We start from the raw sequence: 72,089 nt of genomic DNA, 5'->3' as shown, positions 1-72,089 counted from the left end.
CCGCCTGCCTGCATACCAGTCGTGCCTGCCTATACCCACCAGTCTGTGTGCCAGCCTACCAGCCTGTTCCTGTATTCCCCTGTGTGGGTCAACAGCCGTGTCCGGGGTCTGTCCTGGAGTAGCACCTGGTCCCTCTGCTCGGTTCCTCCTTGGTGCACTGGCGTCGTATGCCGTCGTGCGACCCTGGTCGGATCGGGTGAATACCTAGTCACGCCCCTCCAGGCATTCACTCTCCGGCACGGTCCAGTGGAATCACTACAATCACACGCACACGCTGCTTAGCCCGGGCGTGTGCATAACAGCATGCTCAGGCCATGGTTCCCGTTGAGCCCCACGGCCTTCGCTCTTTGAGAAGTTTTTCCAGCGAATATATGCATTAAAATAAATAAATAAATTTTTTTTCTCTTAGCTGAGTTCCAGGCGAAATTACGCACCGTCCAGATGGATCTATCAGCTCTCGTTCCTGCGGATCCGCCACGTTACTATGGGGATCCAAGACAGTGTCGTGCATTTGTGGAGCAATGCATGCTACACTTTAAGGCCTACCCTCTCTATTTTCCTTCCGATTGGGCTAAAGTGGCCTTTATTATGTCTTACCTGGCGGGTGATGCCTTGGAATGGATCAACCCCCTATATGAAACACAGGATCCGATCCTCCGGGACCTAATGGCCTTCCTGGTGGCCTTTCTAATGGTCTTCGATGATCCTAACCCGGAGGCTCCTGCTGAACTTCACCTCCCAATATCCCGGAGCAGCCCCGATGGGTAATGTGTGTGGGTAGCGCAATAGTCCTCCAGCCCAATGAGACTACTGCCCACCCAGAATCCTCACAGGGTGACTACGCTTTCCGGAATACTTCTCTCAACCTCAAGAGGCAGTCCAGACGTGCTAGACTTAGAGGCAAGCCGTCACGCCAGGGTCTGTCCTCCCTGAGACCTCCTGACCCCAACCTTGAAGTCCCTACTGAAGCTTCATCTCCCTGTATCCCGGAGAAACCCCAATGGGTAATGTGCGTGGGTAGTGCACCAGTTCTCCTGCCCGAAGAGACTTCTGCCCATCCAGACTCCACACAGGAGAACTTCCTGCACCCGGCATCAGATGCTTCTTTCTCTTTAACCGGTGTGCATGTCCAAGGATGCTCCAAAGCTGTGGTTACCTCAGAGTCTGTGCACCTCTACTACCTGGCGGAGGATCCCCTGTTGCCTCCTGAACCCTCCGGGATACCACTCGATGACAAATGGAAAGAGACTTCTCTACACCCGGTACTCAATACCTTGTCCGCTTCGTCCTGTGAGCCTGACAATGGGTACCCCAAAGTGGTAGTTACCTCCGAGTCTCTACACCCCTCCGACCAGGCGGAGGATCTCCAGTTGTCTCCTGAACCCTTCGGGGTGCTACCTGGTAGCGAAAGGACAGAGACTCTCCTATACTCTGTACCTGATACCTCGCTCGCTTCGTCCAGTGAGTCCAACCTAGTGTACTCCGAAGCAGAGGTTACTCCCGAGTCTCTACACCCCTCCGACCAGGCGGAGGACCTCCAGTTGTGTTCAGAATCCTTCGGGGTGCCACCTGGTGGTGAATGGACAGAGACTTTCCTATATCCTGTACCTGATACCTCGCTCGCTTCGTCCAGTGAGTCCGACCTAGTGTACTCCGAAGCAGAGGTTACTCCCGAGTCTCTACACCCCTCCGACCAGGCGGAGGACCTCCAGTTGTCTTCAGAACCCTTCGGGGTGCCACCTGGTGGTGAATGGACAGAGACTTTCCTATACTCGGTACCCGATACCTCGCCTGCTTCCTCCAGTGAGTCTGACCTAGTGTACTCTGAAGCAGTTGTTTTCTCTGAGCCTCTGCACTCTTCTGACCCGGCGGAGGACCTCCAGTTGTTTCCTGAATCCTCCGGGATACCACCAGATAACAAAGAGACAGTGACTTTTCCTCATTATGTACCTGATAACCCGTCTATTTTTTCCTGTGAGCTTGACAAGATGTACCTCGAAGCAGAGATTACCCTCAAGTCTCTGTCCCCCTCCAACCCAGTGAACGACTGGTCCTCGAATTCCCTGCGGAAGATTCTGGCAGGCCTGAAGAAGAGGGGGCGTAAGGGGGGAGGTACTGTAACATACCTGGCGGCGTCCTTGCATGGTGGTCCATCTCCCACTGTGCAAGAGGGCGCACTTGATCTCCTGTCCAGAATGTCTCTCTGGCTTCCCTCCATGCTGTCTGTTTGTGTCTGTTTCTGCTGCTTAAGGGCGGCGCCCGATCACTTCCTGCCTTTTGTACCTGCTGTGGGTCACACCCCTTGTGCGTCCTCAGCCTATTGCTGTCTGTCACTTGGTATATAGCTCAGCAGCTCCCTTCTATCCCTGCCTGAGCATAGTGTTTCCTTCAGTGTGTGCTTGCACTCTGAAGGTGCCAGGTCCCGTTCTTTGTTTCCTTGTCTGCCTTTCCTGGAGGCTGTATTTCCAGGCCTGTCTGAACTGAGTCCTGTATGTCTTCTGCTTTGCGGTATCAGCTCCCGTGTCTGAACTGAGTCCTGTATGTCTCCTGCTTTTCGGTATTAGTTCCCGTGTCTGAACTGAGTCCTTTCTGTGTTCTCTTGTCTGTCCTGTCTGAACACGCTCCTAGCCTGTTCCTCCTGCCTTCTAGGGGCCGATTACCTAGACCCGTTCCTGTATCTTGTCTGACCTGTCTGAACACGCTCCTAGCCTGTTCCTCTCGCCTTCTAGTGGCCGATTTCCTAGACCCGCTCCTGTGTCTGGTCTGTCCTGTCTGAACACGCTCCTTGCCTGTTCGCTCCGCCTTCTAGTGGCCGATTTCCTGGACCCGCTCCTGTGTCTGGTCTGTCCTGTCTGAACACACTCCTTGCCTGTTCGCTCCGCCTTCTAGTGGCCGATTTCCTAGACCCGCTCCTGTGTCTGGTCTGTCCTGTCTGAACACGCTCCTTGCCTGTTCGTTCCGCCTCTCTGGGGGCCGTATTCCCAGACCCGCTCCTGTATCCCTCTGCAGTGTCGGTCTCCTCCGTACACTCAGTTCCAGTCTGAACTCTCTCCTGTCCTTTACCTGTTTTGCCTCTATGTCCGTTCCCTTCCTTTTTCTGCAGAGTCTTAACTCGTACCTAACTCCTGCTTGTTGTCTCTGCAAGTACTGTGTGAGTATCTGGCTCTGTCTTTCCCTTCCTGTCTGTTCCGTGTGAACAGAGCCCTGTCCTCCCTGCTCAGCCTTGTCTGCACTCTAGCTGTGCTTGCCTGTAACCCTCTGCCTGTATTGTTCCTTAGTCCCGGTGTGTACTGGGTCCTATCCCGCCTGTGTTCCTACCTGCTAGTGCCTCCTTGTCTGCACTCTAGCTGTGCTTGCCTGTAACCCTCTGCCTGTATTGTTCCTTAGTCCCGGTGTGTACTGGGTCCTATCCCGCCTGTGTTCCTACCTGCTAGTGCCTCCCTGTCTGCACTCTAGCTGTGCTTGCCTTTACCCCCCTGCCTGCATACCCGCCTGCCTGCATACCAGTCGTGCCTGCCTATACCCACCAGTCTGTGTGCCAGCCTACCAGCCTGTTCCTGTATTCCCCTGTGTGGGTCAACAGCCGTGTCCGGGGTCTGTCCTGGAGTAGCACCTGGTCCCTCTGCTCGGTTCCTCCTTGGTGCACTGGCGTCGTATGCCGTCGTGCGACCCTGGTCGGATCGGGTGAATACCTAGTCACGCCCCTCCAGGCATTCACTCTCCGGCACGGTCCAGTGGAATCACTACAATCACACGCACACGCCGCTTAGCCCGGGCGTGTGCATAACAGTATATCAATCTTTTTTTCCATATTTCAGCAATGTTCCTTCTAGGTGTTGCAATTTTAATGCTGAGGTGTGTATATAAAATATAATAATAGAGTGGTTCTTCAGGTTACAACTAGTGTTGAGTGAATTTGCTCAGCATTTAAAATTTGGGTTCGTGTTTGGGATTCCGGCTTGTTAGTCCCAAAAAATCGGCTCCGCCCATGAACATCCCTGATTTGCCATGCTGTCACGCAGATAGCATGGCAAGAGCAAAGTACTGCTAAGGCTTTCAAAGACTACCCCTTGCCCTGCCCGGTATAGTGAATGACAATCTGGTTCTCCTCCCCGTCAGTGCTTCATTTTAAACTACCAGACCCTGAATTCTAGTGTATTCTTATAATTTATACTGTTGTGTGATTTCTTGCATATTTTACTATCTATCATTGTAAAGAAATTGTTATTTTATAATACGTGTTTTATAATTAGGTTGTTAAATGAAAGAAATATATTGTTGTTCTGCCTGTTTCTCTGCTGTTGCATTCTGTTATCTGCATAAAACAAGCCTAGAAGACTTGGTGCTGTCTTAAAAATCATGAAGGCCATACAAAACACTAGATGTAGTAGTTTTTGATGTGGTTTCATTTTTCAAAAGGGATTGTACTCATTTATACTGAGCACTGTATAGAGTCAGGAAGGAATTTTTCAGAAACATGGGTCAATTGGCATCTGCCTTACAGGGTTTTGCCTTCCTCTTGATCAATAGGTTATAGTTTGAATTCAATGGACTTAAAGGGGTTGGTCGGTCAAAAGTGATGTCTGCAGTCACTCTGTTTGACTGCAGACTTATGAATCCCCCCATTTCACGCTCTGTGCAGGGATTCGTTCGTTTCAGACCCGGGACCGGAGGGTATGAATGTGTGGCGCCCCTGAGGGTTTGGTAGCCACAGAGGTACTGCACCTCACCCAGAGGTGTGGTGTCTCCCTTTCTCTCAGGTAAGGAGGGTGTGCTGCACGGAACCCCAACACCTACATCCAACACTACACTACCCCAGGCCAGCAGGAGGAGCAAGACGCAATGTAGTTTTCTGCTGAGCTCTGACCCTGGCTGGGGTGGGGGGAACCCAAAGTTATGGGGAACCAGTAGTGGGTGTGGGTGGAGGAAGTAGTTCATGGGAGCACTGATACAGTAAACATATAAAATAGGGAAGCCATCTTAGGGTGAGAGTAGGCTCCGATCTACGGAAGGGATCCTAGGGGGTATGGCGAGTGCAGGCGGCACCCGTACACCCCGAACCTGCCAAGTGTCAGGAGGATCTAGGCCGCAAGAAAAGGACCGGCCCCTGGCCCCGTCGTGCAGCTTCAAGCCTCGGCTGGAAAAACCGGAGGCTTCTGACTTCTATAGCAGAAGCCAAACTCTCACTTCAATCCAAAGTAAGGTCAAGCAGGTCTGTGCAACTCCCATGGACAGGGGGGACCCCACAGCACCCGAATAGCATTCACAGTGAGAAGTGCAGGGCAGGAGGGAGTAAAGACCCAGCGTGAAGTCGATCTAGGAAGGTACATATGAAAGTGGGGTTCTGCCAGGCACACCCGAGCTGCCTGAGGAAGCACTGAACCCCTGCCCGGTGAACGCAGTGTGACGCGGGAGGCTTGCACCGTACTGTACACGTGAGGAACTTGAACAGAACTGTGAGTAAACTCGGATGACTCCACTGAACTGCCTCCGCTCCTTCATTTCGCTGGTGCCTTTTCCCTCCCTGCACTACAACGCCCAGCGCACCTCCTCCATCTTTCCTTACACTGCCCTGAGGCCTGCTCCACCTGTGGGGAGCCGTTCCATCTTAAGCTGCCCTTTCATCTGCCTCAGAGGACTGCCGCAGCGCTGGTGATCCTAATCAGACACCACAGGTGGCGTCACGACAAATCCCCTATAAGTAATCCCCTTTTCGCACTGACCGCCCTGGGTCACGGACCGGGCCAGCCACCGTGATATCCCCTGCAAACAGCCAGAGGCCCGGCTGCCAAGTACCCCACGGCCCTGGGGGCGAGTCAAATGAGTTATACATACCCCCGGCCAGTGGGCATGGCCTCGCTCTGCACACTCTTGAATTGAGCAAGGCTGCACCTTTTAGCTTGACGCGCCCACTGGCCATCTGGGTCACTATACGGGTCATGGCCTTGCTCAATACAAAGTGTATGGAGAAAGGTGGTGCCTACTGGCTGGGGGTATGTATAACCCATTACCGGATGTGAAACCACCGAATCCCCACAGCACACAGTGCGTGCGCTAGGGGGATTCATAAGTCTGCAGTCACAGAGTGACTGCAGACTTATCACTTGGACCGGACTGCCCCTTTAAATCTTTCAACCTTAAAACTATGAAACTATTCTGCCCACTACCGCTACTTTTTGGTTGCTCCCATCCCCAGATAAAGAGGATGGGGAGGCAAAAGCCCAGATGCCTTGGCTGTATAGAGTCTACAAAACCCAGATGCTTACCCTGTAGGAACCCGTGCAAATTGGCCACTAAAAAATATTTTTGGCTTAAAGGTTTCAAGGCCTGATAGAAGAACTGTGTCTTTATTTTGGTGAAAGTGATCATTCCCACAAAGACTGTTCCAAGCTCAAGGCCAAACAGGGAAGCTTTTGACCCTTGGTGAGAATGTGAGGAATCACATTTATATTAACTTTATCCTTCATTAAAGGTATGCTTGTTGTGCCCAGGTCACTCATCTTTGGTTCTACACAGCTTTCGGGAGAAACTGTTATTAATTCCGGAGCTGCAGAAAATTTTATTGATGTCACATTAGCCAGAACGCAGAAACTCCCTTTAATTTCTTTACAAACTCCTATAATTATTTCTGTAAATAGCTCAACTATGGCTTTACGCAATTCCAGATTGCATAGGTGGCCCTACAAGTAGGACCATTTTATGTTGAGGACATTTCTAGTTTTGCCACTTACTGATGCACCGGTGCTCTTGCCACTGCTGTGGTTAAGGCTTCACACTCCACTTATTGATTAGTTGTTCAGATTGCCTTTTGTGGATGCTTTTGTCTTCAAAATTGCCTCAAAGCTCTACCTCAACCACCTTCTCTAACCTACCTGTTTCCTATTGGGAGGGGATTCATGTGGAAGTCTATATCACCGGCCAGAGTAAGCTTTTTCTTAATTCAGAAGAAACGCAGGTTTCTTATACCATATATAGACTATCAGGATTTAAATAAAAAAACATGGAAGACCACGATCCATTGCCCCTCACAGTAGAACTTTTTGATTAGATTGAGGATGCTTGAATCTTCACTGAATTAGGCCCGTGTTGAGCTTACAACCAGAACCACATAATTCCTTTAAAGACACAGCCTATTTTTGTTTTTGGGCCTTACTTTTTCCTGTCCATCTTCAAAGAGCCATAACTTTTTATTTTTTCATTAATATAGCCATATGAGGAAACCTTTATTTTTACCATATAATATACTAAGAAACAGGAAAAACAATCCAATTGAGAAGGTTAAAAAAGGTAATTCTTTTTTATTTTTTGGGTTTCTGTTTTGCAGTGTTAATTATACAGTAAATGTGGTCTCATAACTTTTTTTTTCCAGGCCTGTACAATTATGGCGATGCCAAACATGCATACCTCTTTGCTATTTCAGTGGTCTAAAATTAAAATTCTAAAGTGTAAAAAAATATTTTTTTGGTTTGTTGCCACCAATAGTGATGAGCGAGCACTAAAATGCTCGGGTACTCATTGCTCGGGTTAAGCAAATTGGACTGCTCGAGCGCTCGGTCCAAGTAACAAGCCCAATGTAAGTCTATGGGAAACTTGAGCATTTTTCCGGTGGCCCCCCCAGTGGTCTGCAGAGGGCCAAAAATTTGCTCAAATCTATGAAAACAGTGCTCAAATGACATGGGAACTTAATGGGGAAGACCCCTGGAAGCATCTCTGACTCCCAGGTCACTGTTGTCAACAATGTTGTCAGAGGTATTAGTCCACTTTTATGGACTCCGGAAAATGGACTTTCCAGGGAAAAATGTTAAGGACCATCCTTTTCAGGGTAATGACTTGTATATAAGGCAAAATAAATACCAAAACCAAAATGCGCTCACACGTAGCGTTTTTGATGCGGTTTTTTGCTTTCAACGGTGAAAAATACATTCACCGGTAAATGTCATTTTAACATTTTACTACCTAATCTTGCCATGTGGTGTGTGAAACATGATCAGACACATCCTGTTTCATTTATGAAGGAGGGACTCTGAAAGTATCAAAGACTATTTTTATAGGGCCATCAGGCGGCCCTCATAGTTATAGGGTATGCAGTGAGTGCAATTGGTGCAAAACTTTAGGAAAAACCCCAATACCAATTTAAAGACACATAGAGCTGGGCCTCAGTAACGACATGTTTCCATTAGAAAGGAGCAGGTCTGCTATACAGTTATAGGGTATGCAGTGAGTCCAATGGCTGCCAAAATTTAGAAAAAAACCCAATACCAATTTAAAGACACATAGAGCTGGGCCACAGTAACGACATGTTCCCATTAGAAAAGAGCGGGTCTGCTATACAGTTATAAAATATGGAGTGAGTCCAACGGCTGCCAAAATTTAGGAAAAACCTCAATACCAATTTAAAGACATATAGAGCTCGGTCACAGTAGCAACATGTTCCCATTAGAAAGAAGCAAATCTGCTATACAGTTATAGGGTATGCAGTGACTGCATTTGAAGGAACTCCAATGCCCTTTGCAAGAGATGTAGAGGTCGGAGGGCCTCCTGAAAACAATTTTCTCATTGTTAGGAAGTGTTTCTCCCATACTCTTTCCTATGCAGTGAATGCGACGGCTGCCAAAAATTTGGAGGAAAACCAATGCCTCTTGCAAGAGATGTAGACGTTGTGGGGCCTACTGAAAACAATATTCCCATTATTAGGAAGTGGGTCTCCCATACTGTTTGCCTATGCAGTGAATGCAACTGCTGCCAAAAAATTGGAGGAAGTCCAATGCCCCTTGCAAGAGACTTTGATATGGTGATATGGTAGATATGGTGGTGATATGGTGGTGGGGGATGAGGATGAGGAGAAGCAGGAGGAAAAGAGCAAATAGACAAAATCAGGAAGCGTATACCCATGTCTGGTTGTGAAGACTGAGGTGCATGGGAATAGAGTTAAGCCTCCCAAAAAGAAGATACTGTATTTGAGCTTATGTTACGTTGCTATCATTCGGTGGTGTTGAGAAGTCTGGCCCAATCCAGCCCTTGTTCATTTTTATGAGTCAGCCTGTCAGCATTTTCAGTTGACAAGTGGATGCGCCTATCAGTTATAATTCCATCAGCGGCACTAAAAACCCACTCTGACAAAACATTAGCAGCAGAGCAGGCCAGGACCTCCAAGGAATAGAGAGCCAGTTCATGCCACGTGTCCAGCTTGGATACCCAATAATTATGTGACACAGTGGAATCATGGAGGATGTTGGTACAGTCAGCATGGTACTCCCTCAGCATCTTTCGAAACTTTTCCCTCCTTGTGAGAGTACCACGTGCCTCAGGGCCTGTGCGATGGCAGGGTCTGAGAAAACTGTCCCAGAACTTTGACAGTGTTCCCCTGCCTCTGCTGGATTGCATTTGTGTCTCTCTCTCATGTACTCCTTGGTTGTCCAATGAACTATGACCTCTGCCGCCAGCATTTTCAGATGAGAGCAACAGCATTCTGGTACTGCCTCATTTTATTAGGCCTATCCGGTGTGGGAATAATAGACAGAAAGCTCTCCTTGTAGCGTGGGTCAACAAGTGTCACCTACCAGTAATGACTGTGACCCAATAATTTGACAACGCGAGGGTCACAGGAAAAGCAGTGTAACATAAACTCAGCCATGTGTGCCAGACTGCTAACAGGCAAGACTTCCGTGTCCTCACCAAGAGGACGACTGACCATGCTCTCCTCTTCATCCTCCTCCCCCTCCTCCTCATCCTCTTCCCCCTCCTCCAACTCCCTGTCCTCAGGCCATCCATGCTGAACAGACGGTATGACAGTTGTGCAGGTAGTACCGTCTATAGTGCAGGAACTCCTGTTCTTCCTCCTCCTCCTCTTCCTCATTGTCACCCAATCCATGTTGGTATGAGATGAGGCTGTGCTGTGTGGAATCTCCCTGTATGGTTCCTTGCTCCATCTCATTGTGCTCCGCCTGCAGAGACTTTAAAAAGCAACCAGACTCGGGAAGACCTAACAGTTATACTGGCAACTTCCTTCTTGCTGTCGTTACGGGAAACGCTTTCCCGCCTTGTGTCTGTGGCCACCACACTGCTTCTTCCTGCCTGTTGCGGTGCTACGCCTCCCTTCCCCTGTGTGCTGCTGTCCTCGCTCTGTGTTATGCACACGCCCGGGCTGAGCGGCGTGTGCGTGTGATTGTAGTGATTCCACTGGACCATGAACCGGAGAGTGCCTGGAGGGGCGTGACTAAGTATCTGGCCGATCCGACCAAGATGGCACGACGGCATACGACGCCAGTGCACCAGGGAGAAACCGGGCAGAGGGACCAGGTGCTACTCCAGGTCAAACTCCGGACACGGGGGTTGACCCACACAGGGATTACTGGATCAGGCTGGTTAGGCTGGCGCACAGACTGGAGGTATATAGGCAGGCACGACTGGTATGCAGGCAGGCGGGTAAAGGCAAGCGCAGCTAGAGTGCAGACAGGGAGGCACTAGCAGGTAGGAACACAGGCGGGATAGGACCCAGTACACACTGGGACTCAGGAACAATACAGGTAGAGGGGTACAGGCAAGCACAGCTAGAGTGCAGACAGGGAGGCACTAGCAGGTAGGAACACAGGCGGGATAGGACCCAGTACACACTGGGACTCAGGAACAGGCAGGTTAGGCTGGCACAGACTGGTGGATATAAGCAAACACGGCAGGTATGCAGATGGGTGGATACAGGCAAGTATGCAGGCAGGGAGGTACTGGCCGAAAGGACGGGCTGGAGCACAGAAAGGTTAAGACCCAGTACAGACTGGGTCACAGAACCGCAGATGCGGTAGACAACCACAGCAGAGAGGGAACGCCCGAAGCGGTGGGCAAGAACAGAGCAGGACGGGACTGCCGGAGCAGCGGGCAGAAGCAGGGCAGGACGGGACTGCCGGAGCAGCGGGCAGAAGCAGGGCAGGACGGGACTGCCGGAGCAGCGGGCAGAAGCAGGGCAGGACGGGACTGCCGGAGCAGCGGGCAGAAGCAGGGCAGGACAGGACTGCCGGAGCAGCGGGCAGAAGCAGGGCAGGACAGGACTGCCGGAGCAGCGGGCAGAAGCAGGGCAGGACAGGACTGCCGGAGCAGCGGGCAGAAGCAGGGCAGGACAGGACTGCCGGAGCAGCGGGCAGAAGCAGGGCAGGACAGGACTGCCGGAGCAGCGGGCAGAAGCAGGGCAGGACAGGACTGCCGGAGCAGCGGGCAGAAGCAGGGCAGGACAGGACTGCCGGAGCAGCGGGCAGAAGCAGGGCAGGACAGGACTGCCGGAGCAGCGGGCAGAAGCAGGGCAGGACAGGACTGCCGGAGCAGTGGGCAGAAGCAGGGCAGGACAGGACCGCCGGAGCGGTAAGCAAAGGAGTCAGAGCAGACTAGAACCGCCGGAGCGGTGAGCAAAGGAGTCAGAGCAGGCTAGAACCACCGGAGCGGTGAGCAAAGGAGTCAGAGCAGGCTAGGCTGAGTAGGGGGGACAGGGCTCTGTTCACACGGAACAGACAGGAAGGGAAAGGCAGAGCCAGACACCCACAGGGTACTAGCAGAGAAGTAGCGAGTGGACCACAAACTCACAAACGGGAGTACAGAGACAACAAGCAGGAGTTAGGTATGAGTTCAGACTCTGCAGGAAATGGAAGGGAACAGACATAGAGGCAAAACAGGTAAAGGATAGGAGAGAGTTCAGACTGGAACTGAGTGTACGGAGGAGACCGACACTGCAGCGGAATACAGGAGCGGGTCTGGGAATACGGCCCCCAGAGAGGCAGGACGAACAGGCAAGGTGCGTGTTCAGACAGGACAGACAAAATACAGGAGCAGGTCTAGGTAATCAGCCCCTAGAAGGCAGGAGGAACAGGCTAGGAGCGTGTTCAGACAGGTCAGACAAGATACAGGAACGGGTCTAGGTAATCGGCCCCTAGAAGGCAGGAGGAACAGGCTAGGAGCGTGTTCAGACAGGCCTGGAAATACAGCCTCCAGGATAGGCAGACAAGAGAAACACAGAACGGGACCTGGCACCTTCAGAGTGCAAGCACACACTGAATGAAACACTATGCTCAGGCAGGGATAGATGGGAGCAGCTGAGCTATATACCAGGTGACAGACAGCAATAGGCTGAGGACGCACAAGGGGTGTGACCCACAGCAGGTACAAAAAGCAGGAAGTGATCGGGCGCCGCCCTTAAGCAGCAGAAACAGACACAAACAGACAGCATGGAGGGAAGCCAGAGAGACATTCTGGACAGGAGATCAAGTGCGCGCTCTTGCACAGTGGGAGATGGACCACTATGCAAGGACGCCGCCAGGTATGTTACAGTACCCCCCCCCTTACGCCCCCTCTTCTTCAGGCCTGCCAGAATCTTCCGCAGGGAATTCGAGGGCCAATTCTTCACTTCGAAGAGATCACTTCCCCTGTCCACCGGAAAAACTGGTCTCCTCTGGGTAGCTAGGATGCTACCTCCCATCCAGCCACCCTTAGCAACAGACGAAACGGGTGGAGTACCAGGAACAGCACACAAGGAAGTCTCTCTCCACATATTTTCAGGTGGCACCCCAGAGGGTACAGGAGACAACTGGAAGTCCTCCACCGGGTTGGAGGGGGACAGAGACTTGGGGGTAATCTCTGCTTCGAGGTACATCTTGTCAAGCTCACAGGAAGAAATAGACGGGTTATCAGGTACATAATGAGGAAAAGTCACTGTCTCTTTGTTTTCTGGTGGTACCCCGGAGGATTCAGGAAACAACTGGAGGTCCTCCGCCGGGTCAGAAGAGTGCAGAGGCTCAGAGAAAACATCTGCTTCAGAGTACACTAGGTCGGACTCACTGGACGAAGCAGGCGAGGTATCGGGTACCGAGTATAGGAAAGTCTCTGTCCATTCTCCACCAGGTGGCACCCCGAAGGGTTCTGGAGACAACTGGCGGTCCTCCGCCTGGTCAGAGGGGTGTAGAGACTCACGGGTAACCTCTGCTTCAGAGTACACTAGGTCGGACTCACTGGACAAAGCAAGCGAGGTATCAGATCCAGGATATAGGAAAGTCTCTGTCCATTTACCACCAGGTGGCACCCCGAAGGGTTCTGGAGACAACTGGAGGTCCTCCGCCTGGTCAGAGGAGTGTAGAGACTCGGGAATAACCTCTGCTTCGGAGTACACTAGGTTGGACTCACTGGACGAAGCGAGCGAGGTATCAGGTACAGAGTATAGGAGAGTCTCTGTCCTTTCGCTACCAGGTAGCACCCCGAAGGGTTCAGGAGACAACTGGAGGTCCTCCGCCTGGTCGGAGGGGTATAGAGACTCGGGGGTAACTACCACTTTGGGGTACCCATTGTCAGGCTCACAGGACGAAGCGGACAAAGTATCGAGTACCGGGTGTAGAGAAGTCTCTCTCCATTTGTCATCGAGTGGTATCCCGGAGGATTCAGGAGGCAACAGGGGGTCCTCCGCCAGGTAGTAGAGGTGCACAGACTCTGAGGTAACCACAGCTTTGGAGCATCCTTGGACATGCACACCGGTTAAAGTGGGTGAAGCATCTGATGCCGGGTGCAGGAAGTTCTCCTGTGTGGAGTCTGGATGGGCAGAAATCTCTTCGGGCAGGAGAACTGGTGCACTACCCACGCACATTACCCGTTGGGGCTTCTCCGGGATACAGGGAGATGAAGCTTCAGTAGGGACTTCAAGGTTGGGGTCAGGAGGTCTCAGGGAGGACAGACCTTGGCGTGACGGCTTGCCTCTACGTCTAGCACGTCTGGACTGCCTCTTGAGGTTGGGAGAAGTATTCCGGAAAGCGTAGTCACCCTGTGAGGATTCTGGGTGGGCAGTAGTCTCATTGGGCTGGAGGACTATTGCGCTACCCACACACATTACCCATTGGGGCTGCTCCGGGATATTGGGAAGTGAAGCTTCAGCAGGAGCCTCCGGGTTAGGATCATCGAAGACCATTAGAAAGGCCACCAGGAAGGCCATTAGGTCCAGGAGGATCGGATCCTGTGTTTCATATAGGGGGTTGATCCATTCCAAGGCATCACCCGCCAGGTAAGACATAATGAATGCCACCTTAACCCGATCGGTGGGAAAACATAGAGGGTAGAACTTGAAGTGTAGCATGCATTGCTCCACAAATGCACGACTTTGTCTAGGATCCCCATAATAACGTAGCGGATCCGCGGGAACGAGAGCAGATAGATCCATCTGGACGGGTGCGTAATTCGCCTGGAACTCAGCTAAAGGAAAAAAATATATATTTATTTATTTATTTTAATGCATGTATTCGCTGGAAAACTTCTCAGAGAGCGAAGGCCGTGGGGCTCAACGGGAACCATGGCCTGAGCATGCTGTTATGCACACGCCCGGGCTGAGCGGCGTGTGCGTGTGATTGTAGTGATTCCACTGGACCATGAACCGGAGAGTGCCTGGAGGGGCGTGACTAAGTATCTGGCCGATCCGACCAAGATGGCACGACGGCATACGACGCCAGTGCACCAGGGAGAAACCGGGCAGAGGGACCAGGTGCTACTCCAGGTCAAACTCCGGACACGGGGGTTGACCCACACAGGGATTACTGGATCAGGCTGGTTAGGCTGGCGCACAGACTGGAGGTATATAGGCAGGCACGACTGGTATGCAGGCAGGCGGGTAAAGGCAAGCGCAGCTAGAGTGCAGACAGGGAGGCACTAGCAGGTAGGAACACAGGCGGGATAGGACCCAGTACACACTGGGACTCAGGAACAATACAGGTAGAGGGGTACAGGCAAGCACAGCTAGAGTGCAGACAGGGAGGCACTAGCAGGTAGGAACACAGGCGGGATAGGACCCAGTACACACTGGGACTCAGGAACAGGCAGGTTAGGCTGGCACAGACTGGTGGATATAAGCAAACACGGCAGGTATGCAGATGGGTGGATACAGGCAAGTATGCAGGCAGGGAGGTACTGGCCGAAAGGACGGGCTGGAGCACAGAAAGGTTAAGACCCAGTACAGACTGGGTCACAGAACCGCAGATGCGGTAGACAACCACAGCAGAGAGGGAACGCCCGAAGCGGTGGGCAAGAACAGAGCAGGACGGGACTGCCGGAGCAGCGGGCAGAAGCAGGGCAGGACGGGACTGCCGGAGCAGCGGGCAGAAGCAGGGCAGGACGGGACTGCCGGAGCAGCGGGCAGAAGCAGGGCAGGACGGGACTGCCGGAGCAGCGGGCAGAAGCAGGGCAGGACGGGACTGCCGGAGCAGCGGGCAGAAGCAGGGCAGGACAGGACTGCCGGAGCAGCGGGCAGAAGCAGGGCAGGACAGGACTGCCGGAGCAGCGGGCAGAAGCAGGGCAGGACAGGACTGCCGGAGCAGCGGGCAGAAGCAGGGCAGGACAGGACTGCCGGAGCAGCGGGCAGAAGCAGGGCAGGACAGGACTGCCGGAGCAGCGGGCAGAAGCAGGGCAGGACAGGACTGCCGGAGCAGCGGGCAGAAGCAGGGCAGGACAGGACTGCCGGAGCAGCGGGCAGAAGCAGGGCAGGACAGGACTGCCGGAGCAGCGGGCAGAAGCAGGGCAGGACAAGACTGCCGGAGCAGCGGGCAGAAGCAGGGCAGGACAGGACTGCCGGAGCAGTGGGCAGAAGCAGGGCAGGACAGGACCGCCGGAGCGGTAAGCAAAGGAGTCAGAGCAGACTAGAACCGCCGGAGCGGTGAGCAAAGGAGTCAGAGCAGGCTAGAACCACCGGAGCGGTGAGCAAAGGAGTCAGAGCAGGCTAGGCTGAGTAGGGGGGACAGGGCTCTGTTCACACGGAACAGACAGGAAGGGAAAGGCAGAGCCAGACACCCACAGGGTACTAGCAGAGAAGTAGCGAGTGGACCACAAACTCACAAACGGGAGTACAGAGACAACAAGCAGGAGTTAGGTATGAGTTCAGACTCTGCAGAAAAAGGAAGGGAACAGACATAGAGGCAAAACAGGTAAAGGATAGGAGAGAGTTCAGACTGGAACTGAGTGTACGGAGGAGACCGACACTGCAGCGGAATACAGGAGCGGGTCTGGGAATACGGCCCCCAGAGAGGCAGGACGAACAGGCAAGGTGCGTGTTCAGACAGGACAGACAAAATACAGGAGCAGGTCTAGGTAATCAGCCCCTAGAAGGCAGGAGGAACAGGCTAGGAGCGTGTTCAGACAGGTCAGACAAGATACAGGAACGGGTCTAGGTAATCGGCCCCTAGAAGGCAGGAGGAACAGGCTAGGAGCGTGTTCAGACAGGCCTGGAAATACAGCCTCCAGGATAGGCAGACAAGAGAAACACAGAACGGGACCTGGCACCTTCAGAGTGCAAGCACACACTGAATGAAACACTATGCTCAGGCAGGGATAGATGGGAGCAGCTGAGCTATATACCAGGTGACAGACAGCAATAGGCTGAGGACGCACAAGGGGTGTGACCCACAGCAGGTACAAAAAGCAGGAAGTGATCGGGCGCCGCCCTTAAGCAGCAGAAACAGACACAAACAGACAGCATGGAGGGAAGCCAGAGAGACATTCTGGACAGGAGATCAAGTGCGCGCTCTTGCACAGTGGGAGATGGACCACTATGCAAGGACGCCGCCAGGTATGTTACACTCTGCATGTCCCTCTGCCGGGTTGGGTCAGTTAGTATATCATCCACCACCTCGTCTTCCAAATCTGCAACCTGGTCCTCCTCCTGACTCTCTGGTAATTGTGTTTCATCACCATCAATCTACATTCGCCGAATTTACAAATGGAAAAGTGAACAGCTCTTCTGAGATCAGTTGTCTCCGGGCACTTGGCATAGTGGGAGGAAGGAGGATCAGGGTGACGAATATGCAGTCCAGACTCACGGCTACTGAGACTTGACCGTGTGGAAGACAGGGTGGTTGTGGTGATGGCAAAGTGACTGGAAGCATTTTCTGCTATCCAACCAACAACCTTTTGACACTGCTCTGTGCTCAACAGTTCTGTTGTGCGGTCCCCTAGTAATTGGGACTGGAAAGTCGAGCGACAAGATGTAGGTGTTTGTTGTGGCAAAATTTCAGCTAGCCCATGGCTACGGCCTCGGCCTCTGCATGCACCATCACCATCAGGTCCACTTCCCCGTCCCTTGCCATGCACCTTGCCCATTTTAAATGGAAGACAATATTTTCCACGTTCACTAGAAATGGCTGATTTTGGAACGCCATTATACTGTATGTTATACATCTGACAGAGAACCACGGTTTTAAATAGCAGGCCTGTAGTTTACTAATACTATTCTTCACAGAGACCTAGTGTGAATAGCTTGACCGACACACTGCAACAAAATGAAAATGGAAGCCAGAAATGGCTGATTTTGGAACACAGTTATATGTTATACATCTGACAGAGAACCATGGTTTTAAATAGCAGGCCTGTAGTTTACTAATACTATTCTTCACAGAGAACTCATGTGAATAGCTTCACGGACACACTGCAACAAAATGGAAATGGAGGCCAATATTTTCCACGTTCAGTTCAAATTTCTTGATTTTTCTCGTTGTAATATGGAAAAAATCTAGCTGTATTCTGCAGTATTATGCAGTATTCTGCTGTATTCTGCAAAATACACAAGCTCATAAACCGCGTCAAAGGTCCTCATGCTTACGAGTCCCTACACTAAATACAAAAAGCGTGAACAGCACTCTATACAAGCCTTTTTGTGTGCAATTCAAATAGTAAGCAGTTACCCCCTCCATGAAATGGTAGGTTGTGAGTTATTGTCTGATATTTTGCACCTGTGTAACCGCCATCTTTATATGGGTTTGCTGCACCCTGGTAGTGCGTCTAGGTCTGAAGATCTGAGCTGGTAAATACTGCTGCTACTTATTTTGCTGTGTTTTTTTCTTAAATCTTGGGGGAATTTTAATTCTTCTTATTGTGGCTTTGCTGTTTGTATTTACTGAAGGGACTCGTAAGTAGAGATGAGCGTTGTTCTACTCGAACTGTTCGCCAATCTCAAATTCGAGCTGTTTTGGGCGATGTTCGAGCCGGTCGGCGAACACGAACAATTTGAGAAAAATTCGGCTGTTCGAGGTTATGTTCGATAACTGTTCGTGCACCAAAATCATAACTGGATTTTTTCTCAGTAATGATGAAAATTAATGTTAATACGCAGTTTGAGTGTACAGCGGGGCGGGGGGAGGGGCAGGGGATGAATCTCTGCAGGAACAATGAAGATCTCCATTTTTTTTTCTCTTTCCCGCATTTGCAGTGGGGAGGTGCAATCTGTCAGCCTATCAGCAGCGCACACACGGAGCGAAGTGCTTTTTTTCACACAAGCAAGGGCATGTGTGATTGGCAGTGTATGTCACATGTCCTTGCCCTATAAGACCAAGCCATTTTCCCCGTCGCCACCATTTTCTCACTGCTGCAGCTGCGTGTTAGACGGCACCGCTGTTGCTGTGTGCGCTATACCTTGTTAATTTCAAGCCAATTTTCGCACAAATATACAGATAGCTTGGGAGTAGGGAATAGTTGTGATTGCAGTCCTTTTAAGGACTAGGTTACAGCATTTCCTACGACTTTTATCAGGCAGGTCTGTGCTCTTAAATAGATAGATTGTGGGAGTAAAGACTAATTGTAATTGGAGTCCTTTTCAGGACTAGGTTACATCAGTTCCTATCAGTTATTGCCAGGCAGGTCTGTGCCAGTGCTGTGCAAGTTTTTTTCACAGCATTTGGCTGAATCTAGCAAAGCTAATCCTTTTTGGCCTATTGCAGAGTGTGTTAGTCAGTGGAGTAGCCTATCTGTGTTGCAAGATATACCACCTGTGTATAGAATACCAATTTTTTTACTGCACCTAGTGAAGTAAAATCTTTTGGGCATAGCATCATTCTATTAGTCCATCTATACTGACCTCCATCAGGTTGCAAACTGAATATAATTTTTTTCTGCATCTAGCTCTGAAAAAATATTTGGGCTTCTAGCAGTGTGTGGGACTTGGTCTATTAGTCCATCTATACTGACCTCCATCAGGTTGCAAATTAAAAATAATTTTTTTCTTCATTTAGCTCTGAAAAAATATTTGGGCTTCTAGCGGTGTGTGGGACTTGGTCTATTAGTCCATCTATACTGACCTCCATCAGGTTGCAAATTAAAAATAATTTTTTTCTGCATCTAGCTCTGAAAAAATATTTGGGCTTCTAGCAGTGTGTGGGACTTGGTCTATTAGTCCATCTATACTGACCTCCATCAGGTTGCAAATTAAAAATAATTTTTTTCTGCATCTAGATCTGAAAAAATATTTGGGCTTCTAGCAGTGTGTGGGACTTGGTCTATTAGTCCATCTATACTGACCTCCATCAGGTTGCAAATTAAAAATAATTTTTTTCTTCATTTAGCTCTGAAAAAATATTTGGGCTTCTAGCAGTGTGTGGGACTTGTTCTATTAGTCCTTCTATACTGACCTCCAGCAGGTTGCAAATTGAATATAATTTTTTTCTGCATCTAGCTCTGAAAAAATATTTGGGCTTCTAGCGGTGTGTGGGACTTGGTCTATTAGTCCATCTATACTGACCTCCATCAGGTTGCAAATTAAAAATAATTTTTTTCTGCATCTAGCTCTGAAAAATATTTGGGCTTCTAGCGGTGTGTGGGACTTGGTCTATTAGTCCATCTATACTGACCTCCATCAGGTTGCAAATTAAAAATAATTTTTTTCTGCATCTAGCTCTGAAAAAATATTTGGGCTTCTAGCAGTGTGTGGGACTTGGTCTATTAGTCCATCTATACTGACCTCCATCAGGTTGCAAATTGAATAAAAAAAATTTCTGCATCTAGCTCTGAAAAAATATTTGGGCTTCTAGCGGTGTGTGGGACTTGGTCTATTAGTCCATCTATACTGACCTCCATCAGGTTGCAAATTAAAAATAATTTTTTCTGCATCTAACCCAGCCAATAGTTTTGGCCTAATACCACAGTTTGGCCACTCAGCTCTGCTCGGTTACCATCCATTGTTTTTTTGTGCAAACAACTCCAGAGTTGTGAATTAGTTAACCACCAAAATGAGTGGAAAAAGGCCTGCTGCTGGTGGAAAGGGGAATAGGCGTGTTGGGAAGGGGAAAAAAGGTTGTGTCCGTGGGGTAGGTGCAGAAGAAAGACCATCTTCCAGCCAAACTAAAATGTCTACTTCTTTTAGCGGACAATGTGATAAGATCCCTTTCTTACGGCCATGCCAATCGCTACAAATTCCAGATGAGGCACAAAAACAGCAGGTGCTTCAACGGATATCAAGTGCTCCTTTAAGTGGGCTCTCCTCCACATCAACTTCAACATCACAAATACTCCAGTCCTCAAAGGTGTCACCCAAATCGCACTTGCTTCCTCACAGCTCCCAAATCTCCAGCTGCCCGTCTGAGTATGAGGTAGAACAGATGGTTGAGTCTGCAGAGCTGTTTACTCATACTATAGCCTGGGAATCAGAGGTCGACTCCAGCGCTTCTGTGAATCCAGACGAGGAAATGATCTGCACTGATGCCCAGAATCTTTATGAGTCGGATCCAGGACCAGACGCAGAAGGTTCTGACCATAATGTAGACCCTCATTCCCAAACTGTAACTCCTGTTGGTGGAGACAATGAGGAAGACGATGATAAGACTCAAATACCTGATTGGAGCGACAACTTTAGTTTTTTGTCAGGGCAGGAACAGGTTGGCTCTGAGGACGACGGGTGTGATAACGCACAGGGTGATGATGATGAGGTCGGAGATCCCACTTACTGTCAACCCACAGTCAGCCAAGAGATGAGGTCAGCAGAGGAGGTGGAGGAAGATGCTAGTGACGACGAGGTCAGGTTGCGCCTTCCTGGACAGAGACGTAGTACTGGAAGCACGTCAACAACTGCATCCTCAAACACAACTCTGCCTCTCACCACAAGTCGTGGTGGCTCTTCAGGTCGCATGGGTGCTAAGCCTTGTGTGACACCCCAGGGGTCTGGTTGCCACAGTGATAGAGATATTATGTCTGAGAGCAGGTGGGAGGTCCTTTGGTCAGGGATCCTGTGCATGCCACACCTCCTGCCCAGTCTTGGGAGGGGAAGAACTTCCCCTATATAAACCCGGGGCTGAAGCAGGGTGAGCAGTCAAGGAGAGTAGAGACAAGAAACAGTCACAGGAAGAAACAGGAGAAGCTCAGTGGGAGCAATACTACTACAAGTCAGGGGCTGGCAGCTGCAGAGCTCGCCCTGACTGAGAAGCTTTCTTACCGGACCCGGCGTCCGAGGCTGTGGGGACGAACTCTTACCCAGCAGCAGAAGCCGACCGGCAGGGGATTTCAGGTCCTCAGGCCCAGAAACCCGAAGGCACGGTCACACGCGTGGGACCAGCACCGCCATCGTGGAGCGGAAGCCATTAGAAGGCCCCGAGTCACCGGCCATACGGGTGAGCACCACACGGTACACTCAGGGACGTGGGCTACTTATATCCGCTTCTAGCAAGGTAGCCAGAAGAGTACAGTCAGTTTGGGAGGCCTACAACTCCGCCTGGCCAGGGGAGATCCCATCTGCTCAAGGACTGACCAGGCCCCGTTCACTAGCAAGTACTCCGGGAGGGTCTATCGTTGTTACCAGTAAAGACCCTGAATTGCACCGCACCGTCTCTGAGTGGTTCCTGCTACCCCCATCATCCACATCTGCTGCCCTGAGGCCATACCCCTCCCGTTGGGGGTTATACCATCTACGCTGCACCATCCATCCACCGGCCTCAGCGGACTGTCCTGCAGCGGCAGCTCCATAGCTGCATTCAACGGGTGGCGTAGTAATCCTACATCTACCGCTGTTACATCGCCGCTCAGTTTGACTCCCTGGGCACGGACCGGGTCACCGCCACGAGACTACAACCCTCAAGAGATCCGGCTCCGGGTAAGCTCCCGCGTGCGCAACGCAGCGCGACACAGGCCCAGGGGCGCGTCAACTTTGGCGTAGTCGGCAGGATTTCGTGCCCGCAACCACCGGGTACTGCGTGCCTGAAAAAAGAGACTTTTAAAACTTTCCATCCGTGAAGTTTTCCCGCCATCGGTGAAGATTCCCGCCATCCGGCGCCATTTTCAGCCTTCTTCCCGCCATCTGTGAAGATTCCCGCCATCCGGCGCCATCTTCAGCCTTCTTCCCGCCATCCGTGGAGTTTTCCCGCCGTTGGACGCCATCTTGAGGACGCCGCGCGGGAAGAAGAGGGGCGTGGACTCCGAAAGCGCGCGAGAACTGAAGCCCCGCCTCACGTCCGGACGTTGCGTAAGGTCCTGGAAGGAGCCCAGCAGACGCCGACGTCACCGGAGCGCGACGGAAGGTCCTCAACCCTGACGATCTACTGCGGAGCCGCGGCCTACGGAACAGGATCATCGCAAGGTAGGCCACGGTCCACTAGGGGGGAGGAAGATGTCGGATACGGAGGAGAGCTTCACTGCCTCAACCTCCGCCAGCACTACCGCTGCTGCAGTTATGCCCTTCACCATGCCCTATATCCCGGGAGCAGCTTGGCTACCCCAGTACTCAGGGGAGTCACATACCCTGCATGACTTTAGAGAAAAGCTGGATAGCCTCTTCCAGGTGTACCCCCTCACAGAAGAGCAAAAAGTGAGCATCCTGGTGGCCCAACTAACCGGGGCAGCCAAAAGGGAAGTAAAATCCTGGCCACCTGGGAGGAAGACTGTCGCAGGGATACTAACCCGGCTGAAGGACACCTTTGATACCCGCACCTCAGCCGAGATTAAGCTTAGATTCTACGGGTGCAAGCAGCGAGCGCATGAGAGTATAAGGGACTATGCACTAAACCTACAAGAGGCCCTGAGGGCCATTAAGCAGACCGACCCTGATGGAGTGGGAAACGAGGACAGGCTGTTGACCGAACAGTTTATAGAGGGACTGTATTGTAATACCCACCGAACCCAGTTGCGGGCAATGGCCTTACAGGATCCCCATCTGGGCTTTGCACAGTTCAAGGACAGAGCCATCCGGGTGCTCCGAGAACCGGCACCGGGTGGCGTTGTGACCCACAAGCGCCCTGCTATCACTTACCACCAGGAGGCGGCGCCCTTGTCGGCAGGGCCTGTGGGAGCTGATGCGCAGGCTTTGGACAATGACCCGGCTCCAGACCTACACCATCAGGTCCAAGAGCTAGCTAAGAGCGTTGCTGCGCTAAACCGAACTGTGCAGTCTTTACAGGCTTCCACCCCAGGGAAGATCCAGCTGGCATCCGGACCGGAGGACATCCCGTGGCGTCGACCAAGGAGGACCCCACCGGCCAGAGGAAGACCCAGTGACCGATACAGCGAGGACGGACGACCCATCTGCCGCCGCTGCAATCAACCTGGACATATGGCAAGGTACTGTTCTTTAAACGGGCACAACCTGGGGTAGAGGGCTAACCCCCAGGAAAAAGATCACCAGGCCCATCGAACTGGCGCGACAGATATGTGGGAGGACGTCCAGTCTTGCCTGTGGTACTGGATGGCATTCCCATGAGTGCCCTACTGGACACCGGGTCACAGGTCACCACCATCCCGTACGTGCTCTTTAAGCAGTACTGGAATGACTCGGATATTACCCGCTACCCTGACGACGACTTGAGCATCATCGCCAGCAATGGCCAGCCCGTGCCACAGATCGGATTTAAAGAGGTGACCATCAAAATCGGTAGAGTCGAACTGGCAGCACAGGGACTGATCATTATAGATATTGACAAACATGAGAGTCACCCAAAAATAACTCTAGGAACTAATGTAATTGAAAATTGTCTTGCAGAGGTGATTTTCCTTTTACAGCAGGTTGCCAAGAACGCCAGCTCCGGCGAGCAGCGGGTGCTCCAGAAAGAGATCCGGGCACTGGTGCGACGGCAACAGGTGGAACTCTCCGGCGGTGAGATTGGTAGCGTAAGAATGTGTGACCCTTTTCCTATTGCCATGCCCCCAAAAAGTGAAATGATGATTTGGTGCCGGGCAGCTATTGGTCTGAGAGGTAGAGATTACCAGGCAATGGTAGAACCAGTTTACTCAGACAGTAGGCCCACCATTTTGACAGCACGGGGGGTGGTCAATGTACGCCATGGGAGGGTGCCCGTTCGCATAATCAATATCGGGGAGAGGGAAGTGTACCTGCCCCGGTATGCCACGCTAGCCAAATTATATACCATTAACCAAAATGCTATACAATCTGTGGAACCCTTGCCTCCATCTCACCCGGAGGAAGGTAACGGCTCTAAGAAAACAAAGGAGGACTGGTGTCAGCAACTACATTTGGGTACTGACTCCACTCCCTCACATCAGAAACAGGGAGTCTATCGGGTGGTTCAAGAGTACGAGAGAGTGTTTAGTAAACACCCGTTAGACTTCGGGCGAGTCAAGGGGGTAGAACACCACATCCCCACGGGAGACCATCCTCCCATAAAAGAGAGGTATCGACCCGTACCCCCTGCACACTACCAACACGCCAAGGGGATGCTTAGAGACATGAAGGAGGCTGGGGTGATCAGGGATAGCTGTAGCCCCTGGGCAGCTCCACTAGTCTTAGTCCGAAAGAAAGACAACACCATGAGGATGTGTGTAGATTACCGGAAAATCAATCATATCACACACAAGGATGCGTACCCCTTACCAAGGATAGAGGAGTCATTGGCTGCTTTAAGATCTGCTAACTTCTTCTCTACCTTGGATCTCACTAGCGGGTACTGGCAGGTTCCTGTAGCAGAGGCGGACCGGGAGAAGACCGCATTCACCACCCCGATGGGACTTAGCGAGTTCACCTGCATGCCGTTCGGACTCTGCAACGCACCGGGAACCTTCCAACGACTAATGGAGTGTTGTCTGGGCCACAGAAACTTCGAGACGGTCCTGTTGTACCTGGACGATGTCATCGTATATTCCAAGACGTATGAGGACCACCTGAAACACCTGGCGGAAGTGTTCGAAGCTCTGGCAAGTTACGGCCTAAAGGTGAAACCCTCCAAGTGTCACCTCCTGAAACCAAAGGTGCAGTACCTGGGACATGTGGTGAGCGCTGACGGAGTGGCTCCCGACCCTGATAAGATCACCGCAATTAAGGAATGGCCAAGCCCCTCCAGCGTAAAAGAAGTGCGGCAGTTCCTCGGGTTGGTAGGCTACTACCGAAGGTTTATTCCCGGTTTCACCAAAAAGGCAGCACCTATGCAGGACCTCCTGATAGGCCAGTCCCGGAAGGCCAAGAACCAGAAGCCGCCCTTCAAATGGGAGGAGCTGGAAGAAGAGTCCTTCCGCCAGCTGAAGATGGCCCTCACGGGGGACGAAATCCTGGCGTACCCGGATTATAGCCAGCCCTTTATCCTCTACACCGACGCCAGTAACATCGCGCTAGGAGCCGTACTGTCCCAGATCCAGCAGGGGAAGGAAAGAGTAATCGCCTACGCCAGCCGAAAACTGCGACCCACCGAAAGGAACCCCGAGAATTACAGCTCATTTAAGCTAGAGTTCCTGGCCGTAGTATGGGCAGTCACCGAGCGCTTTAAGCATTACCTCGCTTCTTCCCGGTTCACCGTGTACACGGATAACAACCCGTTGACACACCTGGACACGGCAAGACTCGGTGCCCTGGAGCAGAGGTGGATGGCCCGTCTGTCCAACTACGAGTTCACAATCAAATACCGGGCAGGACGCTCCAATACCAACGCGGACGCCCTGTCCAGGATGCCCAACCTGCCGGACGGAGGAGAAGATCCGGAGGGACTGGAAGAAGTTGAACTCCCTGCGTTCCACCGTCATGGGACTATTCAGTATTCCCACCAGGTAAGGAGTAAGCAGACTGCTACGTTGAACCCCTTACCCCACTACAACTGGGCGGAAACGCAAGACAGCGACCCTGCCGTCCGACTGGTGAAGGAGATGCTGACTCGGCCGGAGGCTCGCCTTGAACCAGACGCACCGGAGGAAGCCAAACAACTATGGGCAGAGAAGAGTCGACTGTTCCTTTACAAAGGGAAGTTGTGCCGCAGAATGGTTAACTCCCGGACGCATGAATTACTCTGGCAAGTAGTGGTGCCACGAAGGGACGCAGCCATGGTGATGGAGGCATACCACGACGGAGCTGGGCACTTCGGGTGGAAGAAGCTGGAGTTCCTGCTGCGCGAGCGGTTCCACTGGGTAGGCATGAGGGGAACCATTGAGAAGTGGTGCAGAGACTGTGGCCCGTGCAACCTGAGAAGGAAGGACCGTGCCAGCCATAAGACTCCCCTGCAGTCCATCGTCACCCGGCAACCGTTGGAACTGGTAGCCTTGGATCATGTAAAACTGACCCCAAGCAGAAGTGGCTACGTCTACGCGTTAACCATCGTGGATCATTACTCCCGGTTTCTGGTTGTCGTCCCCGTCAAGGACTTAACGGCTCAAACAGCAGCTAGAGCCTTCCAGCAGCACTTTTGCCGTCCACACGGGTACCCGGACCAAGTGCTGACGGACCAGGGACCTGCCTTTGAAGCGGAGGTCTTCCAGGAATTCTGCAATCTGTATGGCTGCCGGAAGATAAGGACGACACCCTACCATCCGCAAACTAATGGACTTTGTGAGAAAATGAACCAGGTGGTAATGGATCTTCTAAAAACGTTGCCCCTGGAAGAACGCAGTCTGTGGCCTGAGAAGTTGCCCGATCTGGTGGACCTATACAACCACATCCCGGTAGGTTCCACCAACTGTACCCCGGCTTACCTAATGAGGGCAAGACCTGGTAAGTTACCTGTTGACCTGGAAATGGGAGTCCTGACACCCGAGGACACTTCACCAGAAACAGACTGGGACACAGAGAGGCAGCAGCAGTACCGGAGAGTACAGGAGAGCGTGGAGCGAAGTCTCTGTCAGGCTAGGGAAAGACAAGAGAAAACTTACAACCAGTATGCTCCCGCTGTTCCCCTGGTACCCGGAGAGCAGGTCTTGAAGAGGAAGAGACGGCTCCACAAGTTGGATGACCAGTGGGAGAAGGACCCGTACACCGTACTGCCCTCAAGCCACGAGAACCCGAAGGTTTGTACCATCAGTAAAGACGGAGGGGAAACCACCGCCATTGTATCCCGGGACCACCTGAAGAAGTGTCCCGAACAACTGAGGAACCCTGAAGAGGAACAAGAAGACCATCGACCCGTAGAGGAAAGGGAAGATATGGTTAGTACTGTGCTCGGGGACTTCCCTCGGTCTTGGACTCAAGTCAATGGTGCAGTTGTGGTACCCGTACTCACCTTCCTCCAACCAGCATCCCAAGCACCTACGGAGCAACAGGTAGAGCTGGAAGAACAGCCGGTCCAGGAGGCAGAAGACTCCACGCAAGCAGAACAGGAGGATCAACCCTCTGCTTATAGTGAGCCTGCCGTACCCCTAGTGAGACAAAGAGCCGGTAGACAGCTGCCAAGTTTACCCTTGACAGCTCCTACACCCTGTAGTTCAGGGCCAGACAGTCAGCTCCGTAGGTCCACTAGGGCCACTAGAGGCCAGTTACCCGCACGCTGGAGGATTTGAAGTGTATAAATTGTTTTATTTATGTTTATCTGTGTATTGTTGCTTGTGTATAATTTTGTGTTTCCAGTTATTTTTAGGAATCCTTGGTGGATTTACCGGGAATCCTTGTACATAGTTGGAGCGTAACCCAGGATGGACTAGAGACTGTTAAGGACTCGGGGTAGGACAGACCCCTACCTGGTTACGTCTCCCTGTTTTGGTGAAATGGACACCTTGCTTTCTTCAAAGACTGCACCCGGTTACGGACATGCCGTGACCATCTTTATGTGTTTCTTATTGTATTGTTATTGTTATATCTTGTTATGTTTTTCTAAAATATGTTTAGTCCCGGAGTACTAAATTTCACTAGGGGGGAATGTGACACCCCAGGGGTCTGGTTGCCACAGTGATATGTAGCACCCTGAGGATTCGGCTGCTACAGGGGTATTGCACCTCAACCCAGAGGTGTGATATTCCACTCCCGGGTAAGGAAGGAGTGTGGAACTGAGCTCAGATAGACTGCATGCACTACATACATCCCATTCCAGAGGAGCAGGCCGACGGTACTCCCACTTAGAAATGTGCAGGTACAACCGAGCCTGTTCCTGGCTGGAGTGGGAGGGGGGTGGTACATGCCATGTAGTGTAGGGGCAGATAGGGGGAGCAGTCTGGGTAGTGATAGGAGCTCATTGGGTGCTGGTCACCTGAGCTCACACATAGAGGGATATATAAGGAGGGCACCAACTTAGATCAGGGTCAGACGCTGAGAACAAGTCAGTTGGAGAGAGAGAAGGAAACAGCAGCCCTGGAGAGAGAGAGAGGAGAAAGAAAGAGAAAGACCCAGAGGGGGAAGACTGAAGGGACCCAAGAACCCAAATTAGAGCACCGGGTGAGGAGTCAGCAAGAGGGTACCGGAACCCAAGCTGGTGGGGGCAAAAACAATCCCCAGCCAGAGACCGGAGACCGTGGGCAGTGTCTGTCACGGTCACCCACCACATTCACCCCGAAGGCACACCACATGAAGGGTCAGGGAACCCAGGGCCAAGGGTGTCCCAAAAGAAGGCCCGAGGGAGCTGGACCTAGGTGAATCACTGGTGGGGACGGCTGAAGAAAGGACAGAGGGAGAGCTCAGGGCCACGCTCTGGACTTGTTTGGGGGTTGGCCGGATCCAGGACCTGGTGGACGCAGCACGGCTCGGGTGGTCACTAGCAGCTGGAGTGACCAGTACAACATCAGCAGTAAGTAAACACCCTTAACTGCACAACCCGAGTCTGTCTTCATTGCCGGCTGCACCGCACCACCACAACCCCCATCCTCTGCGCCTGTCCCCTCTGAGGCTATACCCCTCCCGTTGGGGGTTATCCTACCAAGCTGCGCATCCACCATCAGCCTCAGCGGACCCTGCTGCAGCGGCGGCCACAGTGACCGCATCACAACGGGTGGCGTAATCGACACAAAAGAACTTTAATAACATCTGTAAAGCTGCCACATAACACTGAGCTTGACGCCCTGGGCACGGGACCTGGTCACAGCCGCTCGGAGACTACAACCCCCCCCATCTGATCCGGTGCCGGGTATTCCCCTCAAAAAGGAATATGTCCCAGGGGGCGCGTCAACTTTGGCGTAGTCGGCAGGATTACGTGCCCGCAACACCCGGGTACTGCGTGCCTGAAGAAAAGTGCAAGTTTACCTCAGAAAGAAGTCTCCCGCCGGTTCCGGAGGGTCCACGCCATCGGACTCCATCACCAGTCGTTTCCCGCCGATTGTCCGCCATTTCCAACTTGTTCCCGCCATCTGCAGAGTTTCCCGCCACTGGGCGACGCTTCCCGCCAAAACCGCAGATTTCCCGCCTTGGAAGAGCAGCGGACGCCATTATGGGCGTGCCAAAGGAGGGCAAGAGGCCACCTCCCATCGTGGGCCAGGACAGAAAATGGCGCCAAAAGTGGAAACCGCCCCCACCAACAGAGACTGTGATGCTGGAGGTGTCTGTCAGCGTGAAAGAACTCCCCCTGGAGCTGACAGTTACCGAGTTGCCCCGGGACCGCCCTCGAAGTGGGAGGAGACGAAAGAGAAGAGAAAAGATGGGTGTCGCTTGGAGCAGTCTGGAGCGAGCGCACCCGGAGGCAGGAAGCCTGGAAAGGAGCAGCAGAAAAGCTCACCCGGAGATGGAAAGAGAGCAGAACAGCACCGGCCCGCTGGCCAGGAGTCTGCTAGAGACCGAGGAAGGAGGGCAGAGCAGCACCGGCCCGCTGGCCAGGAGCCTGCCGGAAGCAGAGCAGAGCAGCACCGACCCGATGGTCAGGAGCCTGCTGGAGTCCACAACCCCGCTAGGTCTAGCGGAGATCCTAGCGCAGCTCCCCCGAGACCGGGAGTGTGCACAGACTGCCCTGGAGGGCCTCGCACGGAGGATGGCCCGGGTACAGCGGGAGATACTGGCGGAGTGGAGCCGGGAGATGGCTCAGCACGCAGAGACCAGTCAGCGGAGCACGCTACCCTGGAAGAGGAAGCAGACCGCCTCTGAGGATGGCGCAGGAGGACCCAAGGCCGGAGACGGCGCCGAGGAGGGAGCCGAACGCATGGAGGCAGGTAAAGGGGACGCCTATACCCCAAGCCGTGACACCGCTCACCTGCCCCAGCTCCCCGTCGCAGAGCCCGAAAGTCCCCCTGCTGTGCCCGTAACCGCCAGGTCACCGCCATGGACTAGGCCCCGACCGGAAGCCGCCGCAGCGACCCCTGTGACGTCACGCGCCCCGACCCGGAGCGTGACAAAGCAGGAAGTACCACCAGCCTGGTCGCAAGGCCTAGTACCTCCGGGCGCCGCACCACCAACAGCGCCCCCTACCTCCGCGGAGCCTCCGGCCTGGCCGCAAGGCCAGGTAGCCCAGGGCGCCGCCGTCCTAACGGTGCCCTTCACCTTCCAGGTGCCCCAGGCCTGGCCGCAAGGCCTGGGCAACCCGGGCGCCACCACCACCGCGCCCGCGCCCGCAATACCTAGGGTGCCACACCTGGGGGAGGACCTCTTCGGCCAGCTCACATGGCCGGACGGGCGGCCCTTCATCTGGCCCGAAGGGTACCCTGAGCTGGAGCGGCAGCAAAGACTAGGGCCCTTGTGTGAGCCCCTAATCCCGGCTCCGAAGCCCGTGGCTCGGGTCTCGCCTCCTCTAGCAGAAGCCCAATTCGTGTGGGACCCCACGGGAGAAGATTTGATGGGGTTCACCGGAGAAACTCGGGCAGCCGCAGCTGAACGTACAGAGTGTTGCCGTCAACAGCTGGCAGAGTTTAAGAGAGAACGGGAGGAGAGGCGGGTCAGAGAACAACAGGCCCAAATCCAGAGCGCGGAGCAGAAGAGCCGGACTAGGAGGAACCCCCGTGCAGCGCATTGTCCCCGCACCATCGGGACAGTGATAAAGTTCAACCCGCAGCATGGGTGGGGCTTTATTCGGGACCGTAACAACCGCGGTGACGTTTTTGTGACTCGCAGAGACGTCGAGTCCCACCTGCCGGAAGGTCACAAAGGCCGTGACCTCTACGTCGGAGACGAGGTCACTTTCACCCGGCACAAGTGTGCCAAAGGACCTTACGCCCTCCACGTACACCGCCTGACGGAGGAGGAGTTGCGGTGCGAGGAGGAGGAGCAAGAGGACCCGGACGGGTCTGAAGTAACAACCAGCTATAAGCAAAGAGCAGGAGGAAGACGCCGTTGAGTGCGGCAGAGCAGGTGTTGTAAATAGTTACCCAATCAGGGTATAAAAGAACTGGAACTGTTGTTGCTGCTAAAATAGTCCCCGTTGGGACCAGTGAACTGTTTTACCCGTTAACCCCTTCATCCTACAGGCTGAGGACTGTGAGCAGCCATTCCCTTCCCTCTACCTGGCCGAGGACTGAGAGCGGCCATATCCCCTGTATATAGTTGCGCGTCCTAAAGCGCCCCCTACCGGTTTTATAGAAAACCAGATTTTCTAAGAGACTGTCGCACTTTTCCCGGACACACGTTGCACAGTGTCCGGAGGAGGAACCAGAGACAAGAGAAGTCTACGAGAAAGTTTTATCTGATAAGATATGTTATATATATAATGTCTTATATGTTTTATATGTTTATATAAAAATTTTGTATGTTTTTGGTGTTATGTCTTACAGCCCGAGGACGTGCTGTGATTTACCAGGGGGGAATGTAGCACCCTGAGGATTCGGCTGCTACAGGGGTATTGCACCTCAACCCAGAGGTGTGATATTCCACTCCCGGGTAAGGAAGGAGTGTGGAACTGAGCTCAGATAGACTGCATGCACTACATACATCCCATTCCAGAGGAGCAGGCCGACGGTACTCCCACTTAGAAATGTGCAGGTACAACCGAGCCTGTTCCTGGCTGGAGTGGGAGGGGGGTGGTACATCCCATGTAGTGTAGGGGCAGATAGGGGGAGCAGTCTGGGTAGTGATAGGAGCTCATTGGGTGCTGGTCACCTGAGCTCACACATAGAGGGATATATAAGGAGGGCACCAACTTAGATCAGGGTCAGACGCTGAGAACAAGTCAGTTGGAGAGAGAGAAGGAAACAGCAGCCCTGGAGAGAGAGAGAGGAGAAAGAAAGAGAAAGACCCAGAGGGGGAAGACTGAAGGGACCCAAGAACCCAAATTAGAGCACCGGGTGAGGAGTCAGCAAGAGGGTACCGGAACCCAAGCTGGTGGGGGCAAAAACAATCCCCAGCCAGAGACCGGAGACCGTGGGCAGTGTCTGTCACGGTCACCCACCACATTCACCCCGAAGGCACACCACATGAAGGGTCAGGGAACCCAGGGCCAAGGGTGTCCCAAAAGAAGGCCCGAGGGAGCTGGACCTAGGTGAATCACTGGTGGGGACGGCTGAAGAAAGGACAGAGGGAGAGCTCAGGGCCACGCTCTGGACTTGTTTGGGGGTTGGCCGGATCCAGGACCTGGTGGACGCAGCACGGCTCGGGTGGTCACTAGCAGCTGGAGTGACCAGTACAACATCAGCAGTAAGTAAACACCCTTAACTGCACAACCCGAGTCTGTCTTCATTGCCGGCTGCACCGCACCACCACAACCCCCATCCTCTGCGCCTGTCCCCTCTGAGGCTATACCCCTCCCGTTGGGGGTTATCCTACCAAGCTGCGCATCCACCATCAGCCTCAGCGGACCCTGCTGCAGCGGCGGCCACAGTGACCGCATCACAACGGGTGGCGTAGTCGACACAAAAGAACTTTAATAACATCTGTAAAGCTGCCACATAACACTGAGCTTGACGCCCTGGGCACGGGACCGGGTCACAGCCGCTCGGAGACTACAACCCCCCCCATCTGATCCGGTGCCGGGTATTCCCCTCAAAAAGGAATATGTCCCAGGGGGCGCGTCAGATAGAGATATTATGTCTGAGAGCAGGTGGGAGGTCCTTTGGTCAGGGATCCTGTGCATGCCACACCTCCTGCCCAGTCTTGGGAGGGGAAGAACTTCCCCTATATAAACCCGGGGCTGAAGCAGGGTGAGCAGTCAAGGAGAGTAGAGACAAGAAACAGTCACAGGAAGAAACAGGAGAAGCTCAGTGGGAGCAATACTACTACAAGTCAGGGGCTGGCAGCTGCAGAGCTCGCCCTGACTGAGAAGCTTTCTTACCGGACCCGGCGTCCGAGGCTGTGGGGACGAACTCTTACCCAGCAGCAGAAGCCGACCGGCAGGGGATTTCAGGTCCTCAGGCCCAGAAACCCGAAGGCACGGTCACACGCGTGGGACCAGCACCGCCATCGTGGAGCGGAAGCCATTAGAAGGCCCCGAGTCACCGGCCATACGGGTGAGCACCACACGGTACACTCAGGGACGTGGGCTACTTATATCCGCTTCTAGCAAGGTAGCCAGAAGAGTACAGTCAGATTGGGAGGCCTACAACTCCGCCTGGCCAGGGGAGATCCCATCTGCTCAAGGACTGACCAGGCCCCGTTCACTAGCAAGTACTCCGGGAGGGTCTATCGTTGTTACCAGTAAAGACCCTGAATTGCACCGCACCGTCTCTGAGTGGTTCCTGCTACCCCCATCATCCACATCTGCTGCCCTGAGGCCATACCCCTCCCGTTGGGGGTTATACCATCTACGCTGCACCATCCATCCACCGGCCTCAGCGGACTGTCCTGCAGCGGCAGCTCCATAGCTGCATTCAACGGGTGGCGTAGTCATCCTACATCTACCGCTGTTACATCGCCGCTCAGTTTGACTCCCTGGGCACGGACCGGGTCACCGCCACGAGACTACAACCCTCAAGAGATCCGGCTCCGGGTAAGCTCCCGCGTGCGCAACGCAGCGCGACACAGGCCCAGGGGCGCGTCACTTGCATAGCCTGGGCATTTTTTCAGATCGATAAAGATGACCCAACTCGTGTTATCTGTAACATTTGTCAGCAAAAGCTAAGTAGAGGCCAAAAAATACATAGTTTGAGTACTTCATGCATGAACCGGCACATGGACATGAAGCATAAGTTGCAGTGGGAAGCTCAGTGTGCTACAATGCGGTCTAGCCGGCCGGGCCAACCACCGTCTGCCATATCTTGTGCATCCGCGGCCTCTTCATCCTCTGTGACTGGGGGGACAGCAGTCACACCTGTTTTGGGGCGCAGACCTGCCACCTCTTTACCCGCAACAGCCAGCGTGATTGGCAGGTCATCATTTTCTTTGGAGGTGGTAACACCAGCTGGTCTTGAGCGCTGTCCGACATCGATAGCACCACCTTTGGATCAAGGCAACCTAACATGTCCGCCTGCATCTTCCTCACAGACCGGCAGTTTGCCGGGGACACCCTTATCAACCCCGTCTAAGCACAATAGCCAGCCCTCGGTCCCTCAGATGTGGACATGTAAAAGACCATTTCCTCCTAGCCATGAGAAAGCTAAGAGGTTGAATTTCACCATCTGCAAGCTCTTGGCTACAGAAATGCTGCCTTTCCGCCTGGTGGACACAGAGGATTTTCGAGACCTTATGTCCGTCGCAGTGCCCCAGTACCAGATGCCCAGTCGGCACTACTTCTCAAAGAAAGGTGTGCCTGCGCTCCACCAGCATGTCGCACACAACATCACCGCTTCTTTGAGAAACTCTGTGTGTGACAGGGTGCATTTCACCACAGACACTTGGACGAGTAGGCATGGACAGGGGCGTTACATGTCGCTGACTGGGCACTGGGTAACTATGGTGACAGCAGGACAAGGGGCTGCTGTCCAAGTCTTGCCGTCCCCACGAGTTGTGCGTCAATCCTCTTTATGTCATTTTTCCTCCACTGCTTCTGCCTCCTCAACCTCCTCTCGGTCTTCCACCTGCACCCAAAGCCTGTCTGGTCATGCCACAAGCTTTCTAACTGCGCAGAAGGGATCCTGCACACCTCCTTACTATGCTGGCAGTAGGGCTCAACGTCATCAGGCGGTTTTTACATTGAAATGTCTGGGAAATGTGAGTCACACAGCTGAGGAGTTGTGGTCAGCTCTGGAGAACCAATTTCATGAATGGTTGTCTCCACTGGACCTGAAACCAGGGAAGGCCGTGTGCGACAATGCTGCAAACCTGGGTGCGGCCCTTCGCCGGGGCAATGTCACACACGTGCCTTGTATGGCTCACGTGTTGAACCTGGTTGTCCAGCAATTTTTAGCCCACTATCCCAGACTAGATGGCCTTCTGCAGAGGGCACGGTCGCTGTGTGCTCACTTCCGCCGTTCGCATCCCGCAGCTCAGCGACTTACATCTCTACAGAAGTCGTTGGGCCTGCCACTTCACCGGCTAAAATGCGATGTGCCTACCCGGTGGAATTCAACTCTGCACATGTTGCAGCGACTGTGGCAGCACCGACAAGGCCTGGTGCAATACGTTCTGACGTATAGCCTGGGCTAACGAGATTCAGAGGTGGGGCAAATCACGCTGGAGGAGTGGTCTCAGATCAGGGACCTATGCACCCTTCTGCACAGTTTTGAAATGGCGACGAAGATGTTTAGTGCTGACGATGCCATTATCAGCATGACTATTCCGGTGATTTACATGCTGGAGCACATGTTAAACAGAATTCGGAGTCAGGTGGTGGCACAAGAGGAGGTGGAGGAAGTAGAGGAGGAGGAGTTGTATGCGGAAGGGCTAACATCTGCAAGGTCCAGACGGTCGGCAGCACCAGGGCGGCAGGCATGTGAGGGTGGGGGAGATGATTTTACCAGGGCGCATGGTAGCAGCCAAACTAGTGAGGAAGGTGCAGGAGCCCAGGAAGAAGTGGAGGACGAACTGATGGAAGACTCATCAGATGAGGGAGACCTTGATCACATTTCTGTTGTGCGAGGTTGGGGGGAGAGGACAGAGGAAGGAAGCATGATTGTTACCTCGCCACCAACACAACAGGGACTTGGTGCTCCTGGATGCGCAACACACATGAGTGCCTTCTTGCTGCACTACCTGCAACATGACCCTCGAATTGTGAGAATTAGAAATAATCCTGACTACTGGGTTGCCACACTGTTAGATCCCCGGTACAAAAGTAAATTTGCAGAAATTATTCCTGCCATAGAAAGGGATGCACGCATGCAGGAGTATCAGCAGAGACTGTTGCAGAATCTTACATGTGCTTTTCCACAAAATACCAGTGGTGCACGTAGTGAATCTCACAGTTCCAACTTGCCAACCGTGGTCTGTATGGAATTGTTCAATAAAGGGCCCAAAATTAAGATAACATAGATGGGAGAGGTCTCTATGAATAGGAATTCCTAAGTATTTGATACCCTGTGAGGGCCAGGCAAAGGGAAAGTTGGACTGGATGGAATCCTATATGGATTTAGGGAGGGAGACATCGAGGGCCTCAGACTTCGCTGCATTGATTTTAAAATTTTACCATGTAACAAAGTGATCTATTTCAGCCATAACAGCAGGGATGGATATATGTGATTGAGTGATATATACTAGGACATCATCAGCAAATAGAGAGCACTTGTACTCGGTGCCTCCCACCTCAATCCACCTAATATTGGGGTTATGGCGAATTGATGAGAGCAGGTGCTCCGTCACTAGGATGTATAAGAGAGGGGACAGAGGACATCCCTGCCTTGTCCCATTGGTGATTGTGAAAGGTGATGAAAATGTTCTGACGCTCCCCCTGGGCCTTGGGACACCCGGAGCCGGACCCTTTTTGGTGGATGCTGGTGGTTGTAGTCTTCGTGGCGGCGATCCGGTTCCGTGGCTCAGGGCGGTCAAACCAGTGGCGGAACTATTTATGTGGTTTTGATGTTTAAATGTCCGACTACGCCACCCGTGGATTGCGGTCAGAGTGAACCGCCGCTACAGGGCAGACCGCTAAGGCTGGTGTTGTGGGTGCAGCAGAGCGTAGCATAACTCCCCACGGGAGGAGTATAGCCTCAGGGCAGTGTATGCGGAGGATGGGGGTGATGGTGCAGGGCAGCAGCAGTAACGACACGGAGTCATTGATGCAGTTCAGGGCCTTTACTCACAGTTCTTATTATCCAGACCACGTCTGCAGGTAACGGCTGCCCACGTCGTACTGTGCTCACCAGGTGAGGGGCTCAGACAACTCCCAGATAACTTTGGAGCGCTTCACAGGACCCCCTTTGTGTGTCCTTTGTCTGGCCTTTCTTACCAACACTTCTGTCCGGCTGCCTCGGGCCTCCTCTTGGTAAACTTGGCGCCAGTTTCCCTGACCCTATGTGGTGCCTTCCTAGCGGGTGGAGCAAGGGGCTGCGCCACATAAAATGTCAGAGCCTCCGGTTTCTAGCTGAGGGTCGTTTCCTGCCTCCACTAGTTCGGGGACCGGTCTCCCCCTTTGGCCTGACCCCTCCACGCAGGTGGATTCGGGCGTGCGGTGGCGACTCGCCCGTCCGCACCCCTGGGATCCCTTCATTCCTCGTTCCTGGAGCCTTCTCCGCTCCTCTTCCTTCCTTCTCCCTCTTGCAGGCCTGGGCCTCTGTTACTAGGCCCGCCTCCGGAGCAGAGCTCATGCAGAGCCCCTGCTCCCTGCCACTTCTGCTCAGACTTCTCTGCACTGAACTAAGATGGTGCCCACCTTTTATACTCCCTTCTCAATGCACCCAGGAACTGCTTCCTCCCTGCTCCTGCACTGCAGGGTTCCCCTTCCTCAGTGTTCCCTCCCCCCACTCCAGCCAGGGACAGGGACTGTCGTGCCCATCTCAGGGGCATATTGGTCGCCCTGCCCCACGGCAATGTGGTGTAATGCATGCAGGTGTCGGGTCCTGATCCACACTCCATCCTTATCTGAGAGTGAGATATCACACCTCTGGGTGAGGTGCAATACGTCTGTAGCAACCGAGCCCTCGGTGCTACAGTTCCATTTATCTTCAGCCTAGGTGACGTATTGTGATACAGGGCCGTGATTTTGGCTATAAAAGGGTCCCCTAGACCCCTACCCCAAGCTTTTTAAGAGAATCATATATGGCGTGCCAGGAGATTCTATGGAATGCTTTCTCAGCATCCAACGAGAGTATCTACTTACAAATTTTTAACTGCATCTAGCCCAGGAAATACTTTGTGCCTAGTAGCAGTGTCTGCTAGTCAGCGGATTATCCCGGCTGTTAAGCAAGCTACACCACCTGTAGTTTGGACACTTAATTTTTTCAAAGGAAATGCTTCGGGACCACGGGATACTTAGTGAAGAGCATCAGGAGGCACCCCAAGGCATAGGGGCTGGGACTGGCACTAGGATGCCTTGCGGTGGACAGCCGAGCTCGATCCTTATAAAAGCTTTTTAACTGCAGCAGCTTTAGTGGACGCTACTGGAGCTGGAATTACGCGGCTGCTGGCATGAGACTTGCCCTCCAATAGATCCTTGTAAATGGATTTAAAGTGTATTCATTTAAATTAGAGGGACAATTTAAATTAAAAAGCTTAGAGCTGCCTCCACCACAGGGGGGCTCTCTCGACCCACCAGCGGACAGGCACCAGTATTGGGAGAGGGGGGCTGGCCGTCAGGGTTCACCGCGGCTCTGGCACAAACCCGGCGACACGGAGGTGGCACGGGCAGGAGCGGACTGGCCGTCTCGGCTTCTCACTTTTTGGATTTTAGAAGGGCATGACATGCCTATATCTGTGTCTCCCCCTCCTTTTACTCCTCCACCTCTTTTCTTTTCGCATGACTATATGTACTTGTCACTTTTCCATGTGTTAGTTGTGTCTTCTGAGCAGTTTGTCAGCTTTTGGACACCTTTGAAGGTGTTTTCTATGTGTTTCTATGTGTTTTTGTTTGCCTGCCATTGGTTTTAACGGTGTTCGAAGGTGTTCGACGAACAGTTCGACGAACAGTTCGGCGAACACACGGGTGTTCGACGAACCGAACCGAACTCGAACACTACGGGGGTGGCTCAACACTACTCGTAAGCTTGAGGACCCTTGACGCGAGTTATGAGTTTGCGTATTTTGGCCCAAATATCGACTAATACCTCATATATACTATATATGCATTTTTGCACTTTTTTCCATGGTGCAGCCAGGCCCATCAGTGCTGGCATTGTAAACTGGGGTGTCTGTTCCCATTGGATGCACTTGGATAGTACCGGGCAGCCCGCATAATCTAATAGTATGGGCGTGACTAATAGGCTGTAAGCCGGATACTGTGCACTACCCAAGTGTGAACAGCACCCTATACAAGCCTTTTTATGTGCAATTCAAATACTAAGCAGTCACCCCCTCCTTGAAATGGTAGGTTGTGAGTGATTGTCTCATCAGTATTTTGCACTTGTGTAGCCGCTATCTTTATATGGGTTGGCTGCACCCTGGTAGCGCATCTAGGTCTGAAGATCTGAGCTGGTAAATACTGCTACTTATTTTGCTGTTTTTTTCTTGAATCTTGGGGATGTTTTAATTCTTCTTATTGTGGCTTTGCTTTTTGTCTTTATAGGAGTACATTGATGGCTGGTATTGGGACCTTCAGAAGGCCCCCGGCTGTAAAAGCAACCCATCTGCTCCCCACAGTAATGTCGCGGATGCTAATGGGCACCTGGAATGGACATTGAGCACGATTGTCTGGTTCAAATGCTATTATCACTAGCAGTCATAAGCATTAAACTGGTTAACAGCTGCAATTGGAGATTGCTCCACTCACTGCTGATAGGCTACAGTCACACTATCAGTATTTGGTCAGTATTTCACATCAATATTTGTAAGGTAAAAAATGATTGTACCTCACCTGGTTTTGACTTACAAATACTGATGTAAAATACAGATCAAAAACTGATAGTGTGACCGTAGCCTTAGAGGCAGATGCTCACACCATGTACCTGATCCATACACCTGCACCATACAACAGTTCTATGATTTAATAGTATATCTTGGGGAGGGAAGTGGTTAAAAGGGTGCTGAATAGAAATCAGTGTTTAATACCCAGGATGGTCCATATAAATATGTTGTCATACCCTTTGTATAATGCAACGCTCTGCCTGTATTCAGCTTTTTGTTAACTAAATCTTTCTTGATGTTCTATACATGTTTTACGTGTTTGCTCTCTGTTAAAGAAACTGCAACAAAATAGTTCTCTAGACCCTTCAAGGATTTTTTGATTTCACCAACTATTACCAGAAGTTCATCAGGAACTATCTTTCTTACAACCCTCAATTGGAAGGATACTAATTCTCAGAACTGGCCAGACTATACAACTTAAGCCTTCAAGCTCCTCAAATTTTTCTCTGCTGCAGTTCTAGACCATTTAGACATCAACAAGCCATTTATTCATTCTCATCATTAGATGTAGCATTACTAGGTGTATTCTCTTGATTAAAGAAACCATCCCTGCAGTTTCCCTTCCAAGAAATTTTCCATGGCAGAAAGGAATTACTGCATTGGTGATTAAGAACTTCTAAGCCATAAAACGAGCTTTGAAGGAGTGGTAAAATCGACTTGAAGAAGCTAAGTTTCCACTGACCAAAAATCTGAAATCTGCACATTTCTTAAGTCTGCACGTAGACTGCTTTTATCTCTTCTTTCTCTACATTATCACAACAAATCTAAAGCAATGGGAAAACTGAGAGGATCAGTCTGTCATTGAAACAATACCTTCAGATCTTCTTTCAGGATAATTGGCTGGATTCAGTTCCAATGGCTGATCTTTTTCACAATAATTCAGTTTCTAAATCTTTCGTAAAATCTCCTTTTATCCCAGTCTTTGGTCAGATACTTCACTTCTTTTGCCTATTGTATCTAAAACTCAGCTTCCTGCCGTGAGCAGTCACGTTAGGACACCAATGACATATGAACAGAGGTGCAATCCAATTTTGCTGCTGTCACGGTTAAGGTGAAGAAAAGTGCTGATAAATACAGATCACCTACTCACAACACTTCTCATGGTGATAAGGTTTGTCTTTTCACCAAGAACAGTTAGTTAAATACTGACTGTAAAAAAAATAGCTCCAAGGTTTATCAGTCCATGTCAAATAAATGAACAAATCAATACAGTGTGCACATTGCAATACACTATATTGCAGTGGCACAATACACAATACACTGGCTTTTTTTTCAGACCAGAAAACCTGCTTATCTAAATTCTGGACTGCGAGAAAATTTATAGGAATCTTTTCTACTTTATTTATTGGAAGGGTTACGGTCCCAAATAGAGATGTTGGGTTATTAAAAAGGACATAATCGCTCCAATTTTGCCCTAAAATTTTTATGGCAAATATCATCTCTCTACCACAATAGATAGACTCTTTTAGGAGGGCCCCTAAAAGGAAAGCAGGTAATGTTACTCACTCATCCTGTCCTGGTTTCAGCAATGTTTCATGCATGTACCTAGACCGAAGACTAGCTCTCCCTGTTCTCATGAATATTGTATTTCCGTGGGAACCCTGTGAAAACCTCCAATGTCATGCTCATAGGCCTTTTAAGGTGCAGGTGGCTGCACAATATCTTAATATTCAGATAGTGAGCTCACACTGCTATGGCGTGTTTTCTGTTAGGCTAGTCACAATCTTAAATAGCTTCTTTAAAGTGTGTCTCCTGTTACTTGGACCTGTTTTTCCAAGGTGCTGTGCCCACACTTATCTCTGCTATTAAGGTATTAGGGAAGAGCTGGCCAGGGATGGAGCCAGACTAGTCTTTCCTACAGCTATTGTCTCTGGCCGAAGCTTTAACCCCTTTACCCCCAAGGGTGGTTTGCACGTTAATGACCAGGCCAATTTTTACAATTCTGACCACTGTCACTTTATGAGGTAATTACTCTGGAATGCTTCAACGGATCCCTCTGATTCTGAGACAGTTTTTTCGTGACATATTGTACTTCATGATTGTGGTAAAATTTCTTTGATATCACTTGCGTTTATTTGTGAAAAAAATGGAAATTTGGCGAAAATTTTGAAAATTTAGCAATTTTCAAAATTTTAATTTTTATGCCCTTAAATCAGAGAGATATGTCACACAAAAGAGTTAATAAATAACATTTCCCACATGTCTACTTTACATCAGCACAATTTTGGAACCAAAATTTTTTTTTGTTAGAGAGCTATAAGGGTTAAAAGTTGACCAGCGATTTCTCATTTTTCCAACAAAATTTACAAAACCATTTTTTTAGGGACCACATCACATTTGAAGTCACTTTGAGAGGTCTTTATGACAGAAAATACCCAAAAGTGACACCATTCTAAAAACTGCACCCCTCAAGGTGCTCAAAACCACATTCAAGAACTTTATTAACCCTTCAGGTGCTTCACAGGAATTTTTGGAATGTGGAAGAAAAAAATGAACATTTAACTTTTTTCACAAAAATGTTACTTTAGACCCAATTTTTTTTTATTTTTGCAGGGGTGACAGGAAAAAATGGACCCCAAAATTTGTTGTGCAATTTCCACTGGGCACGCAGATTCCCCATATGTAGGGAAAAACCACTATTTGGGCGCACGGCAGGGCTCGGAAGGGAAGGAGCGCCATTTGACTTTTTGATTGTAAAATTTGCTTGAATAATTAGCAGACGCCATGTTGCGTTTGGAGAGCCGCTGATGTGCCTAAACAGTGGAAACCCCCCACAAGTGACCCCATTTTGGAAACTAGACCCCCCCAAGGCACATATCTAGATGCATAGTGAGAACTTGGAACCCCTAGGTGCTTCACAAATTGATTCGGAAAAATGAAAAAGTATTTTTTTTTCCACTTTTTCATTTTTACGAATCAATTTGTGAAGCACCTGAGGGTTCCAAGTGCTCACTATGCATCTAGATTGGTGCCTTGGGGGGTCTAGTTTCCAAAATGGGGTCACTTGTGGGGGAGCTCCACTGTTTAGGCACATCAGGGGCTCTCCAAACGCGACATGGTGTCCGCTAACAAATTGAATGGAAAATCGGCTCAAATTGTTAGCGGACACCATGTCGCGTTTGGAGAGCCCCTGATGTGCCTAAACAGTGGAGCTCCCCCACAAGTGACCCCATTTTGGAAACTATACGCCTCAAGGATTTTATTAAGGGGTATAGTGAACATTTTGAACCCAGAGGTACAACACAGAATTTGATAACATTAGGTCATCATATTGAATAAGTTGTCATTAGTCTTGAGCGCAAGTGCTCGCTACTTGAGTTTGCATCGGGTACTCAGGTATGCACCATGTATCACGGGTGCTCAAGTGAAATGCTCGAGTCCCCGCCCGCATGTTTCACGGTTATTAGACACCCCCCAAAAAACAGGCGGGGATCCGTGAAGAATATGGGGCGGAGACTCGAGCACCCGCGATACTCAGTGCATACCCGAGCACCCGATGCAAACTCAAGTAGCGAGCACTTGCGCTCAACACTAGTCGCCATATCGTCATCTTTTTTTTTTTTTTACTTTTGAAAAACAACAACAACCCCAACCCTAACATTAGCACAACCCCAACCCCAGCCCTAGCATTTATTTTTTACGCCGTTCCTCGTGCGGTATAAGTGATGAGATTACTTTATTCTTCGGGTCGGTGCGATTACAGCGATACCAGAATCATATCGGGTTTTTATGATTGATAGCTGTCACACACTAAAAGACACATATTTTGTAAAATCTAGTTTTTGCATCGCCATATTTTGGCCGACAGAGTCATGTGACGGCTTGTTTTTTGCGAGATGAGTTGACGTTTTTATTGGTGCCATTTTCAGGCACGTGACATTTTTTGATCGCTTTCTATTCCTATTTTTGGGAGGCAGAATAAACAAAAACCAACAATTCAGGAATTGTGTTTTTTTTACATTTTTTTATTCTGCTCCGGGTGTGGTAAAATTGATAAGGTAACTTTATTCTTCGGGTCAGTACGTTTACAACGGTACCACATTTATATCGTTTTTTTCTGTTTTGGCGCTTTTACACAATAAAAGCTATTTTATAGAAAAAATTATTCTTTTGCATCGCTTTATTCTGAGAGCTGTAACTTTTGGATTTTTCGGATGATGGAGCTGTATGGTGGCTTGTTTTTTGCGGGACGAGATGACGCTTTCAGCGGTACCATTTTTATTTTTATTCGTCTTTTTGATCGCGTGTTATTCCATTTTTTGTTTGGCGGTATGATGATAAATCATTGTTTTATGCTTTTTTTTTTTTTTACCGTATTCAATGAAGGGGTTAACTAGTGGAACAGTTTTATAGGCCAGGTCGTTACGGGCACGGCGATACAAAATATGTGTTCTTTTATTGTTTGTTTGTTTTTTTTTCAGAATAATATTTATTGATGGGTACATTATATTTTTATTTTTAGTGGATTATTTTTTTTTAATATTTTTACAATTATTTTTTTTTTTTCACTATTTGGGAGTTTTTTTTACTTTTTTACTTTGTCCCACTATGGGACTTTCACTTTTTTATTCTGATCGCCTGCACAGCATAGGGATGGAGCTCCATCCCTGTGCCATGCATGCATTCAGCGCTGGACAGGGAGAAGATAGTTTGGAGATGCACTGCGCATGTCCAAACAATCTTCCTGCTGTCTGGTGACCCGGATGTTGTCATGACGACATTGGGTCATCATGGCAACACCCGGGAAGCCGCGGCACACAGCGCTGGAGGCCGGAAGAGGAGGTGAGTATCTGCGATCACCTCCCCTTGCCTCCGCAATGCTGCGATCGACTTCGATCGCAGCATTGCGGGGGTTAATGTGCTGGGAGCGGTGAGGGACCGCTCCCTGCACATAGTACCGGGTGTCAGCTGTGACAATCAGCTGACACCCGGCGGCGATCGCGCCCGCATAGCCTGTGTGCGCGCGCGATCGCGATGACGTACTAATATGGGTCAGGCTCTTAAAGCCCAGGGCACTCACGCGTATTAGTACGTCATGGGCTTTAAAGGGGTTAAAGTACTGTATTTTTCGGATTATAAGACGCACTTTTCTCCCAAAAAAATTTTGGGGAAAAGGATGGGGGGGCGGTGGGATCCGAATGTAACTTACCTGCTCCAGTGGAGTGGGGTCCCGGGGTCACTGTTTCAGGAAGCTTCTGGCGGTGGCGGCAGAAGTGGGGCAATGCTGCGGGTTCCAGGCTGGTAAGAGGGAGTGTTCGGCAGTGCGGTGACTCCGCCAACATTTTGTGAAAGCCCGGAGCCCCCGCACTTTCCATTCAAATTAATGCAGTGGACTCTGGGGAAAATGACTGCCGAAGATCTCAATTGCGCATGCACCGCCTCCGGTGGCCATTTTCCCCGAGACCACCACATTGAAAAGCATGAAAAGTGCGAGGCCTCTAGAGTCTCATAAAATGACGGCGGCGGAGCGCCCGCACTACCGAACACCACCTCCTACCAGCCTGGGGCCCACAGCATCGCCTCACTCCTGCTTCTGCCGCCAGCTCCCTACACCAGTGAGCCTGTCACCTGGGACCCCGTTACACCGCCTCCACCCCCCAGGTAAGCTACCATAAAAGTGGATTATAAGATGCACCACCATTTTATTTAAAACATTTTTTCCTATTTTCCTCCCCAAAATTTTGTGGTGCGTCTTATAATCCAGTGTGTCTTATAATTCGCTAAATACGATATATATTCTCAGAGCAAAATATACTTGGTTGCAATCATGCATCCAGGCTCTGATTCATGCTACCCTACTTAAAATAAATTATATAAAAACTCTACTCACCAAATGCCGGCCAAGCACTGCCTGAACGTCGTTATAAATATTATATAAATAGAGATAGAATCTCAAGTTAAAATATTTTATCATCCAGTCATCATGGAGTGAAGTTTAACTGTATTGAAAGTTATTATATAAACTAAAACTTTGCCCAGAGGATGGAATATGTAAAATTAAAAAACTCAGTCACACCCACCTACTGGCACCCACTCGGTCCAGCACAGGCTGCTCCTTGTCATCTGACTGCAGCAACCAATCACTGGCCACTGCAGACCGGCAGCTGAAGGAACCATTAGAGATGAGCGGTGTACGACTAGAACTGTTCGCCAATCTCAAATTCGAGCTGTTTGGGTGGTGTTCGAGTTGTTCGACGAACCCGAACGATTTGCAAAAAATTCGGCTGTTCGAGGTTATGTTCGATAACTGTTCGTGCACCAAAAGCGTGTCCTGCATGTCTGGCGCTATTTAGAGCACCAATCATGCAGGGATTGTCTGCCACTCACTGTAATGCCACAGCCATGGTGGTTGTGGCATTACAGTGATTGCCCAAATCGATGGGAACAGTGCCAACAGTGAAACATGAAAAGCCGGCAATTCAGCAGCGGCATACACTGGCACCCGACAATTTAGAACCGAAAGAATAGAGCTTCACACATAGATTAGATAGATAGAAACATGTCAGTCTCATATATATGAAGTACAGTGATAGTGTTGCTTACTGTACTTGTCATTTAGTGTAAAGGATTTATCAAAAAAAATATTAGTGTTTTCATGCACCGTCTCTTTAAAAAAGCCGGCCGGCAATTCAGCATCTGTAGCCGACAATTTAGAATAGAAGGAATAGAGAATCACACATAGATTAGATAGATAGAAACATGTCAGCCACATATATACGAAGTACAGTGACAGTGTTGCTTACTGTACTTGTCATTTAGTGTAAAGGATTAATTAAAAAATATAATAGTGTTTTCGTGCACCGTCTCTTTAAAAAAGCCGGCCGGCATTTCAGCATCTGTACCCGACAATTTATAACAGACAGAATAGAGCTTCACACATAGATTAGATAGATAGAAACATGTCAGTCACATATATATGAAGTACTGTGACAGTGTTGCTTACTGTACTTGTCATTTACTGCAAAGGATTTATTAAAAAAAATAATAGTGTTTTCATGCACTGTCTCTTTAAAAAAGCCGGCCGGCAATTCAGCATCTGTACCCGACAATTTATAACAGACAGAATAGAGCTTCACACATAGATTAGATAGATAGAAACATGTCAGTCACATATATAATAAGTACAGTGACAGTGTTGGTTACTGTACTTGTCATTTAGTATTAAAATAAAGGATTTATTATTAAAAAAAATTGGCGTGGGGTTCCCCGTAATTTTAGTCTCTAGCGGAGGTTAAGCAGACAGCTGGGGCAGATGTTTGAAGCCTGGGAAGGGGGTAATACCCACGGAGCTTCCCAGGCTACTAATATCAGCCCCCAGCTGAATACCTAGCCTTTACTAGCTATTAAAATGGAGGACCCCCCCCAAAAAAAATGACGTGGGGTCCCCCCTAATTTAATAGCTAGCAAAGGCTAGGCAGACAGCTGGGGGCTGATATTAATAGCCCAGGAAGGGAGCCATGAATATTGGCCCCCTCCCAGGCTAGAAACACCAGCCGTCAGCCGCCCCAGAAATGGCGCATCCACAGGATGCACCAATTTTGGCACTTAGCCTCGCTCTTCCACGCTGCCCTGGTGTGGTGGCAGGGGGTAATAGGGTTGGGGTTGATGTCAGCTTATAATGCCAGCTGACATCAAGCCCAGGTTAGTAATGGAGAGGCGTCTATAAGACACCCCCATTACTAACCCCATAGTCAAAGTTAAAAGAAAACACAAACACCCAGAATAAAGTCCTTTAATTGAAATAAGGACACAATCCTTTATTGTTCTAAATTAAACCATACTTACCGTCACGCCCATTCCAGCTGAAGCCAACGATCTCCTGCAATAAAAGAAAAATAATAAAGCAACCTCATCCTTACCTTTCCATGGTTCCCACGACAGCTTCAGCTCTGCTACACCGAGATAACAGGCTGGACCGCAGCAGAACGCTGCCATCCAGCCTGTCATCCCGCAGACACTGAGAAGCGCAGGCATGCTTGCGCTCTGCAGTGTCTGGCTGTGACGGCATAAAGATGAGACGAGTTCATGTCCAATGAACTCGGCGCACCTCATGCACGTCACTGACAGCGTGGGAGAATTCTCCTGCACTCAGCACTTCAGCGTGAGAATTCTCCCACGCTGTCAGTGACGTGCATGAGGTCAGCTGAGTTCATTGGACATGAATGAGCTCACCTCATGCACGTCACTGACAGCGTGGGAGAATTCTCACGCTGTAGCGCTGAGTGCAGGAGAATTTTCCCACGCTGTCAGTGACGTGCATGAGGTGAGCTGATATCATTGGACATGAATGAGCTCACCTCATGCACGTCACTGACAGCGTGGGAAAATTCTCCTGCACTCAGCGCTACAGCGTGAGAATTTTCCCACTCTGTCAGTGACGTGCATGAGGTGAGCTCATTCATGTCCAATGAACTCAGCTGACCTCATGTACGTCACTGACAGCGTGGGAGAATTTTCACGCTGAAGTGCTGAGTGCAGGAGAATTCTCCCACGCTGTCAGTGACGTGCATGAGGTGCGCCGAGTTCATTGGACATGAGCTTGTCTCATCTTTATGCCGTCACAGCGAGACACTGAAGAGCGCAAGCATGCCTGTGCTTCTGAGTGTCCGCGGGATGACAGGCTGGATGGCAGCTTTCTGCTGCGGTCCAGCCTGTCATCTCGATGTAGCAGAGCTGAAGCTGTCGTGGGAACCATGGAAAGGTAAGGATGAGGTTGCTTAATTATTTTACTTTTATTGCAGAAGACATTGGCTTCAGCTGGAATGGGCGTGACGGTAAGTATGGTTTAATTTAGAACAATAAAGAATTGTGTGTTTATTTCAATTAAAGGACTTTATTCTGGGTGTTGTGTTTTTTTAAATACTTTACTAGAAATTCATGGTGGTCATGTCTAATATTGGCGTGACCCCATGAATTTCGGGCCTAGGGCCAGCTGATAATGCCAAGCTGGCCTTAACCCCTTTATTACCCAGTGAGCCACCGCACCAGGGCCCTGGATGAGTTGGGTACAGCGCCAGAAGATGGCGCTTCTATGAACGCGCCATTTTCTGGGGCGGCTGCGGACTGCAATTTGCAGCGGGTGGGGCCCAGAAAGCTTGGGCCTCCCTGCGCTGCGGATTCCAGCTCCCAGCTGCCTAGTTGTACCTGGCTGGGCACAAAAATAGGGCGAAGCCCCACGCATCTTTTTTTTTAATTATTTCATGAAATTCATGGAATAATTAAGAAAAAAAGGGCTTCCCTATATTGTTGTGTCCAACCAGGTACAAATAGGCAGCTGGTGGTTGGGGGCAGCCCGTCCCTGCCTGCTGTACCTGGCTGGACACAAATATAGTGCGAAGCCCCACGTCAATTTTTTTTTAATTATTTCATGAAATAATTTTTTTAAAAAAGGGCTTCCCTATATTGTTGTGTCTGGCCAGGTACAAATAGGCAGCTGGTGGTTGGGGGCAGCCCGTTCCTGCCTGCTGTACCTGACTGGACACAAATATAGGGCGAAGCCCCACGTCAATTTTTTTAAAATTATTTCAGGAAATTCATGAAATAATGAAAAAAAAATTGATGTGGGGCTTCGCCCTATATTTGTGTCCAGCCAGGTACAGCAGGCAGGGACGGGCTGCTCCCAACCACCAGCTGCCTATTTGTACCTAGCCGGACACAACAATATAGGGAAGCCCTTTTTTTCTTAATTATTCCATGAATTTCATGAATTTAAAAAAAAAATACGTGGAGCTTCGCCCTATTTTTGTGTCCAGCCAGGTACAACTAGGCAGCTGGGGGCTGGAATCTACAGCGCAGGGAGGCCCAAGCTTTCTGGGCCCCACCCGCTGCAAATTGCAGTCCGCAGCCGCCCCGGAAAATGGCGCGTTCATAGAAGCGCCATCTTCTGGCGCTGTACCCAACTCATCCAGGGCCCTGGTGCGGTGGCTCACTGGGTAATAAAGGGGTTAAGGCCAGCTTGGCATTATCAGCTGGCCCTAAGCCCGAAATTCATGGGGTCACGCCAATATTAGACATGACCACCATGAATTTCTAGTAAAGTATTTAAAAAAAACACAAACACCCAGAAAAAAGTCCTTTAATTGAAATAAACACACAATTCTTTATTGTTCTAAATTAAACCATACTTACCACCACGCCCATTCCAGCTGAAGCCAATGATCTCCTGCAATAAAAGTAAAATAATAAAGCAACATCATCCTTACCTTTCCATGGCTCCCACGACAGCTTCAGCTCTGCTACATCGAGATGACAGGCTGGACCGCAGCAGAACGCTGCCATCCAGCCTGTCATCCCGCAGACACTGAGAAGCGCAGGCTTGCTTGCGCTACTCAGTGTCTGGCTGTGACGGCATCCAGGTGAGCCGAGGTCATGTCCAATGAACTCGGCTCACCTCATGCACGTCACTGACAGCGTGGGAAAATTCTCACGCTGAAGCGCTGAGTGCAGGAGAATTTTCCCACGCTGTCAGTGACGTACATGAGGTGAGCCGAGTTCATTGTCGGCTCATCTGGATGCCGTCACAGTCAGACACTGAGGAGCGCAAGCATGCCTGCGCTTCTCAGTGTCTGCGGGATGACAGGCTGGATGGCAGCGTTCTGCTGCGGTCCAGCCTGTCATCTCGATGTAGCAGAGCTGAAGCTGTCCTGGGAACCATGGAAAGGTAAGGATGAGGTTGCTTTATTATTTTTCTTTTATTGCAGGAGATCGTTGGCTTCAGCTGGAATGGGCGTGATGGTAAGTATGGTTTAATTTAGAACAATAAAGAATTGTGTCTTTATTTCAATTAAAGGACTTTATTCTGGGTGTTTGTGGTTTTTTTTTTAACTTTGACTATGGGGTTAGTAATGGGGGTGTCTTATAGACGCCTCTCCATTACTAACCTGGGCTTGATGTCAGCTGGCATTATAAGCTGACATCAACCCCAACCCTATTACCCCCTGCCACCGCACCAGGGCAGCGTGGAAGAGCGAGGCTAAGTGCCAGAATTGGCGCATCCTATGGATGCGCCATTTCTGGGGCGGCTGACGGCTGGTGTTTCTAGCCTGGGAGGGGGCCAATATTCATGGCTCCCTTCCTGGGCTATTAATATCAGCCCCCAGCTGTCTGCCTAGCCTTTGCTAGCTATTAAATTAGGGGGGACCCACGTCATTTTTTTGGGGGGGTCCTCCATTTTAATAGCTAGTAAAGGCTAGGTATTCAGCTGGGGGCTGATATTAGTAGCCTGGGAAGCTCCGTGGGTATTACCCCTTTCCCAGGCTTCAAACATCTGCCCCAGCTGTCTGCTTAACCTCCGCTAGAGACTAAAATTACGGGGAACCCCGCGCCAATTTTTTTTAATAATAAATCCTTTATTTTAATACTAAATGACAAGTACAGTAACCAACACTGTCACTGTACTTCATATATATGTGACTGACATGTTTCTATCTATCTAATCTATGTGTGATTCTCTATTCTGTCTGTTATAAATTGTCGGGTACCGCTGCTGAATTGCCGGCCGGCTTTTTTAAAGAGACGGTGCACGAAAACACTATTATATTTTTTAATAAATCCTTTACACTAAATGACAAGTACAGTAAGCAACACTGTCACAGTACTTCATATATATGTGACTGACATGTTTCTATCTATCTAATCTATGTGTGATTCTCTATTCCTTCTATTCTAAATTGTCGGGTACAGATGCTGAATTGCCAGCCGGCTTTTTTAAAGAGACGGTGCATGAAAACACTATTATTTTTTTTAATAAATCCTTTGCAGTAAATGACAAGTACAGTAAGCAACACTGTCACAGTACTTCATATATATGTGACTGACATGTTTCTATCTATCTAATCTATGTGTGAAGCTCTCTTCTGTCTGTTATAAATTGTCGGGTACCGCTGCTGAATTGCCGGCTGGCTTTTTTAAAGAGACGGTGCACGAAAACACTATTATATTTTTTAATAAATCCTTTACACTAAATGACAAGTACAGTAAGCAACACTGTCACTGTGCTTCTTATATGTGTGACTGACATGTTTCTATCTATCTAATCTATGTGTGATGCTCTATTCCTTCATGTCTAAATTGTCGGGTACCGGTGTATGCCGCTGCTGAATTGCCGGCCGGCATTTTTAAAGAAAGCGTCTTCTGAGCAGTTTGTCAGCTTTTGGACACCTTTGAAGGTGTTTTCTATGTGTTCCTATGTGTTTTTGTTTGCCTGCCATTGGTTTTAACGGTGTTCGACGGTGTTCTAAGGTGTTCGACGAACAGTTCGACGAACAGTTCCTCGAACATCCCGGTGTTCGACGAACCGAACCCGAACACTACGGGGGTGGCTCAACACTAGTAACCATATATGACATCACAGCTTCTAGTCTCTGAGCAGACTATGGACTGGCATGCACTGGATCTAGGTAGGTGCTAGTAGGTAATTATCGTTGAGTGTGATTTTTTTTACATATCTTGTCCTTTAGTTATATTTAGCCTGGATAACCAGTCTAAAGTCCACTCTGTGTGTTAAGCTATGTTCACATGCAGCATTTTGCATGCTCAAAACACCCATTTTTCAGCATTTTCACTGTGTTTTTTGCTGCTATTTTGTCGCTTTTGTTTAAGTAGATTTTTGGGCACAGAGTGTATGTGTGCTTTGTCTACAGTATATTTAATGAAGTTAGTTTTATTCACCAAACACACTTCAAAAACGCCATGAAAATGTAATGCAGGTGCCGGGATGCAACGCACAGAGACACAAGGCGAGAACAGTAAGAGTTGAATATAAACAGTTTATATATATATATACAGTACAGACCAAAAGTTTGGACATACCTTCTCATTTAAACATTTGTCTGTATTTTCATGACTATGAAAATTGTACATTTACACTGAAGGCATCAAAACTATGAATTAACTCATGTGGAATTATATACTTAACAAAAAAGTGTGAAACAACTGAAAATATGTCTTAAATTCTAGGTTCTTCAAAGTAGCCACCTTTTGCTTTGATGACTGCTTTGCACACTCTTTGCATTCTCTTGATGAGCTTCAAGAGGTAGTCACCGGAAATGATTTTCACTTCACAGGTGTGCCCTTCAGGTTTAATAAGTGGGATTTCTTGCCTTATCAATGGGGTTGGGACCATCAGTTGTATTGTGCAGAAGTCTGGTGGATACACAGCTCATAGTCCTAATGAATAGACTGTTACAATTTGTATTATGGCAAGAAAAAAGCAGCTAAGTAAAGAAAAACGAGTGTCCATCATTACTTTAAGAAATGAAGGTCAGTCAGTCCGAAAAATTGGGCAAACTTTGAAAGTGTCCCCAAGTGCAGTTGCAAAAACCATCAAGCGCTACAAAGAAACTGGCTCACATGAGGACTGCCCCAGGAAAGGATGACCAAGAGTCACCTCTGCTTCTGAGGATAAGTTTATCCAAGTCACCAGCCTCAGAAATCGCAGGTTAACAGCAGCTCATATTAGAGACCAGGTCAATGCCTCACAGAGTTCTAGCAGCAGACACATCTCTTCGACAACTGTTAAGAGGAGACTTTGTGCAGCAGGCCTTCATAGTAAAATAGCTGCTAGGAAACCACTGCTAAGGACAGGCAACAAGCAGAAGAGACTTGTTTGGGCTAAAGAACACAAGGAATGGACATTAAACCAGTGGAAACCTGTGCTTTGGTCTGATGAGTCCAAATTTGAGATCTTTGGTTCCAACCACCGTGTCTTTGTGCGACGCAGAAAAGGTGAACGGATGGCCTCTACATGCCTGGTTCCCACCATGAAGCATGGAGGAGGAGGTGTGATGGTGTGGAGGTGCTTTGCTGGTGACACTGTTGGGGATTTATTCAAAATTGAAGGCATACTGAACCAGCATGGCTACCACAGCATCTTGCCGCGGCATGCTATTCCATCCGGTTTGCGTTGAGTTGGACCATCATTTATTTTTCAACAGGACAATGACCCCAAACACACCTCTAGGCTGTGTAAGGGCTATTTGACCAAGAAGGAGAGTGATGGGGTGCTAAGCCAGATGACCTGGCCTTCACAGTCACCAGACCTGAACCAAATCGAGATAGTTTGGGGTGACCTGGACCGCAGAGTGAAGGCAAAAGGGCCAACAAGTGCTAAGCATCTCTGGGAACTTCTTCAAGATTGTTGGAAGACCATTTCCGGTGACTACCTCTTGAAGCTCATCAAGAGAATGCCAATAGTGTGCAAAGCAGTCATCAAAGCAAAAGGTGGCTACTTAGAAGAACCTAGAATATAAGACATATTTTCAGTTGTTTCACACTTTTTTGTTAAGTATATAATTCCACATGTGTTAATTCATAGTTTTGATGCCTTCAGTGTGAATGTACAATTTTCATATTCATGAAAATACAGAAAAATCTTTAAATGAGAAGGTGTGTCCAAACTTTTGGTCTGTACTGTATATTTAACAGGTACGCTGAACAAGGGATTGCAACAAGGGTAATAAATAGTGTTGAGCTAGCACTAAAATGCTCGGGTGCTCGAAGCTCGGGCCGAGCTCGCCGTGATACTCGAGTGCTCGACCCGAGCAACGAGCCCAATGTTAGTCTATGGGAGACTCAAGCATTTTTGCGGTGGCACCCCCGGCAGTCTTTTAAAAGCCTAACAAGTGCCCAAAACGATAGTGACAGTGCTCAAATGACATGGGGACAGCATGGGGATCGCCCCAGGAAGCATTTCTGACCCCCAGGTCACTGCTGTCAACAACGTGGTCAGAGGTATTAAGCCACTTTTACAGGCTCACAATAAAACTTTCAAAAACGAAAGTGAAACTTTTTTCCTGTGAAATATGTTAAGGAACTAAGTAATGTGATAGACAGACCATTATATCTTATATTTAAGGACTCTGTTGAGACTGTGTCTGTACCACTTGATTGGCGACAGGCGAATGTAGTGCCAATATTCAAAAAGGGAGCAAAAAGTAACACCGGAAACTATCGACCGGTGAGTCTGACGTCCGTTGTGGGCAAAATTTTTGAAGGCTTTATTAATGAGGCAATCATGGAGCATCTTGATGCTAATAATCTATTAACCCCGAACCAACATGGATTCATGAGGAATCGCTCCTGCCAAACAAACCTGATTGACTTCTACGAGGAGGTTAGCTCTCGAGTAGATCAGGGGGAACCAGTGGATGTCGTGTATCTCGACTTCTCAAAAGCGTTCGATAGCGTGCCACATAATAGGTTGGTATACAAAATGAGAATGATGGGGCTGGGGGAAAATGTCTGCAAGTGGGTAGCTAACTGGCTAAAGGATAGAAGGCAGAGGGTGGTTATAAATGGAATATACTCAGATTGGGTAAGCGTCACTAGTGGGGTACCACAGGGGTCTGTACTAGGCCCAATGTTATTTAATATCTTTATTAACGACATAGTCAACGGGATAAATAGTAAAATATCAATATTTGCAGATGACACAAAGTTATGTAAAACAATTAATACAAAAGAGGATAGTGAAGACCTACAGAGGGATTTGGATAAGCTGGGTAGGTGGAGCATTAAATGGCAAATGAGGTTTAACGAGGAGAAATGTAAGGTCATACATATGGGAAGGAAAAATGGAAGTCACCAGTACTCACTGAATGGGAAATCATTGGGGAATTCAGAGATGGAGAAGGACTTGGGCATCTTGATTGATAGCAAACTAAATTGGAGTGCCCAAAGTCAGGCCGCTGCTGTAAGGGCAAACAGGGTAATGGGATGTATCAGAAGAGGTATAGCTGCAAAGGATGAGAACATTGTTCTTCCACTGTACAAAGCACTGGTCAGACCACACTTGGAATACTGTGCTCAGCTATGGGCCGCAATATATAGAAAGGATATAAATGAGCTTGAAAAGGTACAAAGGAGGGCAACAAAATTAATAAAGGGAATGGAGGGACTGCAATACTCAGAGAGGTTGGCAAAACTAGGACTATTCAGCCTGGAAAAGAGAAGGTTGAGGGGGGACATAATAAATGTGTACAAATATGTTAGGGGACAGTATAGAGACCTTGCCCGGGATTTGTTCAAAAGGAGGGATATTACGGTAACAAGAGGGCATTCACTAAGACTGGAAGAGAAAAGGTTTCAGCACCTGCATAGGAAGGGGTTCTTTACGGTAAGAGCAGTGAGAATATGGAATTCACTGAGTGAGGAGACGGTAATGTCGGATTCACTACACCAGTTCAAGCGGGGACTGGATGCTTTTCTAGATACCAGGCAGATTTCTGCATATACTTAAAAATAAAATAAAATAGTAGGTTGATACAGGGATTTATTCTGACTGCTGGTTTCAGAGTCGGGAGGGAATTTTTCCTCAGGTGAAGATTGGCTAAATCATTTGGGGTTTTTGCCCTCCTCTGGATCAACTTTAGCAATTACAGAACTAACAGGTCGAACTTGATGGACGCAAGTCTTTATTCGGCTTTACTAGCTATGTAACTATGGACATCCTTTCCAGGGTAAAGACTTGTGTATAAGTTAAAATTAATGACCAAAAACAAAAATACTCCTCCACACCTTCGGCTATGTTCACAAGTAGCATTTTTTATGCGTTTTTGCACTTTTGTATTGCTTTCAACTATGACAAATGCATTCACCGTGAAATGTCATTTTAACATTTTACAACCTTATCTGGCCATGTGCTGTGTGACACATGCATAAAGTGCTGAAAAGACAAGGGAACAGCATGGGGAAGACCCCTGTAAGCATCTCTGACTCCCAGGTCACTGTCTAAAAGTGTGCCCATCATAAGTGATCCTTACTAGAGATGAGCGTTGTTCTACTCGAACTGTTCGCCAATCTCAAATTCGAGCTGTTTTGGGCGGTGTTCGAGCCGGTCGGCGAACACGAACAATTTGAGAAAAATTCGGCTGTTCGAGGTTATGTTCGATAACTGTTCGTGCACCAAAATCATAACTGGATTTTTTCTCAGTAATGATGAAAATTAATGTTAATACACAGTTTGAGTGTACAGCGGGGCGGGGGGAGGGGCAGGGGATGGATCTCTGCAGGAACAATGAAGATCTCCATTTTTTTTTCTCTTTCCCGCATTTGCAGTGGGGAGGTGCAATCTGTCAGCCTATCAGCAGCGCACACACGGAGAGAAGTGCTTTTTTTCACACAAGCAAGGGCATGTGTGATTGGCAGTGTATGTCACATGTCCTTGCCCTATAAGACCAAGCCATTTTCCCCGTCGCCACCATTTTCTCACTGCTGCAGCTGCGTGTTAGACGGCACCGCTGTTGCTGTGTGCGCTATACCTTGTTAATTTCAAGCCAATTTTCGCACAAATATACAGATAGCTTGGGAGTAGGGAATAGTTGTGATTGCAGTCCTTTTAAGGACTAGGTTACAGCATTTCCTACGACTTTTATCAGGCAGGTCTGTGCTCTTAAATAGATAGATTGTGGGAGTAAAGACTAATTGTAATTGGAGTCCTTTTCAGGACTAGGTTACATCAGTTCCTATCAGTTTTTGCCAGGCAGGTCTGTGCCAGTGCTGTGCAAGTTTTTTTCACAGCATTTGGCTGAATCTAGCAAAGCTAATCCTTTTTGGCCTATTGCAGAGTGTGTTAGTCAGTGGAGTAGCCTATCTGTGTTGCAAGATATACCACCTGTGTATAGAATACCAATTTTTTTACTGCACCTAGTGAAGTAAAATCTTTTGGGCATAGCATCATTCTATTAGTCCATCTATACTGACCTCCATCAGGTTGCAAACTGAATATAATTTTTTTCTGCATCTAGCTCTGAAAAAATATTTGGGCTTCTAGCAGTGTGTGGGACTTGGTCTATTAGTCCATCTATACTGACCTCCATCAGGTTGCAAATTAAAAATAATTTTTTTCTTCATTTAGCTCTGAAAAAATATTTGGGCTTCTAGCAGTGTGTGGGACTTGTTCTATTAGTCCTTCTATACTGACCTCCAGCAGGTTGCAAATTGAATATAATTTTTTTCTGCATCTAGCTCTGAAAAAATATTTGGGCTTCTAGCGGTGTGTGGGACTTGGTCTATTAGTCCATCTATACTGACCTCCATCAGGTTGCAAATTAAAAATATTTTTTTTCTGCATCTAGCTCTGAAAAAATATTTGGGCTTCTAGCAGTGTGTGGGACTTGGTCTATTAGTCCATCTATACTGACCTCCATCAGGTTGCAAATTAAAAATAATTTTTTTCTTCATTTATCTCTGAAAAAATATTTGGGCTTCTAGCAGCGTGTGGGACTTGTTCTATTAGTCCATCTATACTGACCTCCATCAGGTTGCAAATTAAAAATAATTTTTTTCTGCATCTAGCTCTGAAAAAATATTTGGGCTTCTAGCGGTGTGTGGGACTTGGTCTATTAGTCCATCTATACTGACCTCCATCAGGTTGCAAATTAAAAATAATTTTTTTCTGCATCTAACCCAGCCAATAGTTTTGGCCTAATACCACAGTTTGGCCACTCAGCTCTGCTCGGTTACCATCCATTGTTTTTTTGTGCAAACAACTCCAGAGTTGTGAATTAGTTAACCACCAAAATGAGTGGAAAAAGGCCTGCTGCTGGTGGAAAGGGGAATAGGCGTGTTGGGAAGGGGAAAAAAGGTTGTGTCCGTGGGGTAGGTGCAGAAGAAAGACCATCTTCCAGCCAAACTAAAATGTCTACTTCTTTTAGCGGACAATGTGATAAGATCCCTTTCTTACGGCCACGCCAATCGCTACAAATTCCAGATGAGGCACAAAAACAGCAGGTGCTTCAACGGATATCAAGTGCTCCTTTAAGTGGGCTCTCCTCCACATCAACTTCAACATCACAAATACTCCAGTCCTCAAAGGTGTCACCCAAATCGCACTTGCTTCCTCTCAGCTCCCAAATCTCCAGCTGCCCGTCTGACTATGAGGTAGAACAGATGGTTGAGTCTGCAGAGCTGTTTACTCATACTATAGCCTGGGAATCAGAGGTCGACTCCAGCGCTTCTGTGAATCCAGACGAGGAAATGATCTGCACTGATGCCCAGAATCTTTATGAGTCGGATCCAGGACCAGACGCAGAAGGTTCTGACCATAATGTAGACCCTCATTCCCAAACTGTAACTCCTGTTGGTGGAGACAATGAGGAAGACGATGATAAGACTCAAATACCTGATTGGAGCGACAACTTTAGTTTTTTGTCAGGGCAGGAACAGGTTGGCTCTGAGGACGACGGGTGTGATAACGCACAGGGTGATGATGATGAGGTCGGAGATCCCACTTACTGTCAACCCACAGTCAGCCAAGAGATGAGGTCAGCAGAGGAGGTGGAGGAAGATGCTAGTGACGACGAGGTCAGGTTGCGCCTTCCTGGACAGAGACGTAGTACTGGAAGCACGTCAACAACTGCATCCTCAAACACAACTCTGCCTCTCACCACAAGTCGTGGTGGCTCTTCAGGTCGCATGGGTGCTAAGCCTTGCATAGCCTGGGCATTTTTTCAGATCGATAAAGATGACCCAACTCGTGTTATCTGTAACATTTGTCAGCAAAAGCTAAGTAGAGGCCAAAAAATACATAGTTTGAGTACTTCATGCATGAACCGGCACATGGACATGAAGCATAAGTTGCAGTGGGAAGCTCAGTGTGCTACAATGCGGTCTAGCCGGCCGGGCCAACCACCGTCTGCCATATCTTGTGCATCCGCGGCCTCTTCATCCTCTGTGACTGGGGGGACAGCAGTCACACCTGTTTTGGGGCGCAGACCTGCCACCTCTTTACCCGCAACAGCCAGCGTGATTGGCAGGTCATCATTTTCTTTGGAGGTGGTAACACCAGCTGGTCTTGAGCGCTGTCCGACATCGATAGCACCACCTTTGGATCAAGGCAACCTAACATGTCCGCCTGCATCTTCCTCACAGACCGGCAGTTTGCCGGGGACACCCTTATCAACCCCGTCTAAGCACAATAGCCAGCCCTCGGTCCCTCAGATGTGGACAAGTAAAAGACCATTTCCTCCTAGCCATGAGAAAGCTAAGAGGTTGAATTTCACCATCTGCAAGCTCTTGGCTACAGAAATGCTGCCTTTCCGCCTGGTGGACACAGAGGATTTTCGAGACCTTATGTCCGTCGCAGTGCCCCAGTACCAGATGCCCAGTCGGCACTACTTCTCAAAGAAAGGTGTGACTGCGCTCCACCAGCATGTCGCACACAACATCACCGCTTCTTTGAGAAACTCTGTGTGTGACAGGGTGCATTTCACCACAGACACTTGGACGAGTAGGCATGGACAGGGGCGTTACATGTCGCTGACTGGGCACTGGGTAACTATGGTGACAGCAGGACAAGGGGCTGCTGTCCAAGTCTTGCCGTCCCCACGAGTTGTGCGTCAATCCTCTTTATGTCATTTTTCCTCCACTGCTTCTGCCTCCTCAACCTCCTCTCGGTCTTCCACCTGCACCCAAAGCCTGTCTGGTCATGCCACAAGCTTTCTAACTGCGCAGAAGGGATCCTGCACACCTCCTTACTATGCTGGCAGTAGGGCTCAACGTCATCAGGCGGTTTTTACATTGAAATGTCTGGGAAATGTGAGTCACACAGCTGAGGAGTTGTGGTCAGCTCTGGAGAACCAATTTCATGAATGGTTGTCTCCACTGGACCTGAAACCAGGGAATGCCGTGTGCGACAATGCTGCAAACCTGGGTGCGGCCCTTCGCCGGGGCAATGTCACACACGTGCCTTGTATGGCTCACGTGTTGAACCTGGTTGTCCAGCAATTTTTAGCCCACTATCCCAGACTAGATGGCCTTCTGCAGAGGGCACGGTCGCTGTGTGCTCACTTCCGCCGTTCGCATCCCGCAGCTCAGCGACTTACATCTCTACAGAAGTCGTTGGGCCTGCCACTTCACCGGCTAAAATGCAATGTTCCTACCCCGTGGAATTCAACTCTGCACATGTTGCAGCGACTGTGGCAGCACCGACAAGCCCTGGTGCAATACGTTCTGACGTATAGCCTGGGCCAACGAGATTCAGAGGTGGGGCAAATCACGCTGGAGGAGTGGTCTCAGATCAGGGACCTATGCACCCTTCTGCACAGTTTTGAAATGGCGACGAAGATGTTTAGTGCTGACGATGCCATTATCAGCATGACTATTCCGGTGATTTACATGCTGGAGCACATGTTAAACAGAATTCGGAGTCAGGTGGTGGCACAAGAGGAGGTGGAGGAAGTAGAGGAGGAGGAGTTGTATGCGGAAGGGCTAACATCTGCAAGGTCCAGACGGTCGGCAGCACCAGGGAGGCAGGCATGTGAGGGTGGGGGAGATGATTTTACCAGGGCGCATGGTAGCAGCCAAACTAGTGAGGAAGGTGCAGGAGCCCAGGAAGAAGTGGAGGACGAACTGATGGAAGACTCATCAGATGAGGGAGACCTTGATCACATTTCTGTTGTGCGAGGTTGGGGGGAGAGGACAGAGGAAGGAAGCATGATTGTTACCTCGCCACCAGCACAACAGGGACTTGGTGCTCCTGGATGCGCAACACACATGAGTGCCTTCTTGCTGCACTACCTGCAACATGACCCTCGAATTGTGAGAATTAGAAATAATCCTGACTACTGGGTTGCCACACTGTTAGATCCCCGGTACAAAAGTAAATTTGCAGAAATTATTCCTGCCATAGAAAGGGATGCACGCATGCAGGAGTATCAGCAGAGACTGTTGCAGAATCTTACATGTGCTTTTCCACAAAATACCAGTGGTGCACGTAGTGAATCTTACAGTTCCAACTTGCCAACCGTGGGACCGTCAAGTGTTCAGCACTCAAACCGTAACAGAACCACAGTATCTGGTGGTAACATCAATTTTGCGGAATCATTTCACCACTTTTTTAGCCCATCCTTTGCAAGGCCACAGGAGACAAGAAGTCTGACACATAGTCAACGCCTAGAGACGATGGTACAGGAGTATCTCCAAGTAAACATTGAAGCCACGACTGTGTCACTGGACCCTTGCTCTTTTTGGGCTTCCAATCTGGATAAATGGCCGGAGCTAGCCACTTACGCCTTGGAGATCTTGTCATGCCCCGCAGCCAGCGTTCTGTCTGAACGTGTGTTCAGCGCTGCTGGTGGTGTGCTGACAGATAAGCACACGCGGCTCTCCACTGATAATGTAGACAGACTCACGTTCATAAAGATGAACAAATCATGGATCCGAAACGACTTTTCTACCCCTGTGTCATCCTGGGGAGAGTAAAAGCTTGATGATTGGTTAAAATCACCCTACCAACCGTTTTAAGCTTTCAAATTACTAATCATGTTTATCTGTATCTTGACTGGAAAATAATTTGGGCTTTGTAGCAGTGTGCAGCACTGATCCTATTAGGCCATCTATAATAAGCTTCACCAGATTTAAAATTAAAAATAATTTTTAGCTGCATCTAGCCCGGAAAATAATTTTGGGGCTCCGAGATGCGCAAGACACATAAGTGCCTTCTTGCTGCACTACCTGTAGCATGACCCTCATATTGTCAGAATTCGAAGTAATCATGACTACTGGATTGCCAAACTCTTAGATCCCCCAAACTTTTCGATCAACCTTTTCATTTTAATAAAGACCAAAAAAATGGTCATTTTTGAAATTATAAGCATTAGCAGGTTGTTAGAAACTGAAATCAAACAGTTTTCAACTCAAAACTTTATTCTAGGTGATGTTACATTTTCACATAGGACCCCTTGTTCGAAAGGAGCTTCTGAACTCTCTCGTCCATTGAATTTGTCAGGTTTTGGATGGTTTCTGCTTCAATTGTTTTGCATGAGGACAGAATACCCTCCCAGAGCTGTTGCTTAGATGTGAACTGCCTCCCGCCATCATAGACACTCCTTTTAATGATGCTCCAAAGGTTCTGAATGGGGTAGAGGTCAGGGGAGCATGGGGGTCACACCATAAGTTTGTCCCCTTTTATGCCCATATCAGCCAGAGATGCAGATGTTTTATGTGCAGCATGAGATGGTGCATTATCATGCAGAAAAATGATCTTGCTGTGAAATGCACGGTTCTTCTTCTTGAACCATGGCAGGAAGTGCTGTTTGAGAAAATCCACATACATTATGGAGTTCATCTTTAGCGCCTTCAGGGATCCTAAAGGGGCCGACAATCTCTCTCCCCATGATTCCAGCCCAAAACATTACTCCACCTCCTCCTTGTTGGCGCTGTAGCCGTGTTTGCGTGGGGTGTCCATCAACCAGCCATCCTCCACTCCATTCATCTGGACCATCGAGCGCTGCACGGCACTCATCCGTGAACAAAACAGTTTTGAAATCAGTCTTCATGTAATGTTTGGCCCACTGGAGCCGTTTCTGCTTGTGTGAAGTGGATAGAGGAGGTCGACAGGATGGCGTATGCACAGCTGCAAACCTCTGAAGGACCCTGCATCTTGTTGTTCGGGGGACGTTGGAGGCACAAGCAGCTTCAAAAACTTGTCTGCTGCTATGACAAGGCTTTTTTGCCGCTGCTCTTTCAACCTGACGTAATTGCCTGTAGGAAAGAGTCCTCAATTTGCCCTTATCAGCACGCACACGTGTGTACTGTGAATCAGCTACATACTTCTTGATTGCCAAGACACTTCATCCTGATCATCGCACAATGTTGATTGTAGTCATGCCTTGACCTAAACACTCCACAATTTGTTGCTTCTCAGCAGCCGACACATCCTTTTTCTTTCCCATTTTGGCAGAAAATGTAGGCTGCTTAATAATGTGAGAGAGCCTTCTTAAGTAGTCTTGCCTTTCATTGGACACACCTGCCAAACTAATTAGCACAGGTGTCTGCAATTGCTTACAGTGATATAAAGAGCCCTGACACACATCACCATCAATGAGTTTAACTGACAAACAAACAAATTCTTCCCTTATCACTCCTAAACACTTTTTGCATAATAATTTGGAACGCGGTGTACATGTGCTTTTCCACAAAACACCAGTGGTTCACGTAGTGAATCTTACAGTTCTAACTTGCCAACCGTGGTCTGTATGGAATTGTTCAATAAAGGGCCCAAAATTAAGATAACATAGATGGGAGAGGTCTCTATGAATAGGAATTCCTAAGTATTTGATACCCTGTGAGGGCCAGGCAAAGGGAAAGTTGGTCTGGATGGAATCCTATATGGATTTAGGGAGGGAGACATCGAGGGCCTCAGACTTCGCTGCATTGATTTTAAAATTTTACCATGTAACAAAGTGATCTATTTCAGCCATAACAGCAGGGATGGATATATGTGATTGAGTGATATATACTAGGACATCATCAGCAAATAGAGAGCACTTGTACTCGGTGCCTCCCACCTCAATCCACCTAATATTGGGGTTATGGCGAATTGATGAGAGCAGGTGCTCCGTCACTAGGATGTATAAGAGAGGGGACAGAGGACATCCCTGCCTTGTCCCATTGGTGATTGTGAAAGGTGAGGAAAATGTTCTGACGCACCCCCTGGGCCTTGGGACACCCGGAGCCGGACCCTTTTTGGTGGATGCTGGTGGTTGTAGTCTTCGTGGCGGCGATCCGGTTCCGTGGCTCAGGGCGGTCAAACCAGTGGCGGAACTATTTATGTGGTTTTGATGTTTAAATGTCCGACTACGCCACCCGTGGATTGCGGTCAGAGTGAACCGCCGCTACAGGGCAGACCGCTAAGGCTGGTGTTGTGGGTGCAGCAGAGCGTAGCATAACTCCCCACGGGAGGAGTATAGCCTCAGGGCAGTGTATGCGGAGGATGGGGGTGATGGTGCAGGGCAGCAGCAGTAACGACACGGAGTCAGTGATGCAGTTCAGGGCCTTTACTCACAGTTCTTATTATCCAGACCACGTCTGCAGGTAACGGCTGCCCACGTCGTACTGTGCTCACCAGGTGAGGGGCTCAGACAACTCCCAGATAACTTTGGAGCGCTTCACAGGACCCCCTTTGTGTGTCCTTTGTCTGGCCTTTCTTACCAACACTTCTGTCCGGCTGCCTCGGGCCTCCTCTTGGTAAACTTGGCGCCAGTTTCCCTGACCCTATGTGGTGCCTTCCTAGCGGGTGGAGCAAGGGGCTGCGCCACATAAAATGTCAGAGCCTCCGGTTTCTAGCTGAGGGTCGTTTCCTGCCTCCACTAGTTCGGGGACCGGTCTCCCCCTTTGGCCTGACCCCTCCACGCAGGTGGATTCGGGCGTGCGGTGGCGACTCGCCCGTCCGCACCCCTGGGATCCCTTCATTCCTCGTTCCTGGAGCCTTCTCCGCTCCTCTTCCTTCCTTCTCCCTCTTGCAGGCCTGGGCCTCTGTTACTAGGCCCGCCTCCGGAGCAGAGCTCATGCAGAGCCCCTGCTCCCTGCCACTTCTGCTCAGACTTCTCTGCACTGAACTAAGATGGTGCCCACCTTTTATACTCCCTTCTCAATGCACCCAGGAACTGCTTCCTCCCTGCTCCTGCACTGCAGGGTTCCCCTTCCTCAGTGTTCCCTCCCCCCACTCCAGCCAGGGACAGGGACTGTCGTGCCCATCTCAGGGGCATATTGGTCGCCCTGCCCCACGGCAATGTGGTGTAATGCATGCAGGTGTCGGGTCCTGATCCACACTCCATCCTTATCTGAGAGTGAGATATCACACCTCTGGGTGAGGTGCAATACGTCTGTAGCAACCGAGCCCTCGGTGCTACAGTTCCATTTATCTTCAGCCTAGGTGACGTATTGTGATACAGGGCCGTGATTTTGGCTATAAAAGGGTCCCCTAGACCCCTACCCCAAGCTTTTTAAGAGAATCATATATGGCGTGCCAGGAGACTCTATGGAATGCTTTCTCAGCATCCAACGAGAGTATCTACTTACAAATTTTTAACTGCATCTAGCCCAGGAAATACTTTGTGCCTAGTAGCAGTGTCTGCCAGTCAGCGGATTATCCCGGCTGTTAAGCAAGCTACACCACCTGTAGTTTGGACACTTAATTTTTTCAAAGGAAATGCTTCGGGACCACGGGATACTTAGTGAAGAGCATCAGGAGGCACCCCAAGGCATAGGGGCTGGGACTGGCACTAGGATGCCTTGCGGTGGACAGCCGAGCTCGATCCTTATAAAAGCTTTTTAACTGCAGCAGCTTTAGTGGACGCTACTGGAGCTCGAATTACGCGGCTGCTGGCATGAGACTTGCCCTCCAATAGATCCTTGTAAATGGATTTAAAGTGTATTCATTCAAATTAGAGGGACAATTTAAATTAAAAAGCTTAGAGCTGCCTCCACCACAGGGGGGCTCTCTCGACCCACCAGCGGACAGGCACCAGTATTGGGAGAGGGGGGCTGGCCGTCAGGGTTCACCGCGGCTCTGGCACAAACCCGGCGACACGGAGGTGGCACGGGCAGGAGCGGACTGGCCGTCTCGGCTTCTCACTTTTTGGATTTTAGAAGGGCATGACATGCCTATATCTGTGTCTCCCCCTCCTTTTACTCCTCCACCTCTTTTCTTTTCGCATGACTATATGTACTTGTCACTTTTCCATGTGTTAGTTGTGTCTTCTGAGCAGTTTGTCAGCTTTTGGACACCTTTGAAGGTGTTTTCTATGTGTTTCTATGTGTTTTTGTTTGCCTGCCATTGGTTTTAACGGTGTTCGAAGGTGTTCGACGAACAGTTCGACGAACAGTTCGGCGAACACACGGGTGTTCGACGAACCGAACCGAACTCGAACACTACGGGGGTGGCTCAACACTAATCCTTACCGCATCAGAAGATGCAGACTTGCAACTATCCCCATGCAAGTTCTAGTCCCAGGGCAGTGTTCAATTGTACCTCCCCCATTCCTTGCAATACAAGCTCAAGTATGCAGCCTGCCACCCACCCACCCCCAGGCTGCAATACCATACTGCTTGAAATTGGGCCTTTTAGGCATGTGGAGGCGGAATCTGGCCACCACATCATGGCTGTGTTGGCGGCCTGGAATCCATACTCAGTCCCCAGCCACCCGGCGGCCGGGTGTCCATACGCGGTTCCCAGCCGCCCCGCGGCCGGGTGTCCACACACGGTCCCCAGCCGCCTGGGGGCAGCCGGGTGTCCATAAAAGGTCCCCAGCCGCCCCTATTTCTCCTTGGAACACCCCCCCACACTTTTCTTAGCCCGGCCTGCTTTAGGCAGCATTGGACGAGCCCACCAGATAGCCAGACTTCTCCGGTGGGCCCTGACTTCTCCATCGGTGGAGTTGAGAGTGCCAAGGTGAGGAGCATGATGATGATGACAGAAGTTAGCATCTGCTATGTTTTCTTTTAATGCAAGTGTAAGTGTGCAGCCTGCCACCCACCCACCCCCAGACTGCAATTCCATACTGCTAGCTTGCACTTGAAATGGGGCCTTTTAGTTTGGAGGAGGCCGAAGCTGGCCACTACCTCATGGCTAATTCGGCAGCGAGGTATCCATACTCAGCCCCCAGCCGCCCATATTTGTCCTGGTGTGCCTTATACATAAGATTAAGCGCGTATACCAAAACATTACCTGTGCCCTCCCCAGTGCATTTAGTGGGAAGGAGAGCCTATTCCGCTGTAGTGTGTGCATGCCAAACCCCTGTTCATGGTACATGTGAAGATGCCTCCCACCTTGCATCTGTCGTTGCAGACTTGCAACTATCCCCATTCAAGTCCTTGTCCCAGGGCAGTGTTCAATTGTACCTCTCCCATTCCTTGCAATGCAAGCGCAAGTATGCAGCCTGCCACCCACCCACCCCCAGGCTGCAATAAGATACTGCTTGCTTGCTTGCACTTTAAATTGGGCCTTTTAGGCATGTGGAGGCGGAATCTGGCCATCACGCCATGGCTGTGTCGGCGGCCTGGTATCCATACTCAGTCCTCAGCCGCCTGGTGGCCGGGTGTCCCCGCTTGCTCCCCAGCCTCCAGGGGGTGGCCGGGTGTCCATACTCGGTCCCCAGCCACCCCTATTTGTCCCGGTAACCTTTCCCACACTTTTCTTAGCCTGGCCTGCTTTAGGGCAGCATTGGCCGAGCCCACCGGACTATCAGACTCCTCCGGTGGGCCCTGGCTTCTCCATCAGGGGAGTTGAGAGTGCCAAGGTGAGGAGCATGATGAGGATGATAGAAGTTAGCATCTGCTTTGTTTTGTTGTAATGCAAGCGCATGTATGTAGTAGCGGCTAGGCCTGAGGTGGTCGTTTTGGCGCATATCCTACCTCCTCCGAGGATTGCTGGATGTTTTCCTGCTACTATCCAAGTTCTATGACTCCCGTTAAAACAAAGCTTCAGGTGATAAATGATGGATAAGGTAGTGGCAAAGGAGAAAGAGCAGGAGGAACAGGGACCATTCACATCAATATCAGGCCAGTCAAACAGATATGTCTTGTAGGATATGTTTCTCTAACAAAAGGAGCGGTTCGGCTACACAGTTATAGGGCATACAGTGAGTGCAATGCCTACCAAAAATATCGAGCCACTCCAATGCCCCTTGGAAATGACATGGAGGTCAGAGGGCATTAACTAAACCTTTTTTTCCATTTATAGCAACTGGGTCTCCTGTGCACTGTTGGCCTAAGCAGTGAATGGAAGGCTTTCCAAAAATTATGAGGAACTGCAATGCCCCTTACAAGAGCCATGTGTGGCACCCCAGGGGTCTGGTCACCACAGTAATAGAGATATTACATCGGAGAGCAAGTGGGAGGTTTCCTGGTCAGGATCCCTTAACATGTTACATCCTCCTGCCCCAATCCTGGTAGGGGAGAATTCTGCCCTTATAAACTGGATCTGGGGCGGGGTTGAGTGAGTCAGAGAACAGTCAGAGTCAGAGTGAGAGCAAGGGAAAGTAACAGCAAGGAGCTCTGTAGGAGCTAGGAGCTAAAGACTAGTGTTGAGCCACTCCCGTAGTATTCGAGTTCGGTTCGTCGAACACCCGTGTGTTCGCCGAACTGTTCGTCGAACTGTTCGTCGAACACCTTCGAACACCGTTAAAACCAATGGCAGGCAAACAAAAACACATAGAAACACATAGAAAACACCTTCAAAGGTGTCCAAAAGCTGACAAACTGCTCAGAAGACACAACTAACACATGGAAAAGTGACAAGTACATATAGTCATGCGAAAAGAAAACAGGTGGAGGAGTAAAAGGAGGGGGAGAAACAGATATAGGCATGTCATGCCCTTCTAAAATCCAAAAAGTGAGAAGCCGACACGTTCAGTCCGCTCCTGCCCGTGCCACCTCCGTGTCGCCGGGTTTGTGCCAGAGCCGCGGTGAACCCTGACGGCCAGCCCCCCTCTCCCAATACTGGTGCCTGTCCGCTGGTGGGTCGAGCGAGCCCCCCTGTGGTGGAGGCAGCTCTAAGCTTTTTAATTTAAATTGTCTCTCTAATTTGAATGAATACACTTTAAATCCATTTACAAGGATCTATTGGAGGGCAAGTCTCATGCCAGCAGCCGCGTAATTCCAGCTCCAGTAGCGTCCACTAAAGCTGCTGCAGTTAAAAAGCTTTTATAAGGATCGAGCTCGGCTGTCCACCGCAAGGCATCCTACTGCCAGTCCCAGCCCCTATGCCTTGGGGTGCCTCCTGATGCTCTTCACTGAGTATCCCGTGGTCCCGAAGCATTTCCTTTGAAAAAATTAAGTGTCCAAACTACAGGTGGTGTAGCTTGCTTAACAGCCGGGATAATCCGCTGACTAGCAGACACTGCTACTAGGCACAAAGTATTTCCTGGGCTAGATGCAGTTAAAAATTTGTAATTAGATACTCTCGTTGGATGCTGAGAAAGCATTCCATAGAGTCTCCTGGCACGCCATATATGATTCTCTTTAAAAGCTTGGGGTAGGGGTCTAGGGGACCCTTTTATAGCCAAAATCACGGCCCTGTATCGCAGTACGTCACCTAGGCTGAAGATAAATGGAACTGTAGCACCCTGAGGGCTCGGTTGCTACAGAGGTATTGCACCTCACCCAGAGGTGTGATATCTCACTCTCAGGTAAGGATGGAGTGTGGATCAGGACCCGACACCTGCATGCATTACACCATATTGCCGTGGGGCAGGGCGACCAATATGCCCCTGAGATGGGCACGACAGTCCCTGTCCCTGGCTGGAGTGGGGGGAGGGAACACTGAGGAAGGGGAACCCTGTAGTGCAGGAGCAGGGAGGAAGCAGTTCCTGGGTGCATTGAGAAGGGAGTATAAAAGGTGGGCACCATCTTAGTTCAGTGCAGAAAAGTCTGAGCAGAAGTGGCAGGGAGCAGGGGCTCTGCATAAGCTCTGCTCCGGAGGCGGGCCTAGTAACAGAGGCCCAGGCCTGGAAGAGGGAGAAGGAAGGAAGAGGAGCGGAGAAGGCTCCAGGAATGAGGAATGAAGGGATCCCAGGGGTGCGGACGGGCGAGTCGCCACCGCACGCCCGAATCCACCTGCATGGAGGGGTCAGGCCAAAGGGGGAGACCGGTCCCCGAAACTAGTGGAGGCAGGAAACGACCCTCAGCTAGAAACCGGAGGCTGTGACATTTTATGTGGCGCAGCCCCTCGCTACACCCGCTAGGAGGGCAGCACATAGGGTCAGGGAAACTGGCGCCAAGTTTACCAAGAGGAGGCCCGAGGCAGCCGGACAGAAGGGTTGGTAAGAAAGGCCAGACAAAGGACACACAAAGGGGGTCCTGTGAAGCGCTCCAAAGTTATCTGGGAGTTGTCTGAGCCCCTCACCTGGTGAGCACAGTACGACGTGGGCAGCCGTTACCTGCAGACGTGGTCTGGATAATAAGAACTGTGAGTAAAGGCCCTGGACTGCATCACTGACTCCGTGTCGTTACTGCTGCTGCCCTGCACCATCACCCCCATCCTCCGCATACACTGCCCTGAGGCTATACTCCTCCCGTGGGGAGTTATGCTACGCTCTGCTGCACCCACAACACCAGCCTCAGCGGTCTGCCCTGTAGCGGCGGTTCACTCTGACCGCAATCCACGGGTGGCGTAGTCGGACATTTAAAAATCAAAACCACATAAATAGTTCCGCCACTGGTTTGACCACCCTGAGCCACGGAACCGGGTCGCCGCCACGAAGACTACAACCACCAGCATCCACCAAAAAGGGTCCGGCTCCGGGTGTCCCAAGGCCCAGGGGGTGCATCAGAACATTTTTATCACCTTTCACATTCACCAATGGGACAAGGCAGGGATGTCCTCTGTCCCCTCTCTTATACATCCTAGTGACGGAGCACCTGCTCTCATCAATTCGCCATAACCCAAATATTAGGTGGATTGAGGTGGGAGGCACCGAGTACAAGTGCTCTCTATTTGCTGATGATGTACTAGTATATATCACTCAATCACATATATCCATCTATGCTGTTATGGCTGAAATAGATCACTTTGTTACATGGTCAAATTTTAAAATCAATGCAGCGAAGTCTGAGGCCCTCGATGTCTCCCTCCCCAAATCCATATAGGATTCCATCCAGTCCAACTTTCCCTTTGCCTGGCCCTCACAGGGTATCAAATACTTAGGAATTCCTATTCATAGAGACCTCTCCCATCTATGTTATCCTAATTTTGGGCCCTTTATTGAACAACTCCATACAGACCACGGTTGGCAAGTTAGAACTGTAAGATTCACTACGTGAACCACTGGTGTTTTGTGGAAAAGCACATGTACACTGTGTTCCAAATTATTATGCAAAAAGTGTTTAGGAGTGATAAGGGAAGAATTTGTTTGTTTGTCAGTTAAACTCATTGATGGTGATGTGTGTCAGAGCTCTTTATATCACTGTAAGCAATTGCAGACACCTGTGCTAATTAGTTTGGCAGGTGTGTCCAATGAAAGGCAAGACTACTTAAGAAGGCTGTCTCACATTATTAAGCAGCCTACATTTTCTGCCAAAATGGGAAAGAAAAAGGATGTGTCGGCTGCTGAGAAGCAACAAATTGTGGAGTGTTTAGGTCAAGGCATGACTACAATCAACATTGTGCGATGATCAGGATGAAGTGTCTTGGCAATCAAGAAGTATGTAGCTGATTCACAGTACACAAGTGTGCGTGCTGATAAGGGCAAATTGAGGACTCTTTCCTACAGGCAATTACGTCAGGTTAAAAGAGCAGCGGCAAAAAAGCCTTGTCATAGCAGCAGACAAGTTTTTGAAGCTGCTGGTGCCTCCAACGTCCCCCGAACAACAAGATGCAGGGTCCTTCAGAGGTTTGCAGCTGTGCATATGCCATCCTGTCGACCTCCTCTATCCACTTCACACAAGCAGAAACGGCTCCAGTGGGCCAAACATTACATGAAGACTGATTTCAAAACTGTTTTGTTCACGGATGAGTGCCGTGCAGCGTTCGATGGTCCAGATGGATGGAGTGGAGGATGGCTGGTTGATGGACACCCCACGCAAACACGGCTACAGCGCCAACAAGGAGGAGGTGGAGTAATGTTTTGGGCTGGAATCATGGGGAGAGAGATTGTCGGCCCCTTTAGGATCCCTGAAGGTGCTAAAGATGAACTCCATAATGTATGTG

The sequence above is a fragment of the Phyllobates terribilis genome, unplaced genomic scaffold (assembly GCF_046119375.1).
Source record: "Phyllobates terribilis strain yellow unplaced genomic scaffold, ASM4611937v1 Scaffold_13__5_contigs__length_258822181, whole genome shotgun sequence".
In the NCBI taxonomy this organism is placed as follows: domain Eukaryota; kingdom Metazoa; phylum Chordata; class Amphibia; order Anura; family Dendrobatidae; genus Phyllobates; species Phyllobates terribilis.
Note: the sequence above shows the minus strand (reverse complement) of the source record.